Genomic DNA, 72089 nt, shown 5'->3' with positions numbered 1-72089 from the left:
TACTTTTCCTCTTCCGCCGAGGCAATTAAAGATCTCATCACTGATAAATTGGTCGACATAAAAATTCTGTACGCATGTATAGTCATTTCTCGAATCGTTTAACCGTGTAAAACAAAATTACGTTTCTTTCTTTCGGTACGGTCGGTGGTACGTTAAAAATGCGACCGCGTCCCGAATCGCCCTGTGAAAAGGATTTGGTCGCGATCGTGTAATCGATGTAAGTAACTTGAATGGTTCGCGGAACTATAATTCTCCCCTCCTAAATATTAAAATATACTGGTAATAAGTAGCATTAGACGACGATTAATCAGGTTCGAAATAACGTGCCGCTTTATTAGCTCGTATCGATCGACGCGAATTTTCCTCGAAATCCTGAAATATCCCCGCCCAGGTGAAAGGTTAAAGACCGGGGACGAGTTAAAAAATTTACGCTGATTCGTTCGTGCAGCGGAGGACGCGACTTTGATCCAACGAGGGCGAAACAAAAATTTTCCTTCGACATAATTTGTCGCTGGCTGAGGATAATCCTCGCAGCGAAGGAAGATCTTAGTAACGTTATCGTAAAAAGTAGCAATTTTTGCCGGGCTACTTCGGAAACTTCGACTAAATATTTCGAGCTTTTTATCCCTGGTCGAGCTTCTTTCCACGTCTGAAAATTCTAGAATGGCCCTCCTTATGGAAATGTCTCTCGAACTGGCAAAAGTCAAAGCTTTTGCTAAGCTGCTATTCCAAGCAATTTTTAGCGCGGAAAAATTTAGCGACTCTTCGTTTCCCTTTGCTCGCTATTCCCCCTACCCTCCTCTCCCTCGTCTCCATCGGTTTCACTCTTTTTCGCATTTCTTCTCCCCGATGTTTCTCCATTCTCCTTCAATACAATATCGTGCCGTATCTACGCGTTATATCTTCGTGCACGTACTTTTATCTATAGGAATACTACCAACAGTTCGAATACCAGTTATCGTATGTTATCTCCTAAATTATACCTTATTGAACGAAATGTTTCAAGTAAAACTTACTTTGTTTCGACGAGTTACTTTGTTCGTTGCGACATCTTGCGATGATCGCAAATTTTATTTAGGTGAACGTGCCTTCGAGATTTCAAGATTTCAGAGATTTCATGTTTGATCCTTTTAAATGGAATTATATCATTCTATTCGGATGGACGTGTTCGCCTGTGCTGTGACGATTTCATCGACCTAAATAGGTCGGTCTTCTTAGCTCGTTCAAAGTCACTTGCTGCCGTTCAAGAAATAGAATCTCATTGCTCCAGTTGCTTTCATATTCGTTTCACCCCTTCTCTCCCGTCATGCTTCGGGGCCGATTGTTTTCGTCCAGTCACGAAAACGTAAAGAATCCTATCATCGCGTCGGTAAAGCGTTAAAACGTTTAATCGGGCGAAACGTTCGGTAGTGCTGGAAGTGCGACGCAACGTCCTCTTACTGGCCGCGGTTCCAAAAGGTGTTGCAACTGTACCTTGGATAAATGTAATTATGCAACAGAATATCTGGACGTTAGTCTGACCAACAATAAGAAGATCTGCAATTTTGTTGCACCGTTTAGCATTCGCCTGCATATTTGAAGCGGTACACCACTTTCCGTCGACTCTTACCGATGTACGTCTATATCGAACAGCATATCGAATGTTTTTGTAACTTTGAAATTAAAGTTAAAATTTAAAAAATTATCGTCGTTTGTTTTATTCGAAGCTTCTATAGTTTAATAACTGTGTTAACGCTTGATTTCAATTGTTTACGGTTGACGATTCACGGTTGGCGTAGGTCGTAGCGGCAACAATAGCAACTCGCATTCATTGGTTTCATTGAAAATGCACAGCGCGGTAACGAAATAACGTTTGCGCGCGATTGCTCAACGCATACGGATGAAAATTAGCAGAAGTAGTATAGTTTCGCAACATTATCACGAAGCGAGCATGCGGAAATCCGTATTGGATAAACGTCTCTGGATGGAACGCGAGTCGAAAACTCGGTACTTTTGAACGTTGGAAAACGCATCGCGACGATATTTTGCGACGACGAATCGCGAAAAGAAACGCGATCTCATCGTCGATTCCAACAGCGATATTAATTTCATTACAGAGGTTCGATAATCGTTTCGTTATTGCTTGATTCCGTTCCATTCATTTTACGCTCTCTTTAACCCGAAATGGGATGGGAGGAAGAAACGGAAAAGAGAAAATAGCCGAAAAGAATTCGCCGCAGCCAATCCGGCGACGACCGTTGCCCGTTAAAATCGATCGCAACTGTTGTATCGTTAGCGGGAAAGAAAGAAAAGGAACGAGGGGAGTACGAGTTCTCTTTGGGGAAAAGTATCGTCGAATTTGAATCGAATTCGCGTCAAATTCGATCGGAGAACAAACGAATAGCTCGAAGCCGCTTTACGGCTTTCACGCCAATCTCTCTGGCTGTCTATGGCGTTGATAGCTCTGTATCTTTGCTCGTCCTTTTTTTTTTTTTTTGTCACTATCGAGAGGTGAGCGCCGAATGTTTGAGCCTGAGCGAGAAAGGAATGGAACGCACAAACGGAAATTTATATCTGCGGTTGAATCGGCTGATCGTTATTTTCACAAATTTCGATTAATCTCGTTCAATTCTTAAAACCAGCTCTTTCAACCGGTCCAGTTTTCGCTTCGAATCAAACGTAATTATAGTTACCGCTTTCTTTCATAAATTCACGTCGATAAACTCACCTACGTACCACGTTGAAACAATTAGAACTGGTCGTCCGAGCAACCGCGAAAAACGAGAAAAGCGTAACATTTATATCCTATTATAACAGCGAACTCATAAATTACTCGTAGTTGTAGCGCCGAGTTTAAAATCCTACTCTCAGGCAAGCGGAGCCTGTTTCTGTTTCGTTCATTTCGGATCATCGAGATCTGACCAACAAAGTCGTCTAAAATATCTACTTATTCACTCGCGGTGGAAGACTAAAGATATTTTTCAAATATTCGTTTCTGTTTCATTCGCGAAGAACGAGAGAAAGCCTGGAATGACGAGAAATAATCGGAATAGAGGAAAACGAAGGAAGGGGAGTTCAAATTTTATGTCCAGAATACGATAACCGTTGCTCCATAGAATTATTCGCGGCATCTTTTTTCTTTCTTTGTGCGTGTGCTTCTTTTCGTCTTGAATGTCGTTTGGCTCGCGAACAGCATATCGTTCGGAAAGAGTTTTAATCGAACGAAGAACCTCGTCGAAGAGGGGCCTTGGAATAAGTTCGGAAGCATCGTTCGAGGACGAGACTGACGAGTTACCTCGATTTCACAGTGTCGCTCGGTCAGCAAATCTTTGACCGACTCTGCTCTTATTTCACGAATGCAGCGAGAGCGTTGTTGCTCGTTTAAAGAACGTGATAATTTATCGCTTACCCTGCCGTTTCCGTTACTTTGATTTTCTGTCCATTCGCTACTCGACCAGCTCTCTTCTCCTCTCCTCCGATCCCGATATTTCAAAACGTTTCAACGTGGCACGGTCCTTTCGACTCTACCAAGGATTTTCCACCTCTCCGATGCTTTTCTGCGACATTTTCCAGAGTTTCGATTCTTCTCAAAAATAATCGCGTCGCTAGATAATTTGTTATTCGTTGTTTTTATCGTACGCAGTCGTTGTATTCGTAACGGAAATACAAAAGCTGCGCCAATGTATTACAAGAGTACGTGGAAACGGAGTTACGTGGCCATTATGCATAGATAGACGACGTGTTATGACACATATAGGCAACTCGCGAAAGTTCACTTTTTTATTGGGGTCACTCGAATGCCGTGTTAGCGTTAAATTTTAATTCGGAACGCTTCCACTTCTCGGTGCTTTACAACTCTAATTCGAGAATAATTCGCACGGCGGGGATTAAAAGGTTAAACTATCGGTTGCCTCGAACGTTTCCAATTTTACCGAAAAATCACCCATTTTCTAGCGCATTAAAGTATCAACGATGAAACGTTTTATTCCCTTATCGGTGACCTATATGCATCGATATCAGCCGATGCAAAGCAAGCAAACGACGACGAAAGGTCGACGAAAAGCACAGTTTCGTCTGTCTTTTTTCCATCCCCTTTACGACACTCGTACGATGGACCCGTTGATGGAGAGTCTTTCTACAACACTCGTTTCCAGTCTCGATACGTACTTTAATACCTGGTAGATCGTCCTTTGAAGTAATTTCCTTTGCTAATTAACTAATTTACTTAATCCGTTGCAGGAAACAGTATCTAATCTGCGGAAAGGTAAATAAGTAAGCGGTGAACACGGTCCCGATAAACAGACCACCATCGTTCTACCGTGTAGTTAACCTCTGTAGTTTATCGTTTCGACAAATTTAAACTATAAATAATTTTCATTTTTATGATTCGTTATATACAACATATATTATACGTATTTGTTATATTTCGCATCATCGTTTGATATTATCGTTGTGACTTGTCCATGGAACGATTAATCGTCGCGTGCAACGTTTGCCTTGGTATTCCTACGTGGATAGTATAGCAGGTGAATTTCATCCAAGCTGGGGAATGTTTAACGAACGTTTTCTTGCGTATGATTTTTCTACCTTTCCATAGAACTCGTTTTAGAAACTCACGCGTAGTCGACTCACGGATTATATCGGTAAAAGTATACGCGGTCGCCTGCCATGCAAAGAACACCAACACCTTCTAGTGAAAACTCGCTCGTCTTGTCTGATCTACATGTTCCTATGATTTATTTATATCGACTTGCTGGCAAACAGGTAGAATTTTATAGCAGCCAACTTTACGAGTCGCGATCGAATTCTGCACCGTGTTTCGTTTTTTGTTTAATGAATTCGTTCCTGCTGTCGGTGTTATTCTATCTTTTAGTTGGCAAAAAGTATGACGTACATATTCAATTCAAAAAAGATACAACGCGTCCAATATTTTATAAAATTTTGTAAGCAGAATTTTTCCCATAGGATGTATTTACAAAGAGTTTATTTATATTTGCTTTCTACTTTATCTTTTGTTTTACCGACTGCAAAAATCCACCAGTAACACGAGAAGAGAAAAGTTACGCAAGTTAACGAGTAACGTGCAATTGATAATTATAATTACTAAGAACCTGATAGTTAAGAGTAGTTACGGTTAATACAAAGGTACTAAATAATAACCAAGTATTTGAACAGAACTTAATAGCCAAGAATTAATAGCCATTAAAGTAAAAACAGAAACAATGAAACGGACGAGAGGTGAAGCGATATAAGAGTTGGTTGGAGTTTAAATAAGCGAGATGATAGTAGAAAAAGGTCGGTGGATGTATGCATGTCCACCACCGTCGTGAAATATTACGCGGAGTTACGAAGATAAAGAGAAATATACGCGCATGGATATGTTTAACAAGGTGTATTACACGCTGTCGAAAGCGCGAGCTAAAGCGCCGAGATTATCTTTAAAAAACTATACATCCAAGTTATTACAGCGACGTATACAAGTTTAGAAAAGTACTCTATGCAAGTTGCTACGCTGCGTATCGAAAATTTGTATACCATCATTGCTAAAGTTGGCCTAGAAAACTTTCATAACGTGGCTGTTCCAGATGTTCGTTAGGAAAAACGTTTCGTTGTGGAAATCGTACGCAACTTTTAACAGAACCGGTTGTCGTATCAATTCTTAATTAAGCAGAGGAAATTGTAACGAGGAGATGTGAAAAGTTGAATAAACCATGAATTACATTTACATAAGTGATGTTTCTCGAATACGTCCCGTAAATTCTTTCCATTCTATACAATTCTACGTACTTTTCTTTAATACCTGGATGGAACTCGACGATTTCGTTCGCCTCTATCGAAATAAATGCAAGGGACGCGCGCGCATTTTTCAAGATATAAGAATTCACGGTGCACAATCGAGGGTCAAACGTGGACTTCCTTCGTGTGCTTTTCAATCATTACCATCTGAAAGGAGTCGTTTTAAAAGGGGGCGTACCTTTTCAGGCTAGTAACGACCGTATGCAAAAAGCGAGACGATCGATCCGTTTTCCTTCCGAACGTTTCATCGTAATCAATTCCTCGTGATGCTTGTTTTGTGCCTCGCTGCGAGACAAATTTCCCTCCGCTCGCGCTCGGTACAGCATCTCCGTTTCTATTCTTCGATAGTATTTTTCGCTTCCGTATCGCGGAAAACGCGTCTGTTGGAAATTTTTTACAAGCGCGTTAATTAAAATTACAGCTTCCGTTTTAATTACCGTTGCTGCTTTCCGATGCATCGATACAGTGCGGTTTGCGGGCAAATTATCGGCCCGTGAATCACCGTCCGAAAACAGATTTACCGAGAAATTGTATTGCCTTTTCGAGGCGATACCGTCTCTTAAACCGTAAGACGTGTCTCGGCCAGCAGAAAAAAATACAGACTGTAGGCGATTTCGGTAGAAAGAAATGAAAAAAGATCGGAAGCATGAAATGGACACGTGGACGCGTACTTGACGTATTAATAGCGACAGCAATCGAATTACGAATAACGAATAGCGACAGCAACGCGTTAAGAAAGGACGTATCAAACTCGGAGACGTTAGTTCCTTCCGACGGAATATTTCCTGCAAGTATCTGATCTGCAGGGTTCGCGACGAATCCGACGATTCGAGGGAAACTGGAAGGTGCGACGTGCAATGTGCAACGAACTTCTGTAATTTGCTTCCCTGGCGTATTTCTCTCGGGTACTTCCCGCGGGGAACCAACAGAAAGAGACCGGGAACTGCCACTGTTCCCCTAGCGCTCTCCTGATTTCATTTGCGAAACGTGTATCAAATATCTATAGAAGCATTTGCCGTCGACTGTGAAGCGCAACGCCCTAACTTTGCGTTCCACTCTGTTACGGCTACTGTTTTAACAGGTATCGCGTTGCTCCGGAGATTTCGGCTTTACTCCTGTTTTCCTACCGCAATCTACGTTGCCCCGGGGATTACCGAAAAATCGACTATGCAAACCTCCCGCGATTCCCGATTCTTAAGTGAAATATACGTTGCTTAGAACTTTTAATTGCAAGCTATCGTTCCCCGTGATCGCAAACCGCTTCAACGTACGTTCAACGTTTACCATTGTTTCATCACGAACTATCGTAGTAATTTCATTCATTTTGCGTCGCAAAGATGTTCGTAACGGAGTACGCGCGCGTGAAAAATTTCACTTATGATAATACAAACTCCGATGCGAAACAAAAAATTGGCCAAACTTAATTCGCTTAGTTTCACCGATAAACCACGTTTATTTGGTTGTCGGTTTTTGCATATGTACCTGTGTACAGTGTACGTAATTTGTTCCTCCGTAGTTTATCACCGTGTAATTTCACCCGCTTCTCTTTTTCCACTTACGCGTATTTTCATCTACCGATAGAAAGACCGGTGAAAGACCGATGTTCCATACGAAACTTGCGGAGACAATGTTCGTTAGTTGATGTCGACCTTCGGCATTCTCGACACGCCGGAAAATTTACCACGCGTTCGTTTCGGTTACGCAATTTAATGACAAACATGAAGGGGTCTCGCGAAATGGATAAGTTTGTTTTAAGGGTTCGTAAGCAAGATGCAGGAGAATGAACGCGTCAACACGAAGGAAGGAGGCAGGAATTGGAGCACGCAGCCGCGTGTCACGACAACGCAGCTAATGCATACCAGCTACGTGGAGCAAAATTTAATCCAGTGAATTAATTATAGACTATGTTCGAGATCTCGACTACGGCTCGGCCAATTACTATGGAACGAAGTACGTCTTTCTACACTCTTGTGACATGCTGCGCCGCTTTTCTCCTCTATCTTGATACTATCTATCGATAATTTCATTTACCAAGCGAACTGGTGCCGCGTGACCTCTCGGATGTTCTTCAACGAGTCGTCCGTTCAATCGTTCCCGCGACTTTTACCCTCCGAAACTTATTCTTCTTCTGTCCTTTCTTTTTTCCCTCGACTCGACGTACGTGTATTACGATTCCTATTCGCGCTACTCAAGTTGCAAAGTAACTCTATTATCCTTTTATGTCATTAAAGGATATAACGCAGAACGTTTTACAGTACACGAGTTCAGACCTGTGATAAAAATAAAGTTGAAGAAAGTTTTACGTACAAAGAGGAACAACGACGTGTATTTACTAATGGAGCAAAAGTTAGAGGGGTCAGCATCCCATAGCTCCGAAGGTGTTTAGGGTGATTAATAGTTACCGGACTACCCTCCATAATTAATGTACAACCGTAAATTCAGCTTTGCAGCTGGCGACTATTTGGATATTACAGTTACAGAGGAGCAATGCTCCAATTTGTTGCAGTTTATTAAACGAACAATTTTTGGACGCGAATCTAACTGGCTTCCTTATTTATACACATCTGCTACGATGTGCGATCGCGTGAAAATCTTTGTAACAATGTGCATGCCAAAAATGTATTTAAATGAATCGATGTAATACGTATTTGTTATTCTCGTATTTGTCGATCGCTCAGGAAACAGTTCTTCCTCTTTTCCTTCCAAGTGTATTTCGAAGATCGGTTTAGTCTGATTCAGCTGAATTTTCGTTACCTACTTACAAACCAAAAATACTCGGATTTGTTTCCAAGGCGAGGTTACCGTGTTCTTCGTTCGTTCAGCCGGTTTAACGTGTAACATCGTTCTTTGCGTGAATTTTGTCGGTAATTGCAGCAAGTGTAGCATTAGAAGTGACTCTGACGCGGGCTAATAGCCCTCTCCTCCTTTCTACTCGGGGTTGAAGTTTCGCGAGCCGGTATCGAATCGGTGGTGCGCGTTAGGTTTATACGCGTACATTTACGGTCAGAATTCCGAAGCGAGCGTGGAAACGGCACTTTCGGAAAACGGTTATGTTGGACACGAAACTGCTCGAGTGGTTGCATAATTAGAACTATCTTCCATTCACCTCGTTGAATCCCCTTCGTACGAGTTCCTTCGTTCCTTCTACTATCTTCGTTTCGATGGCGTTTCTGTTTCGTCGCACGTCTAAAAATATTCGTACAATGACAAAAAATATTCGAAATCTTTTATCGCTTCTTTGAATCGACGAGATACGATCGAGCACAGAAACAGTACCGATCGTTGATACGCGTCACGGTGATGTTTCCCTTTAAATAATAGATCATTCTTTAGAACGTTTATCGATATCATAGCCTTTGGAATAAACCTTTTAACTCGACTAACCGTTGTTTAAAACGAACGATACGTATGGATCGTGCGTCTCTTGCGTATGAAATAGGAACGGAACGAAGCTAGTAGCGAAAGCAAATTACGGATCGTACTCAACGAGCAAATGGGCGAACGTTAGCTTAAAAAATATTTCGCAGATTTGATTCGACGTTTATTCGGCTTTATTTCAGTATTTTTTTTTTTTTTTTTTTTACATTTTGCGATACTTTTAAGGTTTCACTGCTGCAAAAAACCGTCATGATATCGAATATAAAATTATCGAATTTACACTCGAAATACTATCTGCAAATTCAAACTACAATTTCGGAATATAGCGTTGATAATGCATTGTTCATTGGGGTAATATTTCAATTAACCTCTCGTCAGAATTAAATCAACAATATCCCGTATAATTTCATAAATTAAACGGATCGGTTAAGTCTACATCAATGAAAATTGGCTTTGTTAAGATCTTATCTCGCTTTATGATTTACTCGTACGAAGAAAGAGTTTACGATGGAACAAGGAATTATTAGAGAAAATTACGCAGATTGAATTTTTATGGTAATTCGATTTGAGCAAAAATATACGTATGCGTGATACGAATATAATTATGCGTGAAACTATCGTTTTTGCCCTTTCCTTCCAACAGGCATACGATATTTTCTCGTTAGTAAATTTTTTATTTAACGTTGGATCAAGTTTGATAATGGTACAAGTAAAACGTAACCTTTTAACGGCCTTAAACACGAAAATTTTATGCAAATCACGGAAAACGTACGATTTTTACTATTTTTCGACTTCTTTTTCAGGAAGCATTCTGTTTTAATCTACGAGCAATTAGACGTGTATGTAGCTTAAAAAATATGTTGGAAAGACTAAAATGGAGCACCCGTGTTCCGGAGGAAGTCAAACGAGCTATTAAAAATTCGCGAAGGAAAATTTATTATGGAAAATTTTGAAGGTATTTCAAAGATGTGTCATTTTTCTCGTCGGAAAGATATCGCATTTGTCGATTTATAATAGTTGCCACCCGAAATAAGTTTCGAGAACAAAGGAAAGTTTTTGACATTCGATTCCTTTCATGCAAGTGCCACTACCACGTACAATGATTTCCATCGAACCACAATGTATCCGATTCTTCTAGTTTTTCAACGAATGGAAACACAAACGACGAGTTCGCGGTGTTATTGTACAACGTTTTACGATATCGGCAAATTGCTTCCGATAGATTCGGATCAGCGTTGGAAGGAATTTGTTTCGTTCGCGACTTAATCGATTCGCGTATGTACGTCGCGACGAGCGTCAACGTGCAACGGAATTTAGTAATTCGGAAGAGGTGGCATTAAAAAGAAATCACGTTATACTTTAATGTAGCCTTGTTCGGCTAGCCTAACTACCAAATAACACGTAAAGCGTAAAGCTAAGAATAAGGGGGGCTTTTAAGTTGGTGAACCGCACAGGGTGGTCTAGAAAACGTATTCACGAACGCGAATCAATTTTCAGCGAATCGTAACGATCATCGCCGAGCAAACGTTAAATAAAATAATCTTAAACTTCTCCATAAACTTGCATTACGGTTACTCGAGAAAGTCCCTGAACCAAGAAAACCAGGGAATGTTCCGCAAAGACGATCGACCGTCGAAGTTTCGGAGATAAAGAAACGAATTTTGTCGAAAGGTACATTTAGAATGATATTACGACGATCAAGAGGAAATTGAAAGAGTTTGCGGCCGGTGTGTGCGGATACGTTAACCGACCCCTAAAACACGGGCCGACGCGACGGTATGAATATTCCATTGCGCAGTCACCGTGTATGCGAGGACCTGTACGCAAATAGGGTAGGTCGTGCTCCGTATCGTTTGCATAGGTTGGTAGGTGCGCACGTATCTTTCTAGGCGGTTGCTCGTGTATAGAGGTCGTCGTTTAGCCCGAGGTGCGGAATATCTCCGTGTAATTGCACCTTTCGTGCTACGTGCGCAACGCCGCTGGCGCGCCGTGCGGTACAATTTCGATGCCCGTCTAGGCGCATAGCGACACATGCTCGATACTATCTTTAATTGAGTGGCTTACCTTTGCCCAAAGCTAATACAACGCTGCCACTCGTCCGATTTCGTTCGCGAATTCGATACGAGCGGACATGAAAGTCCTCTTTGCTACGTACCAACCCCATTTTGGAATTCGTTGCGACTGTGGCCTGTTTCGTTAACGCTGCGAGCGCGGGTCTTTACGTCTCGACCTCGAAGCTGTTATCATATATATTTATGATACTTCTCATTTTTCTTTCATCGCTGACTTTTATCTCGTACGAAGCGACCGATTGCGAGTTACGATTCAGCAGGAAAAAAAGAAAAATGTGCATTGAAGAACTTTTAAACGATTCGTAGAAACATCGCTCGCTTAATATTTCGCGATACGCAGTTAGGACATTCGATGCGATCTTAAAACATCTGCCCGTTCGAGGAACGTTCTTGACACGCGGAATAATCCAACTTAATCGCGAAAGTCGTGGAAAGAACAAGCACGCGCACGGATAAAATTAGTTCTCCTACAAAATTCTAAATATTCCAAGTACCTTCGACCGAATGTAGCCAATATCGGTACGAACACGACGATAGCGCAGATGTCGGCAGGCGGCAGGTGTACTCACCATTCTATAGCGCGCTTTATAAGTGCTACGTAAAAGTAATGCTCCTACAGCTAGTCGGAACTTTTCCCTCCGAACTTAGATTATAGGATCTCGTGCCGTTTTTGAGGTTTTAATAAAAAAAAAAATATATATATATATATACAATTGCTGGGAAACTTTTTACAACGAGTCCGATATTAGATTCGCAGAGAAAGGAAATTGTAAGATATTTTTACTTTCAAGGAGCTTCTCCTTGTTATCAGGAAGGACGGTAAAAAATGACGGCGTCCGAGCTGATGAGCTTCCTTAATTATTATTCGATGACGTAGACAAAAGGCCGGGCTTTCCTTCTTAACCACGCGTTTCCCTTGCATGATTTATGACACGTATATCGTACATGGGATGGGAAAGAAGGAGAAAATTATAGTGGAATACGTACAAAGTTTTATGGTTTGCCGAGGGTTGGACGCAGCTGCGCGTTTCCCTTGTTGGAGGTGCGTATAACGTCGTGTTATGTACCACTCTCGCATGCAGAAGCTTGAACGATGAGCAACATGTATTAGGAACGACGAACGACTAACACCCTCGTGGTTCCATCGCAGATCGGATATCGGTACGTGTGCTAAAATCGAGAACCGTGTGCGGTTAGATCGTTCTCGTTGTCTGTTTCAAGAGGAACGACACCGCCGCTTCTTTCGTGGAAAACAATTTCTCGGGGCCGCGCGATCCGTCTTCCCAACGAAACGTCAGACGAAGGAACATCGTGGTCGGGATACGAAGGAACCGTTGCGAACGATTGAAACATCCGTTTCTCTGTTATCGCCCTAGGAATTCTAGGAAATTTCAACACGGAGAACGAGTTTCTTTGCACCGGTTACCGTCTATCGCTCCTACCTTCCACCAATTAATCGATCGTACGTTTAACCGTTCGACGTATCGAACAAACGTTTTTCTATCTTTCCGGATATTTACGCAACATTTATCACAATGCGCAAAATAAACTTACTCGACGCAATGATCAAACCGCTTCAAACATGTTTCATGCACGATGTTTCGTAACGATTCGAATTAAACAGCTATTTACGGAACTCGTATTTTCTCGTTGCGAACGTTGTTCGAATCAACTTTTTTCTTCGACAATTTAACAGCCCGATAGATGTCATTATCGAGTCGAACGAAACGAATGGAAATTACTCTGGCAGCAACGTCGATATTATTAATTCCAATTTTATAATCATTTCTGAGACGCGAGGAAACGGAAGGATGGAAAAAGTGAAGTAGAAGAGAATGCGGTCCGTGGAAGCTAGCGGCGGATATGGTCGCGTAAGCCGTCGATATCGATTCTAACGATCGGACGAGCCCTCGGTCCTCATTAGTCGAATTTCCAGGCAACAAAGCTGGCGCGGCGTCTGCTAGACCTGCGCGTGGCCCGATTGACGAATGGCTATCGTGCAAAGCGATGAAATTTCAGACCGCGCCTTCAATAACGAGTCGTCATTATCGAGATCGATTCCGTCGAAATTAACCATCGATGATAATAAGAATCGAGGTCCGCAACTTCTCCGTACTGCTCCGAAGAACGAGACGCTCGACGAAGTTTCGTGTTTCGTTCGTCTCGATAACGCCAATAAGATATCGTTGAACGATATCACCGAACGATCAGGGAATTAACTATCCGATTTGTCGACAGACACCGTTAAAAACGTTTTATCGCGTAAAATTCCAGTTGCGAAATGTTTGTCGCAGCTGGCGCGAGTTGATATCGACGAGAACGACTCGCTGCGACGCGCTTCTTGTATTGCAAATATTTGATCGAAGGATCTCAACGAGAACAATACGTCCCTTTGGAACGATGGAATGAATCGTGCGACACAGATAGCATCGCGAAGAAACCGTCCAGTCATTTTCCGGATTAAATCGCGAGTGTCGAGACGAGCTATTTCGACACGTTTCGCAAACGACGCGCGAGATGTTGGTTCTTTTTTATCTTAAGACGTTCCGAAGCTACCATCTACCGCTTCTCGGACAACTGGAATTAGTGGCACGCGAGAAATGACGGGCGAACCGAATGTCGAAAACTTGGACAAGTATCTCGATCTTGTAGAGTTTCAGAGTCTCGGCCGATAAAGCTCGTCGCTGGATCGTTTCCATCGTGGTCGCTCCTCGAACGCCGTGTCGTTCGCTCACTCACACGCTCTTGCAAAATGTAACGCGACTCGTACGAATGCCTAGTTCTTTCCGTGTACCGTGCATATATTTCCGCTAAACTGGAACGGATAATACGCGCATTTCTATTCCCGTGGGTAGTTAAAAATTTTCGGTGACGTTGCGATGGCGCGGTGCTTACGCTCGTTTGTCGTCGATTCGAGACTCTAGTTTGGAGATTTCGTTATCGCGGTATTTGCATATGTATAAGCTTTGGTCGCGCCTGATGTCACCGATTGCCATTTACGATCGTTTCTGTCAATCGGTTGTTACCTAGTACTTACGCGAACAAGCTTGCCACTTCAAACGAAATGTATTCAACGATCGACAAAACTTTAAGCCTTTCGACGATATAGCCGAACGAAGAACGATCTCCCTAAATCGATTTCGGTCGGTTAACTCGCAAACGTTTCCTGTAGCCTTCGCCTATTACGTATTTTTACCTGACTTTGTCTAGCGGCAAGACAATGTTCTTGCATACAACGTACCTCGAGCCAATATGTACGAGAGAAATCGTGAGTTCGCTTAATGGAATTCAATTCAGACTACGCGCTAAATCAACATCGGCGAATAGTTCGTTCGAACATTGTGTAACATCGTTCAACGCCTTTAATGGCTTGACATTTAAAATTAAACCAAAGAACGTGTTTGACAAGGTCGTAAGAAGAAGATACGAGTGCGAAAGCGTTTCACGAAGATTCGCGAACGTAGAGAAGGTTACAGCATGCAGAGCGATCGAAGAACGATAGCTTAAGCCTCGTAACGTTCTTTTCTTTTTTCATATCAATTAGCTAGCCGTTGTAATAGTACCAATACTACGTCGCTTAGTACCGTGATGCACCGGCTAATGTGATCTCGTTAATGTCCTACGTTAATCCTATTTACATGAAAATGTTCCACGTTACTAAAATCGCCGCCTAATGCTACTAATTAGTTGCCATTAATCGTTACGCTAGAGTTGCGAGGCATTTCGCCTACGCACTTTACCGAGATTCTCTTTGAACGTGTTACAGTCGCCAATTTTCTAATCATATTTGATTTAGAATCCTGCGGCAATATATGCCGCCCGTTAATTAACTTCTTCCATGCTGATAAAGTATAGAGTTCTGTCAATTATATTAATCGATTATAATCGAGAATTTACCAACCGATAACGCTTCGCGAGATAATTTTCAGCAGTTGCGAGATATCGGTGAAAATTTAATTTCTCTGCTTAACTATATATGTATTTTACAACGGATATTCGGAAATACCGACACTCCGTGAACTTTACCCTTCGTACATTTTCGTTTTGCTTTCAGATTTTATCACTCTATCGTAATACGATACCGAAAAAGTAAACGATTCTGTTAAGAAACTCAAAGACATCTCGACGCCTCGGTGAACGTAAATAATAGAAATATTAAAATATCAAGTACGACTATTTAATTAATTTTCTTAGCACGACGTAGCGATATTTCTTTAAAGTTTTGCAATCTCGAGACTCGATCGCCACCGATCTGCGAAAATCGTAAATATGCCGTCAAATGTACAATAAAGTACACCGCGTTGTAACGTCGTATCGAGTCGAGATATCCTTTCGGCGAAAACGTAGATCGCGAAATTGACAATTCTGATACGTGTCATAAATGCCGCAATTTGGAAAGACCGAGTTTTAATTTAGCCGCGACGAAACGAACGTTTAAATCCGACTTAAATTTAAATTCGATCGATCATCGTTTCCAATTTGCCGTTAAGACGATGGGACTTAAGGTTTGAGCGAAAGATGTTCGCCAGTCCGCGAGTGCGATAAATCTTAAATGGCTCATAGCTAGATGAAAGAAGCATACTGCAGGGATGGAGCGAAGAATCGATGCGATCGAGTATCGAACGATCAGCGAGAGACGTGGAACATTGCCGCTATTGCATCGACAGGGAACACGGGGATGGGGGAGGGGGGGGGGAGTAAGGTTGAAAAATTTATGCCACCTTTCCGACGTTTCCGGTATCGAAAGTGAGAGAAAAAGGGGAAATCGACATTCTTCGAGGCGTGAAACGACGTATTCCCGTTGAAGGTTGCGAGACGCTTCGATCGCATCGAGACCTATTTAATTTTTAGATTAGAATGATTCGAGAGAAAAAATAACTGGCGAGTCGACTCGGATCCAGGGAACAGCATTACCCCACAGGTTCGATCCCAGTCGATTTGCACGTTTTCGGGCCATGATCGGCGATTTGTTAACTTAGTCTCACGTTTACTCGGTTGCTTTTTCGTATAACCAAAATCATTTCGCCGTAAATATCATTTTAGCGAAACGACAGGGAAGGAAGGTAACCGATAAGTAATCGACGCCTCGTGGTACAACGCTTTCCCATTTCTATTCGAGCAACAAGGAAAAAAACCGTAAGTTTTTGCAAACTTCTCGTTCCCGTCCGCTCGGAATTTCTGGCTTATGCAGCATCGATCGTGTATTCGAACATTAATCTTTCACCAACTTCAAGGACCGCATTTAAAGAAGCTACCGTCGTACTAATCGAAAAAAGATCCGTTTCCGTTTAAGTAGATGATGCACTTTCGGATTAATACGAATGCCAACAAATTCTTCTAACTTCTTGATAAGAGCAAGGGAAAAGATATAACAGAAACGCGTCTTTCCTCGTTTCAGAGTCAACGCGTATGTTCGATCCAGGAAATATGCCACTTTGCAAATTTAAAGCGAACTTTGCGTACCATTATCGCGGATATACAATTTATTGGTCGCGCGCAAACTTTCAATTATTCCATATTCTAAAGGGATACGGTTTTTACGGATACGTAAAATAGGAAATTGTTAGAATATAAATCTTTCAACCAATTCGAAAGAGATTTGCGTTTCTTCGTAATTATTAATGCACAAGTATTGGTCGCAGCACGATGTTATTTTAATAACAAAGTACCGATTTATATATGTACATACGTCGACGGTGCAGATGCGATTAATATCGCATTTCGTTTTAAACAATTTTTCGTAAGAGAATGGATATTAAAAGCGAGCGGCGTATAATTTGAAATCGATAAAGTTGTGCTCGTCGTTTAATAGGATAGTGGTTTTCGACCTAGATACTATTTTAACCCCGCACAATATATAATTAATCGTCGACGTGGTAATCTCGCCTACCTTATTATTCAGAACGATCCTCTTACTCTGGGCATCGCGCAATTAAAGAAATAAAAGGCGTATTAATATTCCTTTACCGGAGCTCTCTGTAATAAACATTCGACTTTTTAGTGGGAGTTCTAATTTGCCGATTGCACTGCTCTTCTGAATCCTCAAAACGATTCGTGGCTTCTTCCTCTTCTTCTTCTACCTTCTTTTTTTTCTCAACTTTTTCTCCTTTTTTTTTTTAGGGGAATGAATTCATTAGTGGCCGTAGCCGAGAGGGAAAAAGAAAATTACAAGATTGTTAAACGAAGCCGCAAGTTGGACGAAGTCAAAGGTGCAATCTCAATCTTCCACATCTCCTTCAATTACATCCCCGAGGCATTAATCTTCGGCTAGTAGCGCCAAGCTCCGGTATACGCCATAATAAACGTAAAAAATTATGCGCAATATACGCTAGATCGCGCGTCTTTTCAAATATTAATTAAAAATTACCTTTTTATGATATTCCATCAAATAAATAAATATTCGCGAGAAACGTATTCTTCGCTTCTTCTTCTACGTCCTGCTTTAATCGAAACAGGAGCAGACTTAAAGGTAGGCACTACCCTTGACGTCTTCCTTCCTTCTTTTCCTCTTTCTTCTTTCTTCCTCTCCTCTCCTTTATTTCTTTTTTTGCACTATATCTTCTCTACTTTTTCCACTTCGTGTATCGTCCGACGATCGTATTGTACGGAAAACGCAGCAAAATGGAAAGGTTTATCAGAAAAATGATTAAATGCAAATAGATAGCGTTCGTAGAGATGGCGGGTCTTGCGACCGCTAATCAGGTTGGAATTGGTCGGCATTGTCGAAATTTCCACGAAGCGACGCATCGCGCCATTACGTTTCACCGCAACGACCGTGCCCTCTCGCACGGAATTCGATGACGTCGTGTTCGGCAAATTAAAGCTTCAACGCGGAATGACACGCAGCTTCCTTCGCGTTTTGTAGATCTATCTACCTAGAGAAACTCGTTGCTCCCCCGAAGCGTAAATTTATCGCGACAAGAAATTTTATTTATTAGCTACAATCGTCTACGGTGCGACGATGCTGTCTCAACTTTGCGCAGGTTATATTCGCACGCTCGTTTTCTATCTTAGCGTCAAAGTCGATGTTCGAACGTTCGATGTGGACCGAATACGGATGATACATAACAGAGAATGAAATTTAACTTCAAGGGGTACCGATGTAGAATAACGTTAATTTATAAACGAATCAACGATCTATAGCAGCAAATGTATATTTCTCGCAAAGGACGTTTTTACAATAAGCGAGTCTGATCGATACGTGACATTGTTAAATGTTTCCTGAATCGTATTCCACGTATATTACGTTACGAGAGGATTACGAATCAATGAATCGGCCGAATCGAATCTTGAAAAGCAAAGATAAAAATCTATTAATTCCACGCTTTACGATGCATCGAAATGTAACGCAATTGTGTTTTAAGTATACCGTCGACCGAACTTTGTACGATATCGAACAGGCACGGTCGAACGAGCCAAGTATTTTTCATTACAGCTTCCTTTCAAAGTATTTAAAAGGTTGCCAGGCACCAAAGAATATGATGAAAATGCGTGGGACAGGGGAGAGACTGACTGAATGCAACAGTGGCAAGAGGTAAGGGAACATATTAAACAGGGGCTGAAGCGGAATGGCGTATTCGGAGAATGTCGGGCTATCTGGTAACAAGGAAGAATCGCCGCGAGAAAGGCGAGACGCGCCGCGGGAAATCCGGTGTTCCGGGTTCCCGGGACGTCGCAAGCTTCTTAGCATTGGCGGAGAATAAATCGCGCGGCAAGAAAGAGAAACTCGACGGTTGACGTTGTCGCGAAATAATACATCTCGGTGTAAAGAGGCTGCATAAATAAAAGCCAACGATGCTGGGGGGCTGCTACTGCAGCCGAGGCCAGTCATGCCGTTTCGCGTCGCGTACAGCCACGCCGCTTCAATTTATCAAGCACCGAGAGAGCGCGTTGCGAAAATTTTACTTTTCTTTAACCTCCGGACCAACTATCCGTTCCTGCCTCTTAACAAACTCTAAACGACGATTCACCACATTCTATTCTTCCGTTTTTTTTTTTTTTTTCTTTTTGTTTCATTCCCCATCTCTACGACAGTCATGTCGCCGCTATTTTGTGTATTTGTTTCTTCTCTTGACGCCGTATCGAACAACTTTCCATTCGTTTATGTTGTACGGAGTACGAAGCACAGAGCCAAAGTAACGCCGATGTAAAGGACGAGGAAACAGCTTTTGAAGTGTTTCTTTTCGTGGTTGCCTGCTCGTTTGACGACGAGGAAACGTAGACACGAGGCGATAAAACGCAGAAAGGGTGACCATAGTGTAAATAGCGTAGCAAGCGTTTAGCAAACGCACGAACATACAAGGAATCTTTGAGATCGGATAAATGATACGCCGGTAGAAAGGTCATTTTTCCGGGATGTGCAGCGTGAAGCTATAAGGAATTAATTCGGAAGAACGAACGGGAAGGGGGATAGGCAAGCGGTGGCTGGTTTGCCGGCTGGCTGGCGTTTCACAAGCTGTTCTATTTTCTTGGTTGCAATTGCAGTTGCAGCGCGCGGACCATCTGTTTTGTACGCGAGCGGGTTTCGTTATGTTCCGCTAGTTCGGATGACACCTCCTGTATTAAAACAATACCGAATGACGCGTGACGCCTGTAGCCACAGTAAAATATGGTTTATATGCAAATTACTGCCACCGGCAAACTTCGAGCTAACGGGCTTTCCTTTCGAGAGATTTTTCATTTGCAAGCAGTCGCACGACTGACATCGAAGTCCGGATTTTTCCTACCCCAAAATACCCAATTTATTTTGTCTCGCGTGAAACCAGTTGCTGCAAAAGTAAACGTATATTTTATGAACAGTCGTGACGCGTTTCTTTCTCCACTATAATCGAGTAGCGTTCATTTACAAAGCATTCCCTCGATTATTTCTTGCCCTCTCTGTATTTTTCCAGTTTCGTTCTTGGATAAATATCGCGCGATCGTTCGTGCTGCTGCATTTCTTTTACCTTAGCCCGTACAATTGGTTCTAATAGTAACTGATTGCAAGAACTGGTCGATATCGAACAGATAAATCAAAAGATAGAAACGAGCTAGAATACGAAGGCAGGCCGGACGCGGTGACAACGAGATTGGTCCGTCCGGTAACACGATTTACTTTATCGCGAAATATCTGGTCGCGGAATCGCGCTTAACTATTTTCAGGTCGGTGATCTATAGGTCGTGATTTCTTCTCGCGTTTCCAACTTCTCGTCGTGCTTACGAGCAACGCTTCTAAGGTAGGCGCTAACCGAGAAGAAAGTTTCGACGTAAAAGCACGACGATCGACTTTCTCTGTCTTTAATTACGAGAGCGTAATCTCGTCGTTCGAATAGCTCGATTTCGATTACCATTGTTACCGAATGCAAAGTTCCTGCGCTGTAGATTCTAACGCGTAAAACTTCTCAACAGCGTGACGTAGGTAACGTTGCAACTGTAACGCGTCGTTGGTAGAATTCGTTTGTCCCGCGACATAAATTTCTCGATGTGGATTCAATGATGCACTATGTGAAATCATCCGGCAGGACGATCCGGGCAAAAACCCGATACAGCAGGGACGCAAACAAACGATGCAACTTTAACGAAGGTTCGGCAGTGCATAGAAAGGAAACGACCGCGAAGCGATAATCAATTTCGCAGTGTATCAAGCAGCTGGGTGCAGAAAATGCGGTTACGGTTGCGGTACGATTGAATTGAACGCAGAATCTGGAAACGGCCGGTAATTACATGGTAACTACATCTCCGAGAAGATTTAATAATCCCTCTTTCCCGAACGAAGATTGACCGATGGTGCTACATCGTTCGATAATTACAGGAATTAAGACGCAATCGATTAACGAGACGTAATTTTCGAGAGAGAATGCTCGGGCCCGTAATACTTCTCCGATGGATAGACCTGTCTGACATGTAAAGCCAGACGCGATTTTCAGTGCCAATAAATCGATCAGGTTCCATTCGAGGACTCGTTATCGCGTTTTCTCATAACGAAAGGACTTAAGCGCCGAGGAATCGAATATTCCACCTTCTCTCAAAACAGCTTTTCGTCTTAAAGGTTGGTTACGCACCGATCGATGTTATTTCTGTAGTATCGTCAATGGAATATATTGTTATTATATCCTGATATTTGTGATTTATTTATAATGAATGGATTGTACAAATATAGAGAGAAAAACGATGGTAATTTAAGATGAACTAATCGCAATAACACGTTACAATCTAGACAACTCTCGACACAACGGATCCAACGTTCTCTGTCACGCCGACCACACTCTCTCGACAACGCTAGCAACACTATACTCTACAACGCAACTCGCACTCTCTGACTTCTCGATTGCAACTCTCCGACTTCCAAACTAAAACTGAACTGCTCTCGCATATCTTTTGTCTTTCCGTAGACCCATCACGCACGTGTTCCGCGACCGCTCGTGGCCAAGGCCGCGTAGGCCCTTTTTACAAAACTATACGATTGAAGAGACGCCTAGGCTCTCGCGACATTGTATGTGGTTCACCCGCTAACTCCTAGGCCTTATGTCCGCGATACTACATTTCCAATCTAGAGGAAATTTTAGTTGGCATCGGTAACAAAATACGTAACGAACAAAGAAACGGGCAGGTATGCGTTCAGCTGGTAGAGACTGGATCCGTTAAACGAGGCAAATTTCTACGATGATTATTAAAACTCGTTGTGGAAAGGTGTTACAGACAACCGACTCACGTTGTTGCCGATTTTCCGACAAGTCTGCTTCGTTTCGCTATAAAATTTTAAGACGGAAATGTCGATGAAGCGAACACCTCGATCACGCAGATAACTGTCGACGACTAGAACGTAATGTCAGAGAAAGGGCAGATCAGGACACGGAGTTTCTGCGGATGTGGCGTGGTTAACCTTCGTACTTTCCGAACAACCGATACAATTACGTTACCATGGAAACCTATTAGCTGGTCGCGCGCCGTAAAAAGAGAATGCAGTATTTTCTCGTTTAATTACCCAAAGGTGCCTTTATAGTCGTTTAATTTAAAGTTTCAAACACTCTAGCAAAGAACATGATTAAAGAGGAGGAAAGTTTTGCTCGTAATACGCTCGTTTGCTCTGTGCGTTTCGTTCGTTAAAAAATTACCTAGGCCCGTCAGGTTTCGCGCGACTGAAATTAAAAGATCCTTCTGAAAAACGAACGGGGGCTTGACTCTGGCGATTGCTAGTTTCTCGTGAAAGTAACTGAGATCAGTTGTGAGCTGCGAGTCAAGCTGCGCCGATACTGCCTTCAACGAGCCCCTTGCTTTGATCCTTTTCCCCTTCGAATCAAGTCGACAAAATCAAAGGGGGAGACCACGTTATCTCGTTTTTCTTTTCCTCAAAGACTCTTCACGCTAGGCTTTTTAAAGTCTCGTCCCCTATTCGTTGTACACGCCATTACATATCAGCGAGCGTATTATTTCACGCCGAGCGAGGTTAATCGATTTAAATTTAGGATTTGTTTGTCGTAACACGAATCGCGATAATTCTACGTCCCCTCGCGATGACATAGTACGCATAGCTGGCATGCGAGTCTGTTAAAAACTCATCGCGAGTTATCGATGACCCTCGAACGATCGCGAAGATCGCGACAAACAGCGGTTTTCTGTAACCGTAGCAAAATCGAAACCGATCGGATGTTTAATTGCCTGTCGACTGCATATAGCGCAATATATTTAACGTTAAGTTGCGCACAAAACGTAACTGATCGTTATCGACGTAACGCTTTGCAAGTAGCAGCGAAGTGCGTAATGAAGGCTCGATTCGACATGAATGTCAAAAAATCGAGGGAGAGACGTCCTCTCCTTGGAGATACCTCGAATTACGGCGAAACCGGCGACGGCCTTCTCCAGCGTATTCAGGAAAACGCGTACTTATGAATTTTAAAAACGTGCCAAATCCTATCGTTCGGCTTAACAACGTCGTGCGATTCGCGTAGCCGTGACATTCGCGTAAATATTAATTTTTGCGCCTACTCTGTTATTCATACGACTAGTATAGCAGGCGCGGTGCGCGACGCATTTGTATGGGACGATGCAACGCGAACTGTCCTTTTTTTCCCCCCTGCGTGTTCAACAGCCGTAGTTTAAAAATGTCAAATATTTTAGTTACTTCGAGTACGACTAGCATATCGAATATACGTAGAACATTCGATTCGATATTCGCGGTGGAAATCGCTTGACGCGGTGCATTTTAAACGATGGCTTAATTTTTAATTTGCGACATACTTCCGGCCTCTGGCCGTTGAGATATTGAACGGCAAAGTTAAAGCTTGATTAATTTTCGCATAGCCGTTACGGGGATCGGTGCAATTAACGGTTGCAGTTAGAATTTACATTAGATTACAATTGAATTCGATTTTGTTCGCGTTAAATAACCACAGGCATTGCGCGGGGTAGTTGGATTACACGATTTAACCGAAACACGTATATAAATATTCGTGCGGAGATAACGGCTGAAAAGTGCCGTTCAACGACAACTTCGATTTTACGCGATAATAAAGGAGATTATGGAAATGCTGGGCATAATAGTCAAATTTATCGGACCTCAAAACGTGGTAATTCGCCTGTACAAACGTTCTACAAATCCCGATTAACTTAATTACCGGTCATGAATTATCGGCTGTAACGTTTAATAGCAATTGGAATTTCATACTTCTCGAAAAAATATCGTAAATAATCCTATCGTTCGTCGGCGTAATGGCGAGATCGGGAGGACGAATAAATCGCTGGAGAAAGGATAAACCTTGTTCAAGGATTTGATCGCGATCTCATCCTTAGTTTCGTTCTTTAGAACCAGGTAGAGATGACCGTATTATTTCGGATCACCATCTAGGGTAATTAATTGTTAATAATTGCCGTCTGGCTTCGCGAAGAAGTGGGTTATACCTAATAACTTATCATAATAGCATCATTTATAAATCTTGGCGAACCAAGTGGTAAGGTTATACGTATAAACGAATAATTCCTAGTTGCTGGAGGAAATACGGAGATAAAAATCTGAAAGGTACGACTACCTTTACATATCTACCTGTAAGTACCTTACAGAAATAACTGTCAGGCTCGAAACAGAAATCAGAAAGCGTTTGCCAACCGATTCAATGATAATATTTGTAATTCACCGAAGATTCAGGTTAAACTATGGACTAGGTAATCGGGCGAATCGAGTGCAGGTTAGTCGTGCGGTTAATTATTCGAATTGCCTAAATACCTGGATGTATTTCACAGAAACGTAGTACTGGTCGAGGTCAGACCGGCTGCAGGAGCGTACTGTTTCACCGGAGATAATTAATGGAGACTTCAGACTAATAGCAGGTTAACACGACCGCGTGACGGGGTTACAATGTAAATGGCCATTACTGACTTTCAACTAAGAAATTAGAGTGACTCGAGTCGCGAACATTCGAGCTTAAAAACACTTTAATTCTCGTCGAAAACTTTCAAGACGTTCGGTCGAAAATGCTAGGTTCGGCACTGTCATCCTGATAAAATTACGCGGAGGCACACGAGCGAAGGAAACACAATTAGTTTCAACGTTTCAAACTGCAATCGTACGTGTTTAGTGCTTATACTTTTATCAAATTGCTCGTTCGTGTCTTACCTTCTAGTCCTAACGAGTTCTTCTACGATTTGCGAGAGCAAGAGAACGTCGACTTGGGTCGACGAGGTTAACTGGCGCGGCTCGTAAAAGAGCTAGGGTCGACGACCAACGTTTCGAGTAAGAATCGCGAAAGGTAAGCGCGCGTGTGCAGGTGCGTGTACCAGAATTTCGGTCAGGTGGACCAATTAAGGACAATCTGCCTCATCGTCGGCCATTGTTAGGAACAATGAACGAGCATTAACGAAAAAGAAGCAAAAGAGGAACGAATCGAAGGAACGGATTCGCGTCGGTCAAAAATTTTTGGCTTTCGCGTGCTGCATTCTCGCGTTCCATATACGTCGAATTGAATTTTAATTTACCGACTTACGGAACGTTCTTGTCGCCATTTCTATAACGAGACGGCTGTTTCGCAACGATCCGACGCGATGCAGTGACTATAATACGGATACTATGGCGACAAAGTTAGAAAACGGATACCATTTTATATGTTAAGCACGCAGGGTGACGCCTACCGAAATTGGTGCATCTACCGGATAAGCTCCTTTCCTTGTAACTCAGGAACATAACCCGGAAGACATCGCCGCTTGAAACGTCCCAGAAATCCTTCGATGCTCCTGCGTCGCAGCTTTTCTCTCGCAAGACTTTCTAGAACGATAACGTTTCTGGAAATACCCGATTTTGAAGCGTGTGTCGTAAAATCTCGGTCGTTTAGTGCGAGCGAGCGGAGCACAGTTTGGAAACATTGATTAACTGTCCTATCTGGAGAAGCGATTTAAAAATAAAACTACGTGTATCGCTGAACGGTGCAACCTCTCGGCAAGCACCAGCGAGTGTTCGTTCGATCACACGTGAAGAGGAAAATAAAACAGAGAAGGAGCAGGAAGTCTGCCAAGTAGCGAAAGAATCTGTATTATTTGCGAACAAGTTTTTGCCTCGTTAACGGCAGCTAAAACCGAAAGTCATTTACCCATGCGCGAGGTATAGTAAACTCAAAAAAGTTTATCATCTTTGTATAGTATATTTTGGCGAGCACGGTGTTGACCATTTTTCTCGAAGTTGCTACGTAGCCGTCGTAAGGTTACGTCGCCGGTTACGAAGGAGTTTCAAAGAATATTCCCACGAACGTAGAATTATATCGGAAATGATCTCTGAACCGTAAAACCAGATCGGTTATACCAGAATGGTTCTTGTTCGCTTGTACTTGGAATTATGGGTCTCGCCGTGTTTCCCTTGGGAAAGTAATTAGACGATGGAAACTAGACCTGGATTCGTTGTATTTCAACACTGATATCTGCCTAACCGTTGGAACGATTCAGAGATCCATCGATGAAAATAGGAAACGATACGATTGAAATTTTGTAGAAAATTCGTTGGGTACCGTGCAGTTTGCGTTCGTTGTTTATAGCGACGAACAAGTAAGAAGTCCTACGAAATTGTGTTTAGTATTTCTTTGACGCAATTCAAAATTCAGCTACGGCCTCTAAGATTCCTTCCTCCGCCCTACTGTCCGTTCAAACTTTTGCGACGTACATAGAAAACCTATGTACATACGTCGCAAGTCAAGATTTCTGCGAAATAATAAATAGACACAGAAGGCGAGTAGCGGGTGTTTTTTTCCGAACGGTAGCAGAGAATTCGAGATTGCAAAGAATCGTAAGGTTAAAAGTTGAGAGGCTGTATCGTCGTAGTCGATTAAATGATCTGAGTCCTCTTTGGTATCGGAAGCTTCTCGGCCGAAGTTTCCTGGCCGTTCAATTCGGGCCAATCTCGACGGACGGACGGTCACGAGTCTCAAAGGGAAGTTGGACGGATCGAGGTCGAAATTAAGTTTCGACCCGATTGACGTACAGCCACCGATGTGCTCGACTTTATCGACGAACCAATTATATTCCTCCTTATGCTCATCCTCCTGCTTCTCTCACCTCGTCTAATCCGTTCGCTACCTTTTATCCTCTATATTTTCCTTCCGCTGCTGTTCTTTTCTCGATGGTTCGTTCGAACGATCGCACAGGTCGTAAACGTGGCGGCTCGGCGGGGCAGGGCGGGATAGGGCGGGGCGGGGCGGATTTCGGAAATAATAGCACTCTCGTTTCTCCCCGATTTTCGTGACCGGGTTGTTCGTCGGCATTGATTTTGGATAATGTCCAATCTGTTTGTTATTTATGGGGAACGAGGTAACTCCGCTCTTCCCTTTCGCTCCTGTTCTTTCACCATTTCGCTTCGACGTGCCAGCCGGCAACCGATTTTCCATCTTTTCCTTTCGCTTGTCCTCCCTCTCTGCCTCTCGCCGTCTCTCCGCCATTCTACAAGGAGCGACCACGTACACCACACTGGGAAATCAATTTTCGGGAACAACGAAATGTCCGCCCTTTTCAGTCCTACCGCGTGACGCTGCTGCATCGATGTATCGCTCGAAACGCGGTCGCATCTCGACATTCTACTTTATCACATCGACAAATATCAACTGACCGATCCAATTATCGTTTCGAGAGACGCCACTGCAACTCGATCCACCATTAATTACACCTAAAATGTTGTTTCCTATTCTATCCTATAGTCTCCTATCGCTTTCGAAATTTCTATAACGAACGCGGTATCTTCGATCCATCCCTTATCCTAGTTTTTCGTTTTACCGAAAAGAAATTCATCGCGTTTCATTTATTTGTCGCTCTCGTTCGAATACCTTTAATAGAACATTAATAACGTTACGTTAGAATTCTTATCCTGCTCAACGACACGATCGTGTTCGATTCTTGTATCCTTATGCAGTCGGCTTATGCAGTTGGGCTAAATTTCATTCGCCTCATCAGATTCCTAGTTCTGTGTTCCCTAGTTCCCTGTTCCTGTACATACTTACGCGTTGATACGAGATTCGTGTCGATTTTCGCTCGCCGTGCCGTTAACGTCGAGTTCCGCCACCGTCAGGGATTAAATATTCAAGAGTCGTGTACAGGGGGGCCGTCAAAATGTTACATGCAACTCAAAGCCCTCGGGAGATATCGAAAGTTTTATTGCATTGACAGATTTCGTGGTGTACCGTGGTGTACCGTGCGGCATTCTCCAGCGAATTCTCGTCTTTTCTCTTTTTACCGGCAGTTCTGCCAACTTTCTTTTTCTTCGAAACACGTCTTCATTGGGAATTCGCGATATCTTTAACCACATTTCCGATGTTAATAGTTGATAAAATTCAAGCGATTCGATGCTAGAGCATAGCGAGCGTGCAATTATATCGATATATCTTATTGGAAATTTTATTTTAAAAAGTTTAAAAAATTATTCAAAACGATCCAGTTTGCAAAATTGATTCCATCGGAGTCTATGGGACGGAATAATTTTCATGCACTTTTCACAGTACGTTTGCTGGTTCGCGGCAACGTTGTTTTTCCATACGAACGTCGTTTTTTCAACCAAATTCTACACTTCGCTTCCAGGCATATTTTTTGTTTTTAGGTTGCATTTAGGTTGTATCGCGAGATTAAAGATACAACGCACCACCCGCGTAAAACGCGCGTTCCATTTTGAACGTTAAATATTAGATGAAATAACGAACAAGGGATTAATTATTAACGAAATTTGGCAAATCGACCGTATGATTAATCGTGGTATCGCCTGTACCATTGCAACTGCTTCCTTAGCAACGAAATTTAAGGATATCGCGGGAATTAGAGGCAAATGTTATAGGTATTTTGACAATCTGTCTATTTCGCCAGTAGCTAACTCTACATTCGGCGCACGCTTTTATAAATCGAAGCACTAATTTTAGCAAAGAACATTTTAAACTTTAAAGTTTCCTGTAGAATCGGTAGGTTTTCGTGGAACTTGGCAAATATTTTCGCAAATTTGACACGCGTTTTGTTTGATCCGTCAAGCTTTTCATCCTGCCTCCTACGAACTTACTCCGATTATATGCATATCGTTTATCGTGTATATTGCGAAATATCTCGTAAACTATCGAGCGTTTACGAAAACGGTCAAATGTTTGCACTCTGTCTAATACGCTATGACGATAGGAAACGCTACAAGCATCGTAGTCGACTTTTTGAAGATTATCTGGTGCCTGGTGTTACGTAACAGCAAAGATGAAACTTGTCCGAACCGGAGAAATTTTGAGAGCGTATTCGAGCGTATTTTCGCCGGGAAATGAAAGCTCGTAATCTCGGAAGGAAGTTTCAGACCGCAGAACGTTAAACGAGAAAGGCGCAGCTGTTCGCGTTAGTTCGAGAAGCACTAAAAATGGGCGATGACGTTTCGTTATGAAATTACGGTCAATTAATTAAAGCGGTAACATATTTGCCAAAGTAGAATCGATTTTAGCAGCTATCGAGAGGCGAAACTATCTGTAAACCAGTGACGTACAGCTTCTTCGGCACGATCTTGCGCTAATATAGTGCATCTGCGCCCTCGGTGTCTCGGTATCTGTACGCGTATTAACGCAATAACCGTGGAAATGACAGAGGGGTTAGATCGTAGACGCGAGACAGCAGAGGTACGGCGGTACGCGGTGTATCGTCGTAGGAAAGGTTTTCGCGAAGCTACCGTTTAATCGCGTGATCCCGGTTAATGGGTAAGATCCCGCATCCGTGCAACACGACCCGCACGCTACGGCACTTGGAGATACGTCGCGATCGTTAAGATTTTCATTAATATCCTTTGGTTTCGTTCCCATCGGCTTTTGCCTCTGTGTCTCTGGATTGAAATGCTAAAAGTAAAATCGAATGTACGGACGCGATGCGCGACTGCAGGTGCGCGGCGGTTGCACGTCGGTGACATACCGCGCTTAATCATTAGCTAATATCCAGCACGGTTGCGCGGCATCCCCGCAATACGAAAGGTGATATAGCTCTTGGCTACTTGCTGCCGCACTCTGCGGTTTCGCTAGCCGGAGTTTGCGATTCAAAACGAGCAAACCTGTACGAGCCGAGGGCGGAAAATCAAGAACGAAAATACACGCGCACTACTAGTACCTAATTTTCGAGCATGCGGCAAATTGCAAGAATAGAAATGTAACGGTGAAATGAAACGCGAGAATGGCAAGATACGAAACAGAGAGCGAGCCACTCCGACGATGTTTTCAAGATTTGGATTTCGAAATACGCTGCATCTATAGCGTTGTATTGTTTCATTTAAAAGATAAAACGGAACAAGGGACGAAGGTATGGTATAGTTTTCAAGAATAAACGATACACGCTAGCAGAGAACGAAACGTGAAAGACAGATCGTTAGAATGTTAATCAGGACTATAAATTCTACATTGCTGTTATCGTACTTCATATACTTGGCGTGGACGGTTTTTCACGGCTGAAAATATCTAAGAAGATAAGACTGGGGACCAAGTTCGGATCGTAAATCAGAAAACAGGGTGGCGGTCAGTCGAGCCGCTGAGCTTCATCTCGTGCACGAACGTGATTTATACGGTCACCGTGTACCTACAGCCGAAACTGCAGCTCCACCAGCCTTCTTAGTCGTCTCGAACACCTACCTTCCTTGTGTTAACTTAACCCAAGTCTCCAGAGATAGGTTATATCGAGTTAAAAACACTCGTAACTCGAGTGCATTTAAACGCCACTGCTACGATACGATGCGATACGATGCGATACGATACGATACGATACGATACGATACGATGCACGGGCTACCGAGAACAACGGCGCATATTCACGAGAAATGATTATTATCGCCATTTCAATGGCGTCTCATTTGTATTACCGATTAACAGTTCTGCTATCGCGGCAACCATCGATGTCGACCGAGCAAAGGATTCTGTATTTCTGTATTTCCGTGCTTGCGTCACGAGATCCTTCCTTCGATTGGTAACGCTATAGGATAAACCTGCTTGCGAAGTGGTCAGAAATGCGATTTGTATCTTGTTTTTAGATCGACGCCTCGCCGCTTCTTTAAATTAATTGTTTCAATGGAATTAGTTTTTCGACGGATATAAATAAAAGCCTTTTATAACAAGCGACAGAAATAAAAAGTTATCGCCGTCGTATTTAAGGGCACTTCAATTATGTAAAGCCCTTCAAGGAACACAGTGGAACGAAATAACGTGGATCGAGCTCCCTTCGTGACACTTGGCGCTAATAGAATTCGTCGGATTATACATTGGCGGGCACTTAAACGTAAGTGCTTAAGTAAATTACTTCGCGAGAGCATCAACCCTCGTCGTCTTAAATATCGTTCGAATTATATTAATTCGTAACGTTAACATTTAAAATTTTGCGACGCTCTCGATATCGTAAAATTACTCGACTCTTGAATTTCAACGAAATTTACTCGAAAAGCAATTGTAATATTCGATGTTTCTACTACTCGCCTACTACTACTACGTATATACAATATGCGTGTAATCGAGAATAATTTGTAATAACAATATTCACAGTTATGCAAATCGAATGACGCGCAATGTTCGGAGTTAATTGAACGTAATTTTAATTCGCACTAAATTCGAATAATAAGGTAGTTTACTTTTAGTAGTCTAGAAATGGAGGACGACGCTTCACTTCATCTTTAAACTGTAAACATAGGTTTGCGATTTTCGTGCTCTGTCGTCGTTAACTCGTAGAGGAGATTTCAAATCCAACGTCGTTCATTGTGTCAAAGTTACAAATGCTGTAATAGAATTTCATTGCTTCCGGCAAGTATCGCAGAATAGCTGGACATACATATGTACGTAGTTAGCCGTTCGATATAGTTGAGTGTGCGTAATGTTTCCTAAGCGGATAACCACGAATCATCCGCTATGAATAACATCATCCTGATTAATTCTCTCGCGCTCGTTTTACAATAACCATAATTTTTCACACAAAAGTCACGTAGTACAGCAGCAGCATTATAAATTTTACGATACTTTGTATACCGTACCAAGTATACATATGTATGTCAAGTCAAAAAGCAACCAACAGCGTCACATGGCGCGATTTGTCGCGCAAATATCTATGGCAAATACGCTCGTGCTCGCAGTGATATCTTCGTTCGACAAAAAATTGTTAGGGAAAGGCCAACAGCTAGAGGATGCCAGCCGTGGAGATTGCGCGACGTCAATGGACACGGTACGGCGAGTGGAGATTCGGAGAAGCAGGGCGAAAAAGACAGCAACCGCGGCGTTTCCCGCGAGCAACCGTATCGCTCGATTAACCTGTATGCGCGTGCCGCTCAATTTATTGGACGCGAGACAAACTTCGTTCGCTGAGGGGAATGAACGCGCTACGAAGAGAGAGAAAGCTCGCGCCGACGGAATCAATGACGGAAACGAGAAACAACGAAGAACGGAGAAACGGAGAAGACGAGGTTGAGTTAAATACGTAAAATAAAAGATAGGACGAATGCTAAGGAGCGACTTCGAACGTACAGGAGTCGGAGGAACGTTTGACCAAGGCGGCGAAACGTGCGTAATTAGTTTAAAGAAAAGGAAAGAGCAACGGCGAAGACAAACGCGCGTAGATTCGTAAAAAGAGAACGAGACAGGAGGAAAATCGAGAGAATAAAAAAGCTCGCGAATGAGGGTGACGAAGTCTGTCGCAATATCCTGCAACAAAAGCCAATAAATAAGGGACGGCTTTACCGCGGAATTAAAACACATACATCACGATGTTGGCTGGTAGGCGTCTCCTTGTTTCCGGTTCTCGTCAGCTCTCGCTCCGACCGCTTTGTTCGATCGCTGTTTCTCTGTTTCTGCGCGGTGCAGTTCGGAACTGCGGCCGAATCGAACCTCGAATTAATCTTGGTCTGGCACTGATTGCGAAATAATTTCGCGATTGAACCGTCCGCCTCGACAGCTTCCGATCGTTACCAATGACGCAAGACGCGAACGCTCGCGAACATCGCGCGAATATATGTCTTTGAACGACCGATACTTCCTCGTGGAATCTTCCTACAGGTAAATCTCTTGATTTACGAAGGTAATTCGTTTCACGGCCGCTGATGGTTTTCGCGCGTTTCACGCTATATCGTGCTCCTCTAGTTATCATCCTACCGGCGGATACTGTGTTTTGATAATGAATTCCCGTCGACGTGGTTAGCTACTTCATCTTACGGTTTGTATATGTACAGGAGAAGAATTTTACTTCTCAATTTCGAAGTTGCCAGAGAAGTACCGTCGAAATAAGGTATCTAGTTTCACGAAGCTCTGCTATGCCAACAGCAGTATCGACAGCGGTAGTAATTTACGCAAACTATTTATTTATATAGAAAAAGGTACGAACGGCTTTACAGGGTTTACCGTAACGTGGAAAATTTATTCGTGCAATGCAGGACACGCCATCGAATACTTGGTTATTTCGCGTTCCAATTGGATACTTATTCGATAGTTTAGTAGGCGCGCATAGCGTTTCGAACAGGAGATTCGCAAGTTTGCAGGGAAAATTTATTCGCGATACATCGATAATTTGCATACATTCACGCCTTGGATAAAAGTTTCGCAAGCCACGAAGTATGTATATTTTTTTAATCGATGAACGACGCGTTGTTGGAAATGTTAAAGAAGCAAAGTAGAGACACGATCCGTGTGTCTATTGTAAATATCTCGTATTCACGGACATAATTGTTTTCGATGCCGTTTCAATCGATCTTGCACGAATCGAAAATTCGAATCGATCTCTGGCTAGATACGAATTCGTTTTAAATTAAAGCGACTTGATCGGGCGTATTTGTAAACGCTACTTGTATCTAGATCAGATATGAGTTAGGTTTACCTAGATCCACACAAGCATCCTATGTATTACCTAGCTAGGTTTAGGTGACATATGGGTTAGGTCTATCTAGGTTTACCTACACATTCTCTATATTCTGGATGCTCTGTGTGTTTCCATGATCCGAGTTACGGATGGCTTGAATACTGCCGGGCTGTGGGGTTAACCCAACCCTACATTTACAATTTCTTTTCTTCCACTTAGCGGTCGATAACGCGCAGCTTACTCCAAGCGACGTATCAAAGCAAATCGTTTTATTCTCGAGCGAGAATACGGGTCTCTTCAAAATTTTTAATCGTTTTTTAGGCCGATAGATGCCAATCTTTTTGTCCGCTATTTCGCTAAATTTCTATCTCGGTAAATTTATGTCGGTAATCCGTACCGTCGCGTTTCTCTACGATGTTGTTAAAGCGGAATTGTCGAGGATCAAAAAGTAATTGATATGGAAACGCTGTCTCGATTCTCGTAACGGAAAATAGCTATTCGACGAAGCGATTGAGAAATTCGTTCAGAACTTCGTGTATCGTGCAAGATAGATAAATAATGCGTAGTTGGAAACCTTTAAATCATCCTATACACAGTGATGCGTATAATGATCGTTCTTACAATGATAATTTACACGTAATCGAAATTGCTCACTGTCCCTCGAAAACCTCGTATCCATTATTAAAGCGTACCATGAAACTTTTCCTTTTGAGAAGAAAGTTTGCAACCGGTGTCGAACTTTGATGTCGATCGTGCATCGATTCGAGGGCCATCGATATAAAACGTAGGAACCTCGTGGTCGATCGACGAATACAGGAGTTCTTGCTAAGGAGGATCGCGAAGGAAACGAGCCAAGTTGCCAATTACGTTCGCTGTTCATTGGTGGGAGTTAGGCCGGCAGCGAATGAGACGCAGGGGCCGTGGGTAGACATTTCCGTAGCGATCAAAGGCGCGATGGGGAAGAGGGTATGCAGCGGGTAGAACAGGAAGGTGGAGGAGATGTAAATGGTGCGCTTCATTAACGTGAGTTACCGTCACATCCATTATTCGCGGTAACCGAGCTGACAAGCGCGATTCCAGCTTGTCCAGGGCATTACTGTGCCGCGTTCCTTCCTGGACAGCCAAATTGGAGCGAGCTGATGCCGTCGTCCTAGAAAACGTTCTCCGCGACAGCACCGCGTAATCGCTCGCGAGCCTGCTTTTAATAAGAGGAGCGATCGTTCCTTTTCCGTCGAGAACGATCGCTAGTCGGCCGAGCTGTTCGCGATTAACATACTTTCGTTAATTTCGCGTTCAGCGAGTGCTCGTTCGCCCGAAAGGACGTGTTATCTTGTTTCCCGAAGCAACGCGTCGCGTCCGCGCTGTCTCAACGCGATACTCGTCTTCCAGGAACGTCACGTTCCTAAGGAAGCCACGAATTTCCGCACCTTTCTCAAAAATAACGCCGACACCGACATTCGCGCAGTCTAAAAATGAAATTTTTTCAGAACGTATTCATACGTATTTGGAGAAGTTCCTTCGCAATTGGTTTCAGGTTAGCCATCTTTGAAGCGTTGACACGTCCGAAACGTCACGATACTTGCCACTTCGATAAGCTACTAAAATCGCTACGAACTTTTCATCTTGTCAAACGAAATATAAATTTGGGGAAATATCGAGTCGTGTGTTGATCGACTTATACGATACCCGAGCCATTGCTGGAAAAGATGAAGAAAGTTAAAACGAACAAATAACAAACGATACGGCTACGGACAAAGGAGACGTCCGTCGCGTTGAAATCTGGAAATTCTTAAGTGCGGTATTCCGTTGATATTAATTGGAGTTGGAATTAATTCTCCACCCTCTCCTCATACTATATTACGAGCCACCTGAAAACTTGATTAGTATTCCCCAGAGCTGCGCCAACACGCTGACAGTGGATTTCTGCGAATAGTTGGAAATCGAAGTGGATATAGCGAACTCGATCGCCGTCTACCAGCCAAACTATGCCATGGAGGAGATTCTGCTCTTCAGCTTTCATTTGTTACGCATCTAGTAAATGCAACGAGAGGAACGAGTGTTTCATCGAAGCTTATCCTATGCTCGGTCGATTTTAATCGTCGATCGCGATGCGTTTCCTCCAAGCTAAACGCTATTCGCCAGCGTTATATACACTCGTCGCGTCGATGAGGAAAAGCTAATGAATGCCGTTGCAACGTTACCACGCTGTTCTCCGGATCCTCGATCATTAAAGTCATTTCTTGTTAATTCTCATGAAACTCGCAACGCAACTAAACAAGAACGAGCCTTGTTGTTTCCGTGTTAGCTTTATACGATCCTATCGATAAATTACGCCGGTCGTGCAAATTTGCCTTTCCTTTATCCACCTTTGCTATTCGATCACTATCGTTTCAACGAAAACGACATTGTTAATACCATAGTATTATGTCAAATTCGAAGACGCGAAAACCGACTTACGTAAAACTTGCTTCCCTTCGTCGCTATTCAATCGGAAGAACGACAAATTAAGCGCGTGTTCGAGCGACATCTCGCGTTCTCCGGTTATTAGAAAATACGTGAACGTTCCGAGTTTTTGGAGCGTTCGCGTTAGGGCCGATAGAACTGGGATCGCTACGCGATCGTCGATTCACGTAAGCAGTACGTTGCAAAAGCATTTCGTTAGCACCATCTATTTAATACGCATGCGAAAAGAAACATGATCGAAGCGATGATTTTCACTCGGTACTGCAACAAAGAGACTGATTTATCATTCGGATATCGATCAGAAAGTGCGATGCAATTTCGACCACTTGAAAATTAATACTGCGCGATATGACAGGTGTGTGTGTGTGTGTGTGTGTGTGTGTGTGTGTGACACGCGACGCGGAAAAGTGATTATATCGTTAATCATCCCCGCGATCGGTGTAGCTAGCGGATCCGTCTCTTTGTTTTTATTCCAACCGAACGGCTGGTTGATTGGGCCAATGGAAAAATCGTCGAAAATGGTTCGTTAATTATCGGTATTTCGTATCGATGGGCCGACGTCGATGGGACGCTGCGATTAACATGCAAATCTACTCTCTTCCGATGTAGATTATTTCAAGAATCACCGATTCATAATTAACGCTGGAAATCCATCAGGCGACCGGCGCGGTAGGCTCGGCCGGATCGCTTCGTTTTAAAATATGCCGCACTGATTGTCATCTCCGCGTTAATTAATGCGCTCGTACAAAGAATCGTACGAAATGCTTCTGTCTGTCTGTCTGTCTGTCTGTCTGTCTTTCCCTTCGTCGGTGCCCTTTAAAAGAGCCACGTTGTACCACGATGTTCCTTTTCCGATCGCAGAGCTACACAGAAAATTCAGACGCGGATTTTTATTTCGAACAACTCTGTAATTCGAACTGATATACGAGGTCATCTCATTACTGGATATACGCGTAATTAGTTCAGTGGCATCATGTAGGTACGCGTTCCGCCGCACATGCGACGTACATCTACAAACTACGTCAATTTCTATTACACTGGCGCTACGTGCCACGGGTTTTCGATAGAATCAACCAAAATAAAGTTGTTCGCTGCAAACTAATCGCGTACCATAGTAACGATCGATCGCTTTATATTTTATACGCATTTCATTTTCCGATTATCCATGACAATCAAATTTTATTTTCACCGCGTAATACCCGAATAAAAGATTTAAACGGTTACGTACACAGCATGATAGCATGCAGCGCAATATATTTTCCATAAACGTGAAATTCATACGCGTGTGTTTATGAACAAACACGCCAAGTAAATCCTGTCGTTTCTGTCATAGAAACTCGACCAAAAAGGATGAAAATATTCGCGTTGTTTGAAATATCTCAGGTTCAATTTTTTAAACGCGCAACTCCGACATTCGGAGAACCTCGTTACGCGTAAAACGTCCGCGCCACGGTTTGCCCAGATTTCGAGCGTCTCTTGCGCTCTTTTATTTGTATTAAGACATCGTGATCCTGTTTCGTGGCCGTGACGCGCGCCGTGTAATTATACGCGAACGGATGCAATTCAAAAGCAACGCAAAGCTGGTTAAAAACCGACAAACGGGTGTTTCAAGGGAAGAAGTGTAACGGTCGTCACTGTTATAGGACAATGAACGTATATACCTTTATACAAATAAAGTGATCTCTCATTTTCAGAGTATGGCGACCGAACAACAGAGCTGGCAAACGGTAAAGGTAGCAAACGAGTCAAAGTTCCGTGGTAGATCCTAATCAATAGGATTTTTATGCGCTTTTGATCAATTTAAAGACGCAAACATACCCACGGAATGCGTATGATACACAAAGGAATGTAAAATATTCGATGGTATCACTCGTGGTAATTTCTAGTAGTAGAAACAAATTGCTATGTAAGTTGCATTTCTTTGATTCTCTTCGTAAATATCCGCAGTCTGGTAACGAGTTTTCCAACGATCGATTCGTTCGATTATCGCCGTGTTCCTATCTTCACGGCTACCAATTATTTGACGCGTTCCTGGAACGCAGCTCGAAACACTAGTATCGAGACGCGTTGACACCTCGCATCGTGACACACCATGTTGGCCTACACGGCGGTAAGATACCAGATCCCATTATCCTCGACTCGATGGATCTTCCACAATGGCTTTCCTGCAAAATTTAATAAATGCGCTTTCGCTTGAACATCGGTAACTTGTCGGAATAGAGGGGGTTTATTCTTAAAAATGATCGTATTTCCGAATCAATGATTTCCGTGCGCGTACCGGAACGTGCTCCAACGGTAGCAACGGCAGCAAAGGCAGCAATGGTAGTAACAGCAACAGCAGCAGCAGCAGCAGCAGCAAACTGACTTTTCTCTTTAAAACCCAGAGGGGATAGTCGTGGAACGAAGAGAATCCAGAGAAAGGAGAGAGAGGGATTCTCCCCTATCTTTTCGCGTGCTTTCCACGACCAGCTCATTTATCAAGCTGGCTTCCATTAATATCCGACAAAATAGTACAGGGACGCGTGACATCCCATAGAAGTCATGGCTGTCCGGCAAGCGGTACCGGGTTCTGCATCTCACGGTACCTATATCTGGCAGAGTTTCGCACGCGTCTCTAAGGCCACGTTTTCGGATAGCATGGCTGACCGACTCGGCTCCCTCGAGCGTATGCCGCGTGACGCGATTAGTAATGTTCATCCGATGCTCTCTCGTGCGAGTTTGCAAGCAATATCATACTACCAAGTACGAAGCGGCTGTCGACTCCGAACCTTGTTTGCTTCCGAACTACGTTTCCACGCTTCCCGCTACTTAATTGCTAATCTTTCTAAATTACAATATCCTTCTTCTTACAACCTGTTGTGAGAATTGTCTCAACATCTTCGGCATGTCGATACGTTTCCTCTGTTATCTAACGATGCGAGTTACAAATATTAAATTCTTTAGGGCCCAAGAATACTTCAATACGATTACGTACGACAAATTGATAGATACCGCGAAAGCGAAATAAGACTTAAAAAAGAAAAAAAAGAAAATTGGATAAAACTGTTTGTATCCCCCGTTGAGCATTGAAAGGAACAGATAAGCAACGGTATTACGCACGTTGCATTATATAATGTAACGATATAAAAGAGTCGTACTTTGAAATTCCCATTAGCCGGAGTTCGTTGGTTACGTTACGGAAAGCGGAAACGAAGAAAATAAGTTGGTACAATAAAGCATAATGTTTTCAATTTTCGGAAAAATAGGCATTACTAGGTAAAACTTCATCGTTGCTTTTTGTTACGAATTAGATGAAAATTGTTTAAAATTGTTTTAAACTGACGAACGAGACGTATATGTTTGGAAAAAGTCACGTAATCCACGGAAATGTACGGAATTACGTTTGATTCCACGCAAACACGGACAACTGCACGCATTCGCTTTCCCATCTTATCCTCGGATTTCCAGTGATTTAGCCCAAGTCATAGGGATTTGTTTGCGCAAAAGCTTTGCAACGTGTTTTCTATTAGAAAGCTTAGGTGTGCTCCTACGAACCGGTTTGTATCGCGTTCTCCTATCGTTAATCGAAGATCGGGAAGCTTTCGGAAGGACGATTCAACAGGGAGATTTATTACGAAAGTTAATCGAATGGCGGCTTTGGAGAAACGAGAAACTTGTACTTATTGTTAGTTAGTATACTTTACCGAGTAAGATTACGTTGCGTTCACTTTCTATTCCTACTTTCTATTTTCACGCTGTTAATCGGCAAAACTACGACAGGAACAATAGGAACGGTGCTTATCAACAGCTTCAAAAATAAATAAAAATAAAAGCAGCGTTCCTTCTAACGCGGTACCGTAGAGGCTTTGGGTGGATTCTTCACCTCGTTACATTAAGATCGTTAAAGTGTGTATTTCAAAATGCAAATAAAGGGACAGTGGAGGCGGTAACGCGGGCGCTTTGAAAAACTTTGAAAAACGACAAAGACCTACGGGTATAGAATTGTTCGACGAGAGGTAAGTTTTGCCGATAATGGGGCTATCGACGTTGCTTGTTTTTCTTCGACTACTACCGCCGGCAGTTTTGTCGATAGCGCTACCGACAACGTCCGGTTCCCCGCGCCATCCGCTCCGTTCATGCGAAATGGAAAAAACGATTATAGACGAGACGCGACCAATCTCGTCTAAATGTTAATCGTAATTAAATTTCGTCTCGATTATTCCTTTTTCTACAGATATCTAGACCTTTCCAGGTTGACCAAGTGCGCGACGAGCTTATATTTGAGAAATTTACAACGTTAAAAACGTCCAGTGGATGTTCGAGTTTCACCAATGAGGCTCTTAGAATAGAATTAAAATAGCGCGACGGATGATTACAGATCGAGGCTGAAGCTTTTAAACAGACGTCGCCTGAAAATAACAAGAATTTGTCCTGGAGCGATCGTGGTTGTTGAACTGTACAAAAGTTCACTGTACTTTTATATAGAAGAGTCATAATCCGACGCCCAAATCCTGCCACAAGCAACTTCAACCGGAGTAATGTTAATTTTCAACTTTATCTCGTTAGCTTCGAAACGTGGGTAAAATGCGAGGTAGAAGGCGCGAACCTCGAGATGCTTTTATTCCTTCGAGTGCTTTGTCAAATCGAAAAGGGTGGAAGATCCAACGTTCGAGTGCAACGCATTCTCTCTGCCGATCGAGGAAGACGTGGAAAACAACGTCGGGTGGTCCAACGTTGATCGATGTTTTCCAATAATTCTCATCGTTGATCGTCAGAGTTCTGTAGGACGCGAATATTTTTCTTATTTGCAATTTCGCTCGATCGAGCTGCGAATAAATAATATCGAACTTGCGCCTTTCACGTTTCCCGATTGACTCTCAAATTACAGAATGTCTCGCGACACTCGTCGATATTCGAAAGCAATTAAACTTCTCTTCCCCTCGAGCCTTTTGTCCAGTCGGTTTTTGCGTCTGGCTTTCTTCTTCGCGGCTTTCTCCATTACTTATCGGCAGCCTTTGTGCAGAGTTCGCATTAAAGCGGCCTTTATCCACTTCTTTCCTTTCCCTTCGACTAATTCAGTCTATTGTGACAAGCCACGCTCCAAGGACCTGTTCGTTTAGGTTCGCGAACCAACTAATACGCACCCGGCTTCTCCTCGCATCTGCTTATCCTTGTAATCTCCATTTGCGATATTTATCGGAAAAATTCGCCCTCAAGTTACGCCTTCCAATTTTTAAATACCAAGATTTAAAAATAATTGCTTTATATTATTAAACGGAGCATCTATTTTAAACTATATCGACCAACGATTGAACAACTGTTCCATCCATTTGCTTCCATCCATTCGATGCGTTTGTCTTTAAATATTGGATATATTTTTACACGTGCATTTATTATCGACATTGTCGGCGTACCTCTACTCGTAACCTTTTCGCGCTACTTTCTTTCGTACTCCCCATTTTCATGTACTCTGACGATGATCCTACGTTGCGCGTTCGGATATTTAAAAAGTTTTGAAATACCAGCAGAGAAGCTAAAGTCGTGCTTACCATAGTAACTCCCCGAATTTTGATCGACCGATTTGAAAGTCAATACACCGCCGCGTCCCGGAGATCCTTTAAAACGAATTAAAGTTGCAGCGCGTTTGAAAATTTCCATTTCGAGTCGTCTCGACGGCGCGCGAATCTGGAGGTCTGGATGGATACCAAGCAACTTGATCTATGTAATTTTCTTTTGCAACGTATTGTAACACGGATCGATAGACCGACTCAGACGGTTCCTTTCAGACTTTATTTTCTGCTCGCCAACTTTTATTTATACGAGGTGTTTTCGACCGTAAAGTCGGTTTATACGCGTCAACCCGGTCAAACACGCGTTCACACTCTCATTCCATGTCCCTGGGAAAGCGAGTCCTTCGTCTCCGATAAATTCCATCGATCGTCATTGTTAATTCTCGTTGATAAAATTCTCTGGTAAATATTTGTATTAATTTCAAAACTCGATCGAACGAAAGGCGTATATGACGCCTATAACTTTGTGTACGTATCTTCTCCTCTCGATATGGATGAACAAACAGCCCATTGCCGCGGAAAATGAGCTTTTCTTCCGTGATAGTTTATTGCACCGTGACTCGAAGGGAATCAAAGATACAAAAGGTTTCAATAACCGGAGGCTTTTCTGGCAGGTATACTTGCGCGTCGTCTCCCAAATGGATTTGTCGTGCCGGAAGCTGTATGGTACGCTTTATTTCCTCTTTTCCCTCGGCGACGCGTCCTGACGTATCAGTCGAACCTGATACGAAATTGTCACGGACGCGTTCGTTGCGGCCCATTAATTTTGAAATTCGTCCAGCTAGAAAAAGATGATTCGCATAGGAGCGGGATACGCTGTTTCTGTCCCTTCTATTCCGTTTTTCTCCGGTTCCCTGTTCGAAATCTTCGCGAAAGGAACACTTTCCATCAGCTGTACGGTAGGACAGCTTAAGCGGAACACTTTTTAAATGGAGTTCTGTTCTTGCACAATGGCAGTCTGCGACAGGACCCTTAGATGCACGACTCCGACGAACACGGGCTTAGGTTTGACGAAAAGGCTACACCGTGCCCACTATGGTTCGTCGTTTGGAGAAAAGCGACGAGAAAGCTCCCAATCGTCAAATGGATTTCTCTATCGCGACGTTCGCTTGTACATTGCCGGCTAGGTTTCTATCTCTGTTATTTTTCATCAAACGCTCTAGGAATCGTATAAACTGTCCTCCGTTTCTCTTTGCCACTGTGCTCGATGGTCGCAGTTTTTACATGGCTGAATTTTCTTTACCGCGAACATCGTTATAAACGGCAATCCGCTTGCTCGCTTTTGACTGCGTTTGACATAAGTAGAATCGGCTATAATAAGTATCGGTACGATTTTACATTATCCTATTAATAGACTGTTTCGACGTGGTGGGTATTACTTTAAATTGCAAATTGAAAGCGACTGATCTAGGGAGCGCGAGTGCCACGAAGAGAAGATTTTCTTTGTATCGGGATAAAATTACTCGGCTCGTCGTTTCAGTTCGAAACGTTCCGAAAAATTAAAAACAGATCTCCGTAAAATGTTTTTCCTTTACCAGGAATATAGAAACGCGAGAAGTGGTGATTACTTAACATATAAATCGTGGAAGCTCGTGTTCGAAAGATCGAAAGATGGAAAGATCGAAGGATCGAAGGATCACCAACAGGTTGACTCTGAATGCCAGTTGTTATCCCATTTTATATCGCGTACAAAAGCGAAGGAAGACGATAAAAAATGAAGTTTTCTGGCGAAGCATTTGGGATCCGGGAATTGTATTTCCAGCATAAATTTCGGCTGGTCGATGGCTTTCCCGGTGGGAGAAAGACAGCGTAACAACCATCCTAACTTCTCGCTCATCGCGTATTCTAGTCAGCAGTTTTGGAAGAGCGAGTAGCGTCCAATCCAAAGCTGAAACTGGGTCAACATTTGCTCGCCAATCTGAGAAAAGAACGAAATACGTTCGCAAGAACAGACCGCCTCTGCGATGTCGAACGAGATCCAACCAGATAGTTTCTCACCATTGATCGGAAACTTCTGTTTTTCGTCCGATTTAGAAATTCTCATCCGAAACGTTCGTTCGTTGTCACAAATCCAATTAAACGTTCAACGTTTGTCTCGATGATTTTTCACTAAAATCTGTTATTCGCGTGTTTCAAACGGCCACTTTCGAGCTTTTCTCAAAAGTACAATTCTTTCTTTCTTTCTTTCTTTCTGCAAAGTGCGTTCGGCGAACGATGCTAACGTTTTTCCGAGATAACAGCAAAGATGATGTTTGCACGTTTAATAATTTGTCGAGCTCTATGCATTACGTAAGGAATGCTTTAAGTGCGTAACACATAAACAATTTCGAGGACAGTGAAGGTGGTCCCCGATGTACCTGCGTACGTGTTGCGATATATTTCGTTGGTTTCGTTCGTTTTGCTTGTTTCTGCGCTATTTGTGCTATTTGTGGAAACTTGCGTACTATTCGGAATCGAAGAGCGACGAATGCATTGGATTTATCGCAGGGTTCGTTCCGTCGACGAGACTAAGATATCTTCGATGTTTCTTCTCCGGATCGATTCGTCGGAATTAAGGGAGATCTTTAATTAAAAGAATTAAGAGAGACGGACGGGAAAAATAATAATAATTATTAAAAAATTAAAATTTATATTTGTCCAGGTTAGATCGAAACCGGAAGAATAAGTTTTTCTTTCATTTCGATTTGCATTTGAAGCGTGGATTCGATTTCATCTGAAGTTATGTCCATAAATTCTCATGCGATCCAAACACGCTCGTTCGTTTTTATACGATCCAATGTACAAATATTTAAATATTTATCTTACTTTAAATTAACATGGTCGGGAGGAACAGCGTGGAATTGAGACGAAATATGGAAATTGCAGACGATGAAAATAATATGGTGCGCGTTCCTACATTTGTACGTATTCCCTGTATGTTGCGCAACGGAACAGACGACGTCGCCAATTATAATATCAACGACGGGCACTATCGAGAACCTGGGGAAAACGGAAAAAGACGAGGAGCAAGAGGAGGAGCAGAAGGAAATTGAGGCCGTGCCGATGACGGAACAGGTTATGGATGCCAACATAAAAATAACCGACGTGCCGGACGTGGAAGAAACCACCGAAGACTGGGACGCAAACTGGGACAAGAACAAGGTTATACGAGATGTCGCCTATTATATTCGGGCGCACAAATTTCAAGACTACGATCGTCGTTATTACAAGCGGCTCGAAGATTCGCCGAGCAGACTTTACGAGGAATTTCCGAAACCACCTTTAAGATCTTTGCATTGGGAAGTACGCAGGTATTGGTGGTAGCCATCCGATCGTTATCAATTCGAAAGCGAATTATTCGATATACGTATCGCTAAATCATATTTCACGACTGGAAATTGGAATCTACTAATCGATTCACAGCAAGAAATTTAATTCGTATATCGTAACGTGCAATTCGATTTCCAGCAATAAATGGTATTTGCTGCTGCTACTACTTCTAAATAGACGGAACTAATAATCGAAGAAATAAATAGATCTACGTTTCTAATTCAAAAGTTGCTTCGTTGTATAAAGTAGTAAAATGCGTGTGACAAAATTGTCATCGTTCGTTGCGTAACATTACGCGTGTTATTTTATACCGTTCCATGTATCGATTTATATATTAATTTCGCTCGTCGTATCGTCGAGAAACGAAATAAATTATTTTTTATTATTCGTTTAGTATGCTCGAAATCGCTATCGGTTTATCGTTAAAGCGATACGCGGCTTTCAAGAACCAATGGTTAACGGGGCTATGTCTATTTAATCTCAGTTCGTTTGATTTCGATACGTACATCGATTGGCTAGTTTGAAATACGATATTTAGTAATAAAAGCGAGAAATCCAAGTTACGATGAAAAAAATCTATGTAAATCCGGATAATAACGATATCGGACCATTGTACGCAGACACTGCGAGGCAAGCTTCGTCGAATGCCTGAAATACATCGAAAGCATCGTTAAACTGACTGCTCTGAAGCGAGAAGATGACATTGTCACGATCATGAGAGAACAAAAATGGAATCTCGCGAACAACGCCAAGCAAATTCAAGCCGCTCAAAAGGATTGTCTTGCAGGTCAGAGACGCGACGATCTAACCATGCCTCCCTTTCAAGGTCCAATAGGCAAGTACCCGCGCTTTCCTCCAAACCTTTCTAATAAAAACGAAAGGTTACCGATCGATATCGAAAACGATCTCTCCAATAAGATATTTTTTGTTTTCCGACACTCGATAACCTTCGACTCTTTCATGTTCGCGATGTTTTATTTTTTCCCTTCGTGAAACATCGAATTTCAACGAGGAAAGTGTATCAGAGAAAAATCCAGGAGTCGATCGAGCAATTCGATTATCGGAAAATGGTCGTACGAAAAGGTACTTTGGAAAGTCCGAGTCAGCGACACGTGCCATCACCGCAAAGTGTATCGCCGAATGACTAAATACAATCATCGTTGCCTTTCGATCAAACTCTTGCAATTCGCATTTGCGAAATGGAATTTAAATACTGTTCGAACGGTCTCGACCCTACGTGCATTCCCAAATGCTCGTTGGACGCCGACACGCCGGGCACGTTGTATTATAAATAAAGGAAAGTTTGGACTTAGAACGGTTTCAGTGGCGCACTACGGTCAGTTACTACATGTGCTGGTACACGATGCTCGGCGTTCCAGAATTGAGCATTTTCGGAGAGTCGTGCGATAACCACGCCAACTGTCGAGTGGAATCCGATTCCGGGAACGAAGACCCGAGAACCGATGACACGATACCATATGCCTGCGCCCTTTATAGTTTCTGTCCGGATCATTGTTGCCCTATGAAACATATCCGGGATATGACGGATTGCCATCAGTCGCGGGACAATCCCTGCTATGCTGGGAACCCACCGGGTGCGTAGAAATCACCTTACGCCTTACATTGCCACCATAAGCGGATTCTCACCGTTTTCGATCCCACCGCTCCATCTAATTTCCTATCGGATATTCCATTATTTCGCCAGTCAAAGACACTGTCATCGTGTTTCACGCTTACCGCCAGACGTTTCTTAATCGACTATTTAATTCTAATTTTTTAACGATATTTCGTTTTTCGTGATCGTGATCGTACGAGAAAGCTATTTTCGATCAATTTCAAAGGAATATCGAAGGAAACATCCTTCTTGATTTTTTTACAGCTCACAGGGAATGTACATTGAATCGACAAGAAAATCGAGATTTCCCGAGCTTGGTGGCAAATCAGATCAACATCAGCTGCGAATGTTCTGATCCCGGATACGAATGGTCCTCCAGATTCGGTCTCTGCGTCGACGTGAACGAGTGCGCTCGAGGTGAACACGGCTGCTCGACGGAGGACGGAGAAACGTGCGTCAACCTACCCGGTGGCTACGAGTGCGTTTGCAAGTTCGGCTACATTTACGATCCAGACCAGAGAGAGTGTGTTTTCAGCTCCGATATCCAACAGATCTTGCTAGGGTGGAAAGAGGAGTCGAATGTCACAGAAAAGAAGAGCGTCATCGACACGATCGTCAAAGCGATCGCGAGATCGTCCGCTAATCACCTCGTAACCAGTCATGCGATACTTTGTACCGTGATCGTACAGATTTTTTCCTATAACGGTTTTTTCGTTATAATCGTCTAGTTGTAAAGAGTATATGTTTCTAAATTTTGACCACGTAACATAATTGATCGTCGTAACTCGTTAAATGACGCAGTTAGTTGATAAAATATAATTTAGCTTCGAAACTTGGATTAAACTTCCTAAGAAAATCACTTTACCGCTTGCACGATATAAGCGGAAAGAAAAGAAATAAAATTCGAAAATTTGTATCTTATCTTCCGTATTTTAATCTCGTCGATTAATAGCGCGATTCCACGTGTTTCGCGATATTTGGCATAGTAATCGCAGATAGGGATACTAAACGGCAAATAGAAAGCTCTAACGTGTTTTCTGTTTTGAAATGGCCCACGCTCAACCGGTCGTTTCGTTCACTATCAAATCATAATTATGTAATTTCCAACGGTTCTTAAACGTAAATCCTTCGTAAAAGTACTAAGGTACGAGCACGTAGCAGTCAAAGCGTAGATTTCTCTATGTAGTTCATTTCAACGGACGAGCAATCGTAAAACGTAAAACAATTGTTCGACGAGGAACCAGTCCGCGATCTCGGCCGCGTAACAACCTTTGATCGGAAGGAAAATCATATCGGAGAGATTTAGTCTTGAGGTTATTAGATGTATAAAGAGAGAGACGCGTGGATAAATTATACGGTAGAAAAATATATTTTAAATGCAGAAGTAAAAGTACAAGTATGAAATAATAATTTGAGCTGCTCCAGATCCGCACGCTAGCAGTGTTACTCTATAACTGAAAAACCCCGAAGCCAACGTCGCCTGTCGATTGTTTATGGTCTGCCTTCGTCCCAGTCTTTTGTCTATACGCTGTCGATGGCTTCAGTGCTTTAGCACGTTGACTGCCATGACACCCGTGTTCGGGTGTCGGCAAAGTTTCTGATCAGGCCACGTAACCCATATTCGGGTGTCGCTTATTTGACTACTTGCGAAGGATCGTCGTAGGTGTTTGAAAAGATATTCCATAATAATAAAACTGTTAGATTGTTATAAAGGTAATACGAAAATGGTTTATTAAAAAAATTATTTAGAATGTAAAACTTTAAAACATATTTAGCTGAGATTGGTCGGGACAATTTGGTCAATAAGTTGTTGTTTTCTTCAAATTCATTTGTGCCTTTGTTCGATCCATTCGACGTCTAATGCTTCCTCCGGAATCATAAGCCTCGTAAAAGCTTTCTTTTTCACTGCTATCTGACTCACTAAGAAATAAGTTTTCAATTTTTCCTTTCGACATTGTAACGAATTAGGGCAGAGATTTTAAGTTATACCGTTCGTTGCTCGGGCAAGATTCAAACTGGCAGATTTTGTAGAAAGTGGAGAAATGAGAAACAAATGCGAAGGAATGGAAACAAAAGAAACGAGAGGCAAGACCACCAATTGAGCGATTCGCATTATGAAAATATCGATGGGAGTGGACGCTGCACGCGTGGCCTGACGGAGATTTTTTTGAAAACAGGCGTGGCAGTCAACGTGTTAGAAAGCTAAAAAGACCAGATGTAGAGTTTTCTTAAAAGTGGTAACCTTCAACATTTAGCGGCGGGCGTTATTAGAAAGTTGTTCTAGGCGACAAACGATTCTGCGTGTTAGTTCGCTGTATATTACTATATACTATAGACTCTCACGCGACCTCTTGATCAGTCACTATGAATACTATACTCGGGAAGGTAAGGTGCGGCATGACGCGTGATAAAATGATCTAACATAGAGCAAGAGCACTTTAAGAAATTGGAAATTATACCGGTGATGCGTGGGCAAGTTTAAAGACGTCGTTACTTCCGTACGCTATAACCCTTCCGGCGTTTGCGCGCTTTCACCGGGACATGCTTGAAACGACGCTGTTCATTCTTCGCGTAAATCGTGTCCAATACAAAATTCAGCAAAACCTAAACGCAACGACCTTCGAGGGATCGAATACTCTGCGTTTAGTCCAGACGTTCTTTGGGAAATTTTTTAATTCAGCGACAGTTTGTTCCTTCGCGTGGATTCAGCTTTTCAAGAAGATTTCATTAAGCCGAGGTATCCGTCGAGTTGAAATTGAAATCTTGCTTGACTTTCGCGTGTCCAAAAGGCGTCCTTTTAGATTTAATCCCCGTCGCTCTTACGCTATTTTCGAGTTATTAAAACTTTCGCTGCGTTTTAAATCCGTCTCATCGCGATCAAAGCTTCAGTTGGAAAAATATCATCATCAGTGGCGCGCTATCTGTGCAAATCTGTTCAAATCTGTTTAAATTTGCTCAACGGAAAGAGAAAAACGGAAGGGAATACCTACGTGTAAAGTAGGAGATACCAACGTGTTCTTTATTGTTGCGGACCACGCTGCAGAAGAAACTGGTCTGTTTCGGCATACGCTTCTTCGCGATTAGCAGCTATACGCCTTGAATTCGACCCGAAAGTGTCCGTGTGATCGAAACGACCGAGAAAAATAGATCGTCTGAAACGCCACGTTTCCAATTGTTTGTTGTTACACGGCTTATTATTGCACCTTCGTGTGGTTAATACGCAACGCTTGGATATTGCGGGATAATAATTTGTAAATGTTTTCTTACTAAACAGCTACACGTGGCGCGATTTAAAATTCTAATTTTGCGTGCAACCGGTTGCGCGTGTGTCTTACCACTTATCGCTTATCACGCCACACCTCCACGCTCTTGTCCCTTCGTCTTGCGCATTGTATTCGCAAACCTAATCGCGTACAGTTAATATTTTCGGGCAGCGTTTCACGCCAAACTTTTACGTCCGATTTCCTCAATTTTTATTAATTCCTTTTACAATGATTACATCGCACGAACGGCCGAATAAAAAATACACGTAGTTTCGGTGAAACAGCAGATACGAAAACAAATCGTAATTAAAAGCGCAAACTTTTAAATCGTACATTTCGTTTTTATGGCCAAATAAAACTCCCTCGTTCCGTTCAATTACGATGTTTCCACCGTTACACGGGTCGCACGATAATTTCGTATCGAAATGGTTATTAATTTACGGTAATTAACTCACGATCCGTTGTACCAGCTGACTATATAATTTTACATTAGCCTCGTTGCCGACGAGACGTATTCATAGAAACGTACACGTACGTATACAACGAATAACGATCGTTTTTCTTGTTACTTGTGTGCAACAATACCGACGATCACGTAATCGATATCTATTCGATAGTATCGGTCTACCGATTCGCGTTCGATTACATCCGAATCGGAATTCGGGCTTAATTTTTACAACGTTTCTCGATGTTTCATCGAAATAAAAATACGCGTAATATATACCTCTACGTTTCCTATCAATCTGTGAAATTCGCAGACGTAAAAAAGTTTCAGGCAGCTGGCGTTCCAACTCTGTCATTTAGTTCAACCAAGATTTTGTAATCTTGTCCGGTCTGAATTCGAACAGCGACATTCTATTAAGTAGCAATCGATATCGATTCGGGTAACCACCGGAATTGCAAATTCTGAAAGCGCTTACGGTAATTGCGATGGCGATCCTAGAACGAGACACCGATTCCATAACGTATATCGTTCTATTTATAATTCCCGAGTTGTAGCCGCGCACCGCTCCGCGATGTGGCGATTCACATCCATTCGACACAAACAGCTACGTACATTCGTACACGTAGAATCCCGCCTGCGACACCTTACGCTCTGTTATAAGCATCATGCGCAAAGTTTCATCGTCTCCGTGTTTCCGATTGATCGCTTATCGCGCAGTAAATAAATTTTCCAAAAGTCATTCGAGATGGTAAAAAAGATAAAGCGATGTTTTAGGGGAGAAGCGGCACAAAGAATAGTGGAAAAAATAGGGAAAAGCGAAAATTTATCAACGTCGGTAGGCATGTCAGGAAGGTGAGCGACAGAACGAAACACGTTCGTGATGCGTGCAAACACCGTCATCGATAGGGAAACGGATATCGACATGCCTTGATAACGAACGTGTCCATGTGAAAACGGTGACGCAGGCTGCGCGGGTTTGCAAGTGCGCGTGGCTCGCGGTTTCTTTCGAATTGGCTGGATTTTATATTCGCAAACAGCGTAACTGGCACGTCCGAAGGTAGACCATAGATACGATACCGCGCGACGAAACATACGGCTTCGCCCGCGGCAAACCTCTACATATTCATGCATGGGAATATAGCTAGAGGGAAAAAGTGGGTAGCCGGTCGTATTGCGTTACGGGGAAATTGCGCGTCGTTGCGCCGCGTCGTCCGGCCGGAAAGGTGAAAAAACCTACCAGCTACCGGTGTTTCTGGTGCCGCGAATTCTGTTTGTAATTATTCAGCATAGTGACGACGATTATTAATACTGGCCGGCAACTTACTCCGATTGCGCCTGCCATTTCGTTGTCCAAATGCAAATTAACGATCGTTTCATTTCCGCGAGATTGTACGGCGTGTCCTTTGGTATTCATTGAAAAAGTAGTCGATGATGTTAAGTCTGGCAACCGGTGGTTCCGCACTCGCTGTATATGTGAACGTGGTTGTGGACAAATCGAGGCTGGTCCGAGTCGCAACGTAGAAACGTCGAGCCCGTGCTACGGTTCACGGTAAAATTCCATCGAATCTTCTTCGCTCTGCCTTCCTATATTAAAATGGAAGGACTCGCCTTTTAACGAAACAAGCAAATACGATCGATTACGGTTTCCGTCTACCAAGCCGTATCCTTCGAGCGGAAAGTCCTTCGTACAACGAAGAGTCTATAAAATCCTATTGTACGGGACAATCTGATATCCGGGGCTATTTTGTTTCTCAATGGGTCTTAACAGACAGAGTTCCATCGTACTTTCTGTCGCGATTGTCGTCTCTATGAAATGAAAACGCGAATAGCCTCGGTTTAGAAGGATAACGTTGTCCCTACGAAATCGTTGTTACGCGCACGTTTCAGCGTTTATAAACGAATAAACGCGTTACCTTCAAACTTTTCCTCGGATACGATGGTAGAACCACTCGACGCTAAACTCGATGTTGTCGGCAATCTTGGCTTATGTACCGGCTGTCTCGTTTACATGGAGATGTATCGAACGTTTGCGAAGCGTCTATACACGAGCAAGGAGCGCCCGGGCCTCGTTGTTGGTCCGACTGTAATAACGGTTTGCGACACGCCGCGTTAAAGGGAAACCCTCTCGACGCAAACATCTTAAGCTTCGAATCGAATTAAATTTGTCGACGAAACGAGTCCGTCCACGATCGTCGATATCGGGCTCGTAGATGAAATACGAAAGGTATTCGAAATTATCGGAAAACAAGTTCTCCAGCGATGACAAAGTTTCGTCGTTAAAAAAGTAGTTGAAAGGGAAGACGGCGCCGCAGCCGCGTTCTCGATTAATTTCATCGATAAATAAATTCGTTGTATCTGCTCGTGGATAGCTCGTAAATACTCATTAAGACGGTAAATCGACAGGTTAATTGGTTGAAATAGAACTTTACTCTTCGGGTTCTGAATAGTTCCTTTAATTCGTTCTCGACAAAATCGCCTTGAAAATTTATTGTTTCCGCTGTTGGCGAATTTCACCATTTTCACTTCGTTGCCTGCGAACTTTCAAAGCGATAAGATAACGCATCGAATACCTCCGCAAAAACGCAAGAGGTTCTTTGAGCGTTATAACGCGAACTTTCAAAGTGGAACTTTCAAAGAGCAGAACCGGTTCCTCGGAGGAAACGGCTCGAGTCCGAGCAACGATCTCTCGAGACGAATCGCTCCGAGTTTGGGGAACGCAGACGTAAACACGACTAGAATCGATCGACTTCCGGGGTCGGAGGCTACGATATAACGATGAAATAGTAAAAGGAAGCCTGCTGCGGTATGCCGGTGGGACAAGAGCCGGTTAGGTAAATCGGCTGCGGCACCATCGGTTGCTTTCTTTTCCCACTGGTCAGTCATTGAGCATGGCTCTACGCGACTGGTACGCGGATCGTGAGCTGCTCCTAACGGGAGTCACCAGTGACGTAGGACGTGCGTTGCTCGAAAAGATTCTCCGTTCGTTCCCCGATGTAAAGGTCTACGCGATCGTCCGGTCCCGGCACGGCATCAACAAAGACGACAGGATAAAGAACATCTTTCTGTCGCCACGGTAGGAACGGCTGCTTTCTTTCCTATCTTCTTTCTCGAGTCGAGATTCAGAGACGGTGTTTGACCGAACTGACATCCAGACACGATCGTGATTCGAATCGAAGAGTCGCGATGGTGCGTCGAGTGTGTTTGTTGAACGATTCGCCAACGACGTGTATCGCATTTTAATTCGGCTGAAAATTAGCTCGAGTTAATAACGCGCGTAAATTTATAAGAATTTCTGTATTTTACAAAAGCTTCGGTATCGTAGGTACATATTACGGAATTGCGTTCAAATTTCCTACTGCAAATAATTACGGAACAAAAGCTCGCACGTTTGGTTAATTCGTGCAAACGGGCGGCCTATGCTCGGCGTTGATCGAAGCACAAGTATTTTACCGTGGTGCTTTAACCATTTCGCTTTCCTCGTTATTTTGCTTTCCAAGAACAATGGTTCAGCCTTCGTTCGGAAAACAGATATTATCAAGATCGTTATTCGCGCAATAAAGCCGTAAATAATATACAGCTCGAAACGGTGCATATACAAAAAGAAATGGGCGTTAACGCGAATAAAGCTTACAAACAGCAATGTGCGCGAACGCAACGAACCCAGAACGTAATAATATCTCCAATTATTTACTTCTGCGATATCTGCTTTTTGCTCGTTTAATACCTTAGTTTCATTAGCTATTTGTTTTCGCAAAGCTATAAGTTTGCCTTTAGTCAGGCATATAAATGACAACAAGGATTAAATGTTGAAGCATTTGTTCGCCATTTTTTCTCATTCTTTCGATCTTTCCTTACGCGCAATATCATTCGCACGTTGCATGTTGTACACCGTATATGCGTTAGACATCGCATCTCGCATTAATCAGGCATTCGTTAGATCCTTCCATTCTACACAAAGCTTCGTTAGACGGAACGGCGGCTGTAAATTAGCTTCCCCGCCTGTTCGCTACAACCGTGTCAGCTCGTTTAACTATTTCAAGTACTTATAAATTTACAACGTTGTAAGGGAAAGAGAGAGAGAGTGGGGGGAGGGGAGAGACAGAGGTCAAAATAGAGAACAAAACGTTTGTCAAAATAAATCGTGGACATCGCATAATACCTGTACATCTTCGTGCACTTGTCAGAGATCGATAGTTTCTTCCAAATTATTTCGCAGGTAATTAACTCAGCCGAAGGAATAAAAGAGAAACGAGCAACTTGTTTAGTCCTCGCAGCTTTAAATGGATCTACCGCTTTTCACGATTTACCACTGGCGAGTGCGCGTTACGATAATTAAACGTAACCTTCGAGCGGCCGATACGATAAATGTCGCTCTGATGTATTTACAATTGGTATAATATCTCTCTTGCGAGAGAAATGGATGCTTTCGTTATGATAATAGACGGAGCAAAATTCAACCGAGATGAAATAAGATGTATAGGTTTCGTCAACAGCAACTATTAAAGAATATCGTTATACTCCGAAGTCTTGTGAAAAGAATCTACGAGCACGCTGACGTAGCATCAACGGCGGGTATTGTGAGTTGTACGATAAAAATAAAACGAAACTTGGAAACCGCGCGATCCAACGTGAATCTATCTACCGCAAAAGGATTATGTTCGTGGTTAGCTGTCTTCTAGTAACAAGAAAATATCGATGATAAATCGCTGACATAATAGCAGACGGATTATAGTGTAACGAACAATAATAGGAGTCTTCGTAGTCGACGGGGTGGAGAAGGACTGTCCGCGACGTCCTTAACTACCGCTGTTGCAAACACCGACAACACGCTATTGGTTGCGTACGTTGCGCGGCATACGCTTCGAAAGAACGATGATACATCGACGAGAAAACGGATGAAAAAGCTTTGTCGGAAAAAAGCGACAGAGACGTTGCGATTGCGCGCTTAATTCGTTCGGTGAATTTCTACTCGGCGCGAACGTCGTGCTTAATTACGAAATTATCTTTCGTTTCGCGATATTCGTTATCCACGGCTTTGCAACAATGCGTAATCCGGTAACTACCCTTTAACAGGTTCGTGTTGATAAAGGTATCGATTGAGAAACAAGTAGATGTTTTCACTTGTTTCTTTCGCTATGCGGTAGTACCGTCAGAGTTCCAGACAATTCGCCGATATACGAGCCAGAGACGAGGAGAAGGTGGCCCATAATTCTCGACGTCTTTGAATTAAATTGGCGAGTTAAGTCTGGCCGTGATCCAATTGAACAAACAACGAGTTTCTCGTTCGATTCGTTTGCTACAGATTCGAGAGACTGAGACAGGAAGCCCCAAACGCGATTTCTCGGGTGAAGGCGTTAGAGGGTAATTTATTGTACGATGGACTGGGCACGACGAGGGCGGACAAGGAACTGTTACGAAACGTGAGCGTGGTGTTGCACGCGGCTGGTCCGTACAACGAGGTATTTCGACTCTGCCAGAAACTGCCACGTCTTCGAGCAGTGGCAGCGATCACGAGCATTTTCCATCACGAGGGTCGAATCGCCGAATCGTTAGAGAAAGAAGAGGAGGCGATCGACGGGCCCGTGGCTCTGGTGCGAGTTCCGCTGGTCGGACCGGCACTGCGCGAGCCTATGCCTGGCTTCGTCGATCTTCTCAAAGGATCGACGGCTCTGATGGTAGGAGCCGGCTTCGCTCTCGGTAACTCGAAGTTTCAAGCGGAAATCATTCCGATCGACTTGACGGTCAACACCCTGATCGCCGTTGCTTGGGAACGAGCCACCACGTAAGTACCCTTTTCCTCCGTTCCCTCGTTCTCGCTGATTTCTCCGCTACTTTTACGCTAAGACGCTACGCGATTCCGATTAAACGGTTCGGTCCTTTTACGAATAAAAGCGACTGATACAACGATTTTTTTACTTCGCAAGAGACACAGATATCTCGAAGTTTGCTTTGAAAGGAGACGACTTCGCGTCGCGTGGAACCATCGACTGATCGTTAAGGAAGCTTTACCGGCAGTAAATTTGCGTTTAATTACACGCGAATGACCACCGGATAACGAAGGCGATGTGCTTCGCGAGCTAATAAGGATCGCTGGTTAATAAGGACCAACTGTTCCGGAAAACTGCTGTCTCCTCGAGTTACTTTGACGCGATAATTACCGATCGAAAGGTAATTTCTCGCTTCGTTATAGTTATCTGTTAGAGAAATAGAGAAAGTTAATCGGTGCGGGAAAACGCGCAATTAGTTCTTACGTAGATCGCGCGTCGAATAACAAAACGGGGATCGAACAACAGCAACTAGTTTAAAAGACCGAAATTCAAATTGACGCAGTAGCTCGATAGAAAACAAAGCGGTAAACGGTATCCAACAGGTCGAAATAATAACGGAACAAAGAGTCGAAGAACTGAGACTACGTTTAAGGCGCGCGTGTAAACAGCGAGTCTGTGAATGCGATTCACAGACCGTTGCCTTTTTCCCTGTTCACGAACAGCTCTAAAACGTAGCGATTAAAATTAACGCCAAACGAACGCGGTTTCGTTTTACTGGAGCGTTCAAATCTCTTTTGAGAGAGAAGGCAGCAGTTTACGCGGTCAACGTTTATTGCATCGAGCAATACCGGCCGGAGAGTCGCATTAAAATACCTTCGGTTACCGTTCCATCAGGAATCAAGCACAGAAGCAAAGGATTTTTCTAAATTACTTGATTGTCTGTCTGTCACGATTTTTCAAATACTCGTAAAGCGATACCTGCTCCTTCGTTACTGTACGTTACAGGTTAATATCGAGCGTTTATCGATTTCCACTTTAACCGCAAATCGTTTGGACGGCTGAAAATACAAATTCGTTAAAATTTTTAGCAAACTTTTTGCAGAGACTTCTCCTTTTCTCAGAAAAAAAGAGAAAGTATAAATTGCGCGACGTTTCCTTTAAAATTTTAAGACTCCAAGTTTAAGCGGCCAATTTTTACGTATTTATATCCCTATGATACTATACGACCGAACGATACGTAACAACTCGACGTTTCCTGCCCACCTGTATCTCCACGCTTTCCCTTCGTTCTGTCTCAGCTGCGAAACGAAACGCGAGTAAGTCGCGAGATCGTATCGCAGCAGGTACGGCCAATGCCCATGGAAAATTCCCTTAATTCTCGTGCTTTTAAAACGACGGTAAAAATCAATGTTAAATCGCTAAAGCCGGAGATGGCTGCACAAGTTGGATTTCTGAAGAGCGATCGTAATATAAGATAGGTTTAGCCATGAGTTGTGGCTACAAAATGTACGATGGTTTGTGACGCTGATTTAAAATAAGTGGATAGAGAATGGGAAAGGGCAAATAACAAAGGTAAATAAGGTTCTGAAAAACGCGAGGATCAGGGAGGATTCCTATAAAAATACAAGTAAAAGAGCTCGGTGGTCAGAGTTATAAAGGTTGGAGTATCTACTTACATACTAAAACCGAAAATCCAACGGATTTACGAGGGTACAGATGAAGTTATTTCCTTTAATCTTGCCACGAAAGATAGTTCAAGCTTCGTAAATTCCAATGATACGTCGAACGGTTTCGCCAAATTCTCGAAACTGATCAAATAAAGATCGCGTTACTCTTTACGATATATGCTTTCCCCTTCTACGGAAGTACTATACCGCTGTCGCTTCCGTTTATTCTCACGTGTTCAAACTTTACCAAACAATCCAAATTTCTAATTCTCCCCGAGGTACGTTGAATTACAAACGAATTTATAACTGTCCTTTGAATTGTTGCAGAAAGAATGTAGAGACCGCAGTGGTGTGTAACGCGGTCTCTATAGGATGCACATGGAGCGATCTGATTAAAAAAGGTCGACGGGGTAATCAAAAGTTTGCATATCCGACCTTCGGCATCCGAGGAATGACATCTATGGTAGCGCTGTATCGGATTCTGGTGCTGCTTTTCGAATGGTTGCCATCTACGATCTGTGACACGATTCTCGGACTGATAGGAGCAAAGAGAAGGTATAACGAAATGGAAATTTACGATATTTTGAATATTGATTCGAGTCGCACAGTCGAATGCACCACTTTGGGGTTTTCGTTATCGCTATAGCGATATGCAACGATTCTCGTGACTTGGACGTTCGTCAAGAATTCAATCGTAATTTCGCAATTTCTATCGAAATTTGATAGGGACGCGTTCTGCGTTAGCCTATTCAAAAGCGACAACGAGACAAGGATTAACGAACAAACGAGTTAAGTTATCGGACACGAGGCGAAGCTGCTTGGACAAAGTTGCCGGAAAGAAGGTTCGAAGAAGATTTTCAGGAAAGTTTGTTGACGGCAGGGGGCGGCGTGGTGGCGCAGAGGTTGCGTTCGGCTATAAGAGCCGATGCCAGGAAATGGTCCACAGGCATACTTGGCAAACGCGCTGCAATCGTAAAAGTAAAAGTTATTCGAAACTACGATTTAGGTGAATACCCAAAATAAACAGGTTTCGCACGAAGGTATCCGAATCGACGAGACAGAGAAAGCAAGAGGGAGGAAGCGAAAAAGGCAGTTCGGGAAAGAAGGGAAAAAGTGTAACAGTCGAAAGGAAACTCGTTTTCCCCGCGGGAAACTTGCGGACTCGTTCTCTGATTGCTTTTAAAAATCGCGAGTTTGCCCCGGCAACGAGCAAACTTCCCGAAAATCTTGATAGCTTTCATTGAAATGCGTTTCTTTGCCGGTCCGCGCGATTCCAACTTTTCTTTCTTTCTGTTCTTTGTCCAATATCGGAGAAACTACGGAGTATGTACGATTAATCGCGTCAAATGCCTACCGTTCGTATTTCTTTTCAATAAGATTCGAGCTGGGTCCACTGTACACGAAGCGTCGCTTCATAGACGCGCATTAGACGCGTTGATGCAAAGGATACGCTTCCATGCAGCGGTCATTGTAAATTAATGTCCACCTGTCTACGAAACAGAAGCGAATAGCTTTCGCGGCGTCGACTGGCATTAACATTGTCAACGAGCGAGGCGTACGTTGCAGCTGCAGGTATAAACGAATGTAGCGACTAGGAACGCGTTTTCCTCGTATTTCCTCGACATTTTAATAATCGGACTAAAATATCGTTATAAATATCAAATACTATAGAATTAAGTCGGAATGTATCGTAAGATTTCAATCTAGTATCTTTGGCTGAAAAACTACGATAATAACAATGATAACAACAACAACACCAATAATAATAATCGAGTTGCACGTAACAATACCGTTATTATTGTTACGTGTTTACAAAATCCTAGTATATCACGGATAAAGTAGAGCAAATTAGTGCAGCGCAGCGTAATGGACCAGGTTCAGCCGAGATACGTCAATGCCATTATTTACGTACTCTAGCATGTGGTTGAAACTGTTCGTCAAACTGTTAATTTCAGTTCGCGTCTTGTTTCTTTGAAGCGCGCTTCAGAGATCATAGAAACGCTTCGATAAACGACTAAATGTGAATTACTCATCGAGTAGCATATCGAATAATCGTAACGGACAGCTTCGCCTTGCTCCCGATGTCCTCTGGCTATGACTAAAAAGGACTGTGCGCCATACACTCCTAAAGATACGGAGAGTGAAAGAACATGGTATCGCTTCGGTCACTCTTTGCAGATATTCAAATCCGCGTTAAGAAATTTTTATCAATTCCATCTCTTTCATTTATTACCGGTTATAGCGACCAATCTCTTCTCGACAAATAATTCGCGATATCGTTCGAACGTTTCTACGCCAAACGCGTCTAGTTTCGAGAAAATATTTCGCAAATTCGATTTCGCGTCCCATCGGAAAATGTCCCGAGGCTACGTCGCAGGAGCTTACGCGTCTTTATTACTTGGAAAAGTCAAACATCGTCGTCGAGGAACTTTTACAATTACGTACGTTGGACGGTCGAAAGGCGAAATCGAGTGCACCTCATCGATCTGCGTGCGATCGCACGGTTAGGAACGTGTCGCACGCGGTGTCGTGAGCCCGACGTCTCTGCAGCCGTTTATCAGTCAGAGGAAATTACGGTACCTTATTGCGTCTAATTGCGTTAATCGATTAAACTGCCGAACAATACTTTCGACTAATTATAACCCGCGTGTGTACGTGAAAGCAAAGACAAATTAGCGAGACACCGATTTCCCGTCGTGTGTCTCCGGGTAGAAAGAGGAGGAGAAGAGGAGAATAGAAAATATCGAGCGAAGTTTAAGGAGGACGTGAGAGATTCGCTAATGAAATCGTGATGAGTCGGTGTCGAAGGAACTTAGTCTCGACAAATTCGAACTCGCGGAACTGTTGTAACCGGAGAAGCGTAGTTCCGTTTTGGTTGTAACGTCTCGTTCTCGCTCCACTCGTCGGCTTCAACGGCCATGGTTGATACCTCGAAATGCAACGAGCGAGATAAGCCCTGTTTGAAAGTTGAATCGAAGCAACTGAACGATTATACGTAGGTATGTGTACGTATTTACGAGCGCGCAACATGTAAGAGAAAAGTAAAACGAGAGTCGAGAGAAAAACGGCGTTACGACAGAAAGGGAATCTGCTCGCGAGAGAAACAGATGCGAATCGTTCAAGTTGGAAATAACAGAAGTTGGAGGCAAGGGAGGTGGTATTAGGGTTCGAACAAAACGGCGGTGAGACGAGGAGGAAAGAGATCAGTGGAAGTAAAACCTTTGCTTCTCCGCAGGTTTCTCGAGGAACACCGGAGAGTTCGTAATGCACTTCGATCCCTTGAGTCAATTTCATCGAGGCCGTGGTCAGTAGAGAGGAATCGCGTGTACTTGCTTCAGCAACGTCTCACCCCAGAAGACCAAGATGCATTTCCGGTTTCCACGGAAATCGACGTCGAGAGTTACGTTCTGTGCGCTGCCGCTGCTGCCAAGAAGTATTGCGTGGACGAGGGTAATATCAGCCTCGTAAAAATCTTCCGACTACTTTTCTTCTTTCTTATCGCGGTATCCCTCTTCTGCGCGTTCTTCCTCAACGGATATCACGTGCTTGCAAAGCGCGATGAACTCTGAGCCAGTTTTAACTTCGCACGTGTCATTGTACAATTAAGACGTAAAATTTACCTACGCATTTGAAGTCTGTGTTCGAACCTCGGAGTAACGTGTGTACTTTTCAATAGCAATAGCACAAAAGCTATCTTATGACACTTTGTCCTTCCAATTAATACGTTTAATTGTAGTAGCTTAAAATACCTTGCGATAAAAAAGCTGGAAATACGTGAAATTAACAGGAAGAGCGTATTATGGTTTTGCGTTTGTAGCTGTATATTACGCGAAACTTTGTCAAGGAAGATACGCGGTATATCGATGCGTCTTCCGAACGGTCATTGTTGTACATAACGATAAGGAAAATGGCCACAATATATATAAACCTCAAATTCAAAATCAACCACCCTGACGTATTTGTTTCTACGTACATATTTACGTTGGATTAAAAGCAATTTTTACGCCACACGGAGGTCGCTAAAAAACGAAGTAATTTTTCCCCCGAGTAGATTCCGCTTTGGTAAAAGGAAGACGCTGCTTACAAGCGGAAATCCGTTCGCTCCTTTTCTTTTTTCCTCTTTAGAGCGTACATCTTACTACGAATGTAGTCGTATAATAACGCTAGAATCCAGCGAGTTAATTTGAATGCCGCTCTTGCCGAAGACGATCATGGTATTGCTCAAACTACCGGCCGAATCGTCGAAGGAAAAGTTTGCACAGCGAGAGAAATTCGATCCTTTCATCCATCCATCAGTCTCTTTCTCTTTATTTCCCTTTTCTCCCTTCCCTATCAATTATACGCCTTTGATCGTATCGCTTTAGCGTGCTTCGACCGATATTCGTGCAAATGAATTGCATGCATTTTTTAAAGAAATTTATAGTAGCTTTAATTTCAGAATTCCTCTGTCTCATTTGTATCAAGTTTAGAAGTAACTAGCGTTCGCGTGACAGGTCTGCGACGTGCCCAACGCGATCACCCTTTGGGTGAAATGTAAAATTGAAAAGCATTTGCAGCTACTACGATACTACATATTTCCGTAACTTTCAGACGATCGGACGTTGCCAGATTTTAATTCCAAGTTCGTCGGTGTCATCGTCATCAGTCAGGTTAGTTTAATCTCCGCTCGCGAGGCATCGTGTCTCGCTCCGTTTTTGTTCTTCGCTTTACCTTTTCAATGCAGAAAATTTCATCCTCCTCGGGAAGAACAACTTGGATTCTTCTATTCTATTCCGTCACGCTGCACCACTTCGTACCGCGTGCAAGACGAGTCATTTAAAATCAAATGGTCGTCTAAACTCGTCGTTTCCGTAAGAATGAAAATTACTGTTACACGTTAAAATATTACGATCCATCGATAACGATTTCATCCCCGATTCTGACGCACGTAAAGCTGCTTAAAAAAAATAAGTTCCATTTCATCGGACAAATATCTGAAATTGGACGTCGTAAACAGAGATAGTAGCAGGAGAGTAGATTGGGAAACGAAGTTACAAGAAGGGAGAAGAAAATTAGGTAAATCCGAAAATACCTAGCAGCTGATTTTACAATTTATGATAAAAAGTCATATGGAAATGTATTTCGCGAATACATCGGTATTCACAGTTTCGAATATATAAACGTGGTTGCAGTCGAGCCGAATGTACGGCAAATATTCGTGAGAATTTTCCAAGACGTCTATACACAAGAGAATGGTATACTGGTGAAAGTTTGCGGCAGAACATCCACGACTACTTACTTTCGCATATAACCAAGGAACACATATCTCTTGCATATTTCTTCTTACGTAACGCGTTACACCGAGCCACGTTTATCGAGCTGCACGATCCGCCACGCCGCGCCGCACCGCGCAACCTGGTAAAACGCAGAGCTGACCTGGCTTGATAATGAATTTAGTGACGAAAATGCCATCGACTCTCTGAAAGACCGAGAAAATATTTGTATCGGGAATTTTAACCTTTCGCAAGATTCCATGGCTCGTCAAATTATCGATAACTATCCGTAAAGACGAAAATGAAAATAATTTAATATAATTTGTTGTATGTGTGTACGTATAATTGTGTGTGTGTGTACGTATAACATTACGGCCGCTGGAAAAATAGCTTAGTAATTGTATTAAATATTGGGATTACCGTGATACTTTTAACGCGATAAAATCGTGACATTTCACGAGCATTGTGTAAGTTGAGAAAAAGTTTAAGCTCTCAGATGACCGTTATCGGAAAAAACTCCGGCTGGGAAAGATTAAAACAAATTGGAGGAAATTCTCGCGAGAGAATAAAATAATATGGCTGGGAATGATCAAGATAAAAACGCGACGTGCAGCGAAACGTACGAACGTAAAATAACGTGGTTATATAGGGATAACAAGAAACTACAAATCCGGTATTTTTTTCTAATATAACGGACCATTATCTAACGAGCGAGAATAAAACGTGTTTTCGTAATTTACATTTCACAGGTGTATATGAAAGGCATTGGTGTGTATGGCACCACTGCACGTGGTCTTAGTCTCCCGGGGAATGACGAATATCTCGCTTTAAGTAGAATCGCATAACAATATATACGTACGTATATTATGTATTAACGGCGAAAGATGGCAGTCCTTGGTATTCCCATCAACGTAACGAAGGAGCAATAACCCGACCCGTTTAGCACCCCTCTGTTCTATCAAAAACTTGGTTCGCGTGACTGCATGGTAGGAGGAGCGGCGAGTTATGCTTTTAAAATCCTGTTACCAGTTGCGAGCGCGAAATTTAACAAAGAAACTTACAGATTAGTTTCGCGAGATATAATTGGAAGTGGTGTCTGGAACTGTGCCTTCATAATAATAATTGGAGGAACGTCTGTTCTACGAAACGAAGTTCCACGAACTGACTGGCTGGCTGGTTGCCTGGTTGTCTGCGTAACGGAGGCCTAGAAACAGGAGGGAAGAGGCGGGAAAGGGGTGCGTTGGAAGGAGTAGCGAGAAAGAGCTCGGGCTGAAAAGGAGTAAAAGAAAGGAAGCAGAGAAAGGAGAAGAAGACGGAAGATGAAAAAGCAGGAGGAGAGAAAGAAGAGAAAAGGAGAAATGAAAGAGACGCGAGCGAAAGTACGTATTCAATTTCATTGCAACGGGAATGAATAAGATGTATATATTTACGTATACGAATTGCCTCTCCAGGCAAGTGGCTTGCGTTGGCATATACGATGCTGCTACGACAAAATGCCGTGTCCCGGCAAAGCAACATCAAAGCGGTCCCTCTAAATCCATTCAACTCGCTTTATTTCCACAGAAATATTTTTGCCAGCATTAAGTACGTCTACTTCTCGAATCGCGGCATCTCTGTGTCGCATCGCATCGCATCGCATCGCATCGCATCGCATCGCATCGCATCGCATCGAATCGCATCGCGCCGATGAGTTTCCCTCGACGATTCCCTCGTGATCTTTCCTCTAATACGATTTCTCGCTCGCCGATCTTTATTCCGAAATAACAAATAGTCTCGCTGATTCGATGAAAAATGAGTTTTCTCCCCCTGTCGACGTTTTATCTTCGCGACCTCGTGACTTTCGCTCGCTTGCCCGGATCCGCGGTAAAAATTATCATAACTCGGCGTGTTTGCAGAGGAATCTTCCTTTTAAAGGCGTCTTTCCATTCGAGATATTTGGTCTAAAGCGAACTCGAATACAAGCGATCGTTCCATAGACTGTTTCGTCGGAAATTTTCCCATGGATCTTAAATTCGTTTCCGAAAATTCGACTTTTTCGCGTGTCATCGTTTTCATGTATCACATGGCAACGACGCACGGGTTTAAAATATCTTCAAGTCCATGCCTTTAAGTTCTTTCACTGTATCGATGCGTCTTTGCTTCTGTTGGCGTTGCTTCGCGCTAAACGAAACATTTCAACTGCGAAATTTGAAAAAGGACGATAGCAAGACGCGATATTGAGTTTTGAGAACGAAAGTTATCGTCTTTTTTCTAGCGAGTAACAAGTTTACTATGCCAAAAGAGGAAGAGAATGAGAAAAATCCAAGCCACGGTTTTCTTTCGACTGCGTTGAAACTTTTATACTTTTATTTCCAAAGTTTTCGTAATTAACGCAGTCGCAGAGGAGTTCTTTATTCCGACAAAGCGTGATTTTATCTTCCCATGTGATCGCTCTAACCTTAAAAATTCCTTTTCCTATTTCTAATCGGGCGCGATTCTAAAATGGACATACTATGATCTTAATACGATAATTAATTGCAAAAATTGCAATTCACGTTGCGTGTAAAACAATTTGTACCTATAGTTGACTGCGTTCGTAATCCGTCGGGAATTGGCGCCTCAATTTTTTGAAATATGATATCAAATGTACACGTCGAGTAATAAAATGAAAATAATAAACAGATTAATGGTCGCAAGAGAGATTTTATTTCCTCTGAAATAGGTACGTTTCTGTGAAAACGCAATTTTTCGCATCAAATAATAAATGACAACCGTAAAGTGCTAAGTTAATATGCGATGAATCCGTTTTGGTACCGAAGTAGCATTTGCACCGTGTAATTGTACAAATGCGATATATTGCATTTATCGAGCGTATTCCTATCTTTAAACGTAAACACAGTCTTCGCTTATTTAATTCTCGTTGAAGCGATTTTCTGAAATCTTTGCATCTGAAAGCTAGCGATTTACTATGGAAAGCTGGTGTATCTAGCGATTAATTTGAACAACGGAAACGCGAAAGAAGATGTCAGCGGTTGGAGCTTTCCATGATAGCCGAGCCTGGAAAAAAATCGCAAAGAGCGTTTATACATAAATTCTTCCGGTTATCCCGCAGAGGCAACGCGCAATAAGTCCATCGTGATTTCACGCTCGTTACCTCTGTAGATTATACGCTTCCGGTGCAAAAGCTGTTTCTCGAAAAGGCACTGGATAGACCGGATAGAAGCGTCATTCCGTGGACTTTAAGAGGTACAATGGAGAAGACCGGTAAAACAGGAGATTTACCGAGAGTAGGAGCGGCCCGAAGAATAAAGAGCCGGTCTTTCTGTCGGCGCTTTACCTACAAGCCTATTTCATCGGTTGTCTCGTCGCTTCGTATATCTTCGTGTCTCCGACCGAGACCACTCGCAAGGCGAAGGTATTAATTGGAGAAAAGAAAAGCTACGGGTCTCTTATTACGATCTTTATACCACTTGATCCCTCGACACGCCAAAACGTTGCCCCGCTCGATTTCCAAGATCGCGACGTAGTGTACCATAGCTTGGCGCGGTGTGGCGTAGCATACCGCCATACGGTATAACACTGTTCCTCGGAAAATAGAATCGTCACTGGCAGGATTAATCTTCCAATTACAACGGAACAGCCACCCAATTTCCAGCTGCACCGTGTTTGGTAATCGTTGGGCTAGAAGCTTGCAAGTGAACGGGTCTAAAACGAATCGGGGGGACAATTGCGCTGGCAATAATTCACCAAGCATTCCAGTACGTTCCTTTCACCTTTTTGCAAGAGACAGCTCGTTTAGATTTTATTTGTAACTTATCGCGGTTTACATGTTTATTCGCGGCGCTCTTTAAAGTTTAAGCGATTAAGTTGGCGCTGCGTTAAACGATATCGTCATCTTCCTAACGCATCGTGAATTTGTTTCGACACCAATCGTCATCGGAACTCTCGTTGTCACGAGAAAACGAAGACAAAGCTATCTATGAACGTTTCTTGTTAAATTTTTTAGAGATGCGAGACATCAGTCGGTTTAATCTTGGCGGTACACTCCAGTTGAAGGACACAGATCTTATCGAAAACGACACTGCGAGCTTGCCAATTTCTAGCAGAACCATTCTCTGTATTTCGTTTCCTTCGCGGAATTGTTTCAAGATCTTCGATATCTTCAAATTCGAGGCTCTCGGCTAAAGTGCTTCGCGATTTTGTTTACTCGAGTGTAGTAAACTGCGAGAAGCCTGGAAAAAGGGCTACGAGCAAATATTCTTATTTATAGTACTATATATATACGTGCGATGATACGCAGAAATTAACTATTAAAAAATAATGAAAATGGAATGGATAAACATTCGTGCGAATCAGAAAATATTACGCCGATAGCAGCAATTGCAATAATACTAAATTATCTTAAATAATACTAAATATTCGATACAAAGTCAGTTTAAAGCGCGTAAAGAATTCTTATTGGTAGTACGTGTAATCCGATTTATATAAATTCATAGTTTCTCGTATCTAAGATTTCTTAAGCTTTTAGTCGGAGAAATATTTCTTCCTCTTCAAAGTTTTATTTCTTGGACCGCGTTTTGCGGAAAAATGGCATTAATACGTAGCTTCTTGAAGCGAGACATACGTCTAAACGCGTAATATCTCCCTTTTAATAGAAAAATTGAATTTCACCGATATACGTAATTTTACCTTGGAAGAAGAATCGCGTGAAAAATTGTGGTACACGCCAGCTTTACGTAAGCTTTCCTACGCTTTCCGTATAACAATGAAGGAAAGGAAGATGGACATAACGAAGAAATGCAGCGGAAAAAGGGAAAAAGTGAGCAAATAGAACACGATCCTCCGTGTAGACGGAAAAGATAGAAAAAGCAACTAAAAAACTGTATGAATACGAATGGTAGAATCGTTATGCAAAAAGCAATGCGTTCGCAACCACACGACTTTGCGCAAGGGTTGAGTGTCGTCAATCGAGACCCATGTACACGGAAATTTTCATTGAGAGGGAGTTTCCCAACTCGGGATATAGATCTCAAAAGAATATCTAAAGTGGATGTTTCGTTTTCATATACAGGTGCTCTCGGTATTCGTCGCATCGTGAAAGAGACATCGAGTACAAAGAAAATGCATTTCGTTCGTTTAGCGAATGAATAAGAATAAAGGAGAGCAACATGAATTCGAATAAAAGAAAAGTTCATAATGTAGACCGAGTTCGAGCAATTTGTGGAGCAAAGCTTGTTTCGCCCTACCTTTCCAAGTTATAATATTCTATCGTATCTAATGTTATACGTGTACGTACGGATATTGGAAATAGGAACGGTAAACTTCCGTAAAGGCATTTATCGAAAACAGGTGCGTGCGAGAACGTCCCTATATATTATGCTCGCTACATACGTGCAAAGATGGAAACAGAACGAGGCAAGAGTCGGTAACAATGTCTATCGGAATAGCGGCTGCCACTTGTCGAGGGACCAGTCTCGGTCGGATTTGTAAGACGCGTTCCTGCTGAATAAAACTCGAGAAACGTTGTTATTGAAAAAGTCTGTGGCCATCACGGAAGAAAAGCGAATGAAACGGTCACAACGAACGCACACCAGTGTGTATGCAAAAGTAAACCGCGAGAAGGTTGAGACGAATGAAAGAGTAATGCAGCTAAGAAAGTAGCGAAACGCTGAGGGTTAGAGAAGGAGAACGAAAAGGAGTAGGAAGCGGTGTAAGAAAAGGGTGACGGGGAAGAGAGCGTGGCGCATAAGTTATAGTTGGCATTGTGCAAGACCTTCGGGCAAAGTTGTGCGAATTCAAAGGGGGTGTAGGCTGGCAGGGTAGAAGACTCCTCTAGCAGCTAAGCAGCTTTTCCCATTGCCGAGCAAGCCGCGTGTGAGCCACGGACGCGTCAGTTAATCTACACCCTTGCCGCGTTAAGCTAAGCTTTTTGCTGCTCTCTATCCTCCCTTTCTCTCTCTCTCTCTCCGCTTCCCTCTTTCTCTTTTGCCATCCGGACGCTCTCGACGAGAACAGCACTCCTTCTTTCGAGTCGCTTGGAAACCGCTACGCCTTAATTGAAAATCCTACTCTATGATCGATTACGGCTTCGATATCCAAGACATATCGGATATCTTGCTTTTTGTTCCTCTTCTCCTTTTCCTCACCCGTGCGATCCAACCATAACTTACATTTTTTCTCATACGATCGTACAAGCGCGAAAGTGTAAGAGCGTGGAAGAATAATTAAAGCCTCGTTTAACGACCGTTTCGCGGAGACAGCGAACAGTTGAAAAAAAGACTTTCTTCGTCAATTGTACGAAGCATCGTCATTGAAAGAACGAACAAAAACTTGTATCCGTTGGATCGTCAGGCGATAAAAATATTTGGGTCGAATCTCTCTCCTGATAGCTTGGTATTTTGGGCCGTTTGCCATCGACTATACCATCTTACAGGAATAAACAGAACTCAACACGTGGATAAAATGCTCGGATTTCGGACAACCTTCGATTCAACACCATGTTCTCGGAAATGCCAAAATGCAGCGAAAACGTCTGCTGCATAACTGATACAATTAAATAACCTTCGATCCTGGGCATAATCAATGCATGCGATGGATACCTTTAACGTTACATAATTCGCGGAAGAAATTTCGATGGGTAAATACGATGAAAGCTTCTACGATTATATATTAAAATATACTTTTAAAATGAAACGAAATATAGGCAAAGGTATTTAATCGATAAGATCAACTATCTTCATCAGCAGTGACCTGATTAACTTCTAATAGGTTTGTGCAAATGCAAATCGGCTACTTTTGCCTTGATCAACTTCTACCTTTGAAGCTTTCGGTAAACGTTCGCCAAGTTTCTTCGCTATTCCGTAACTGCAAAGCTAGCGCGAATAGTCCTTCTCGCCGTTTAGACCATAATCTCGATGTTATCGCGTGAAACGCTACCGGCGCGGCGCGGCGACCAGCCAAACGAGCTAAAGTTGATTATCCTTTCGCGTGTATACGCGTGCTTTTATCGGATAAGGAGTAAAGCGGTCGAAAAAAGCGCAAGGAAAACCTGGAACGTTTTAGGAAAATGAATAAATCAATTTCTTACCATTCGAGAGAAATGAACTTATTCGCGCGATCTTAGCAGGTTCAGAAAGGAAGCGCGGAATAACCGCATAACCGCTCGAAAGTTTCTACGACAGAACGCCCCTCTCCGTACTTGGGCAAACTTTGTATATGTGGCGGACATATCGTGGAATCACGAGTTACGCTAAGCAATTACAAGCACTGCGAGGCGAATAATTATTATCATTGTCGGCCGCATTATCCTTCCGGGTCGTCGAGGAGCTGCAAGCGTTGCTTAGCTCCGGGCGCTCCTTCTCCGTGTAATTCCAAAATTCCAAACTGCCTTAGAAAACGAGACATCGCGTCGTGGAGCATCGTCCTCCGTCGGAATTACGTTTATGCGCCCACTTTTCCTTTCGTCGTTCTTTCCCACTACCTTTTCTTTTGTTAGTAGTCGCTTCGCGTAAAGAACGATATTCCACGTATATATCGAATTAAATTAGCATTATTGCATCGGCCAAGACATCGGCCCTGAAAATACGATCAGCGAGTGATAATCGCGCGATGCAAAAATAATATATACAAAAATAATACACACGCGTCACGTAGCAATGGAAAAGTTTAAGTACATCGGCCGGCATTGGAGCAAGCAATTTCGTAGGTAAAAGCGTTCGAGTAGAACTTTTTTCTCCACAGATAGTACAGTTCGTCGTTTCTTACGCGAGAACCTATAGAGAACTACACGAGTATCGAAGCGGCAACAGAAAACGACCGCACAAAGTTTCAGACGTCAATGCGTCCTTTATGACGGCGCTTTTCATTTCTTTTCTATATCGCGTCACCGTGGAAAGTGTAAAAACGCCGCTGGCAGAGTACATGCATCTTTTCCCGTGCGCATCAAAATGGAAGAATACATTTCCGGAATCGTGGTGTAACGAACGCTTCACACGTTACCGTGATACACGTATCTAACCTATAAGCCGCATATTGCGCGCTCCAACTTTATGCTGGGAAAGCGAAGAAAAAGGTCACCATTTTTCATCGAGGTTATTTCCTCTCCTTACGATGCACAGTAACGCGCCCCTGGTTACGCTGAAACAGAATTATCTGCTTTTTTCCTTCGAAAAGATACACCGGTTTTTAGAAACCAGACAATTCTTTCCACTTGAATATTTTCTACCGAAAACGAACGATTCGACGCGACAAAGAGCCCCAAAGTTGCAATTTCTATATATCGCGTTAAAAGAATCTACATAGGACGCGCGTGATTATAACGAAAAGAAAGAGATTAAGATGCTCGAGAGAAAAGTAGCGACTCAAGTGAAAAGACAGCGATACTAATTCAGGCAAGGGAAGGGAAACAGCGAAGCAAGGAAGTAGGGAAACAGGGAAGTAGGCAAGTAGGAAAGGAAAGGGACGCGAGAGTAGGCTCCAATTCCTATATACATATGTATATAAGTATGTTTGCTGAGCTTCGTAGAGCGTCTCGTTACGTACCACGGCGCCCAGCTTCACGCTTTTCTCGCTTATGTATACACTTACAGGCTAGTGTTTATGTATCATTTATGCGGTGCACCAACCGTGGAAAAGCCGCCTTTTCGCGTAGATGGTGGCGCGTTTCCAACCGTCGCGCGACGAATGCGCGTGTCACCTTCTGATAACGTTTCAGTTATCAACTAACCCACACCGAACGTTCAAACTTGGAGAACCGCCTTTGATATAGTTAGACGAATTACGCAAAATATTCTATAACGCCCACCATCTATTCCTTTATCATCCCATTCCTTATCCTCGATTATTACGAATCAAGTTTTCAAAACGTCGAATAACAGCAGGAAAGAAGAAAATTATTTTTTCAGATTTTTATATTTCGGAATTACCTTTACCGCTCGAATTTCTCGTTTGAATTGCATTGAATGGGAGAAAAGTTTTGAAAGCAGCCCCTGTTTCCTCGGCTTTTGTCCCAACGAACGCTTACCATTCACTGGTTGCGCTATTCGTATGCGTTGCACGTATTATTCATTGATTACACGGAAATCGATGTGTCGTGTGAAGAAAATGAGACGGAATAAAATGTTATCGAAGAACGAATTATAAATGGAGAATGTTGTATAATGGACGAGCAAATTGAATCGAATCAGCAGTTGTCCGAAGCACCGAGAGAAACGTTCTATATTTACAATTCTCACGCTGCGAGATGTCTTGCTTCGAGCTGAAATTTTCAATTAAACTGAATTATTTGGTACAAAA

General features: G+C 42.8%; 2 protein-coding genes across 2 annotated transcripts; both read left to right on the top strand.

The window, feature by feature from the left end:
* The first annotated feature begins 44365 nt into the window (after positions 1–44365).
* LOC122568418 lies at positions 44366–47155 on the top strand. Its single transcript, XM_043728117.1, has 5 exons — positions 44366–44787; positions 45427–45641; positions 46120–46401; positions 46686–47071; positions 47150–47155. The coding sequence occupies exons 1-5, from the start codon at positions 44366–44368 to the stop codon at positions 47153–47155; spliced, it is 1311 nt and encodes a 436-aa protein (XP_043584052.1).
* A 5862-nt stretch (positions 47156–53017) lies between these two features.
* On the top strand, positions 53018–65477 carry LOC122568604 (fatty acyl-CoA reductase wat-like). Its single transcript, XM_043728527.1, has 4 exons — positions 53018–53202; positions 55432–55911; positions 57892–58119; positions 60800–65477. The coding sequence occupies exons 1-4, from the start codon at positions 53018–53020 to the stop codon at positions 61131–61133; spliced, it is 1227 nt and encodes a 408-aa protein (XP_043584462.1). The 3' UTR covers positions 61134–65477.
* The last annotated feature ends 6612 nt before the right edge of the window (positions 65478–72089 follow it).

The sequence above is a fragment of the Bombus pyrosoma genome, linkage group LG6 (assembly GCF_014825855.1).
Source record: "Bombus pyrosoma isolate SC7728 linkage group LG6, ASM1482585v1, whole genome shotgun sequence".
In the NCBI taxonomy this organism is placed as follows: domain Eukaryota; kingdom Metazoa; phylum Arthropoda; class Insecta; order Hymenoptera; family Apidae; genus Bombus; species Bombus pyrosoma.
The sequence above is the reverse complement of the archived record's forward strand: the minus strand, read 5'-3'. Positions and strand labels throughout refer to the sequence as shown.

Excerpts from the sequence above, each read along its gene's own strand:
- LOC122568604 (XM_043728527.1), top strand. The coding sequence starts at position 53,018 with ATGGCTCTACGCGACTGGTACGCGGATCGTGAGCTGCTCCTAACGGGA. Across the intron at positions 55,912-57,891 it reads GCTTGGGAACGAGCCACCAC|AAAGAATGTAGAGACCGCAG; the intron begins GTAAGTACCCTT and ends GAATTGTTGCAG. Across the intron at positions 58,120-60,799 it reads CTGATAGGAGCAAAGAGAAG|GTTTCTCGAGGAACACCGGA; the intron begins GTATAACGAAAT and ends GCTTCTCCGCAG.
- LOC122568418 (XM_043728117.1), top strand. The coding sequence starts at position 44,366 with ATGAAAATAATATGGTGCGCGTTCCTACATTTGTACGTATTCCCTGTA. Across the intron at positions 44,788-45,426 it reads TTGCATTGGGAAGTACGCAG|ACACTGCGAGGCAAGCTTCG; the intron begins GTATTGGTGGTA and ends CATTGTACGCAG. Across the intron at positions 45,642-46,119 it reads TCCCTTTCAAGGTCCAATAG|AACGGTTTCAGTGGCGCACT; the intron begins GCAAGTACCCGC and ends GTTTGGACTTAG.